This window comes from Crocodylus siamensis, chromosome 1 (genome assembly GCF_052110815.1).
Source record: "Crocodylus siamensis isolate JL-2025a chromosome 1, ASM5211081v1, whole genome shotgun sequence".
Classification (NCBI taxonomy): domain Eukaryota; kingdom Metazoa; phylum Chordata; order Crocodylia; family Crocodylidae; genus Crocodylus; species Crocodylus siamensis.
The window spans coordinates 76277250-76349338 of NC_143395.1; the positions used below are offsets into that span (position 1 = coordinate 76277250).

General features: G+C 44.0%; 1 protein-coding gene across 2 annotated transcripts; it reads left to right on the top strand.

Moving 5' to 3' along the window:
• The first annotated feature begins 6499 nt into the window (after window positions 1-6499).
• Window positions 6500-40820, top strand: MANEA (mannosidase endo-alpha). 2 transcript variants are annotated; one of them, XM_090036953.1, is made up of 5 exons: window positions 6500-6757; window positions 12213-12798; window positions 20498-20607; window positions 32228-32304; window positions 33059-40820. In XM_090036953.1, the coding sequence occupies exons 1-5, from the start codon at window positions 6650-6652 to the stop codon at window positions 33693-33695; spliced, it is 1518 nt and encodes a 505-aa protein (XP_089893079.1). In that variant the 5' UTR covers window positions 6500-6649; the 3' UTR covers window positions 33696-40820. The 2 variants fall into 2 exon arrangements, with proteins under 2 accessions (XP_089893079.1, XP_089893089.1); XM_090036963.1 differs by lacking the exon at window positions 6500-6757 and adding an exon at window positions 9077-9206.
• The last annotated feature ends 31269 nt before the right edge of the window (window positions 40821-72089 follow it).

Here is a 72089-nt window from a genome sequence, read left to right on the forward strand (position 1 = left end):
GTTACAATCAGAGCTTGAAACATTCAGTCATCCATGGCCTGTAGTAAGATTATCTGGCTGAGTACCATCAAACTCTTCATAACCTAAGCTTTCATTTGTCAAATAATTTGTGTCTAGGCTTTGTCATTGCAAGGATAACCTTCCAAACATAAACCATCTGAAAAGCCACAGCCCAAAGTCTGAGAAAATCCAAAGACTGTTCTAGTATTTCATTTCTGCTACAGCTTAGAATTTTTCCAGGCTGTTCCAGTGAACACTGGTAAGAGTCAAGCTAGTTTTCGCTGCTGCTATATAAATCTATGGTTAATTATCTTTGGCTGCTCTCTGGGAAGCAGCAGAGGCAGGCTGTGGAACTAGTCACTAGGGAGTAGTATTCAAATACAGAGAAGATGGTAGAAATAAAGTAGCGAAGAATCATAAAGCATATCAGCAGTTAGGAAAGCTCTGGGTTGAGAGTAAGGAGCAGTGAGGAAATCAACTTTCTTCTTCCTCAGCAACCAGAGTATTGTAAATTTACCAGTCACCTACCAATCAATCACCTAGTAAGAAAGAAAGATTCCCTCCTTTTAGGATAGGAGGAATGAGGCAGCACTGTTTTCTTACCTGGGTGCTGCTGCTTGCGGGACTTGGCCTTTCATAATGAATTCTGGTTGGTCACACATTGGGTAACACTGGTAAAATTTCTGGGCCATATAGGTGAATAGATGCAGTGAAGTACTGCATGAATAAATAAATGCAGGAAAGATATATTCATGTTATTATGACAGACAAGAATTTTATAGTCCTGAGGAGGAAAGGAGCAGAAAGAGAATAGGATCTTGTTACACATTGCAGTTTGAGCTGCTCAAATGTCAACTGTAGTGCTAGTTCGAGTTTGGAACAGTCACACCTTAAGGCTAAAAGCCTTCTCAGACTGTCCCCCACCTGCATTGCTGTGATGTGTGGCAACCAGGGGCCTGACTAGGAGTTACAGCTGTGAGCTGCCACTATAAAGCTGGTAGGCCAGGACAGGCTTCTATGCTTGCTCTAGGTGTGGGGCTATGACCTATAGGTTGGAGGGGAAGGGGTGAGAATATGAAGCTGGAAAGCACAGAGTTAATGGCTAGGTGATGAACTGGGTGGTAGAAAGGAAATGAGGGAAGGGGTGTGAAATGAAGGAAGTCAGTAACTGAAGGATAAAATAAAAAGAAAAATAGTAACATAAAAATAAATAAAGAAGAAGTAAATTAAAGAAGGTCTCATGTTTTAATAAATTGGGATTTGGGATTGGGGTGTGCTGGTCATGCTTCCTGGGGTGGCTTGGAGATGGGAGCAGGGAAAGAAAGCACTTCTGGAGGAACTACTGCCTCTGCCCTGGGAAGGAAGCCCCAGATCATGGAGACCTGATCTGGCCCTCTACCTTGTTCCCCTACCACCTCCCACAGACACCACTCCTAGACTTGTCTGTGCACTGTGATCTGACTAGCGGGCCTGTGCTCTGCAGGCTGTTTGCATGGGGTTGCATCATTGGGGGTTGGGAGGAAGAACTGGGTTGGTGCCAGCCCTGCCCCCTGGACAGGAGTGTTCATGGGGTGGAAATTTTGTTCATATAGAACAGGAAGGTGGGGAAGGAAACACTGCATCCTGGGATGCTGGAGGAATGCAACCTGGGCAGCTCATTTGTGGGGAGTGGCCACACATTAATGGAACATGAGCTGGGTATCCATGTTACCCAGCTTGTGTGGCACTAAGATGGCTATACCTTACTGCAGCATCTCCCAACTGGTGTGTCGTCAGGCATGTCCAGGTGTGCCACAGCATTCTGGGTTGGAACCACGGCCCCCTTGCCTGCTGCTTCTGCGGACAGCCAAACAGACGGAGGGCATGATTCCAGCCAGATATTCAAATGTTGCGCCACCTGCTTCCCGCCACTCTGTGGCGTTCTGCTGCTCATTACCCACCTCCTCCCCAGTCTGTGGCATTCAGCCACTCGCCACCCGATCTCCCCCACTCCCTCTCCCTCCCATTCTCTGCAGCATTTGGCCACTTGCCCTCCCCCCCCCGGGTCTGTGGCTACTCGCTACCCCACTGCCAGGCCAGTGTGTCATGGGGTGGGGGAGGCCATGTAAGTGTGCCATGTTGTGAAAAAGGTTGAGAAACGCTGCCTTACTGTAAACAGCCCCTCCCTCCCCTGCTGGACAGATAAGGACCAGTGCCTCCTTCCACGTTCCCCAACACTTCAGATCCCTGCTCACTCTCCCTCTGCCTCTCGCTTACCTGAGCCTGCCTGCCCTCTCTGTCCTGGGGAGCAGGCAGAGAAGGGTTACCCTGCCTCCTGTGACAGACAGTGCAGGCAGCCACAAGTAAGCAACTCCCCAGGGACCAGAAGTAGGGAAGGTAGGGGGGACCTCAATGTGCAGTGGGGAGCCTCAGGGGTGGGGGGCAAGAGGGAAGCCCAGAATGGGAGGAGGAGGTTCTTACCTTTCAGTCTTCCAGGCCCCTGCTGCTTTGTAGTGTGTCTGCTCCAAACTCCAGCTAGCACTAACAACCATCAACATTTGTGTTGCTCACACTGTAAAGTGTCACAAGGCCCTTGGTGCCATTTTCTCAGAATGTGGATAGTTCCTTCGTCTGTGATTGTACTATAGCTGGAACACTGTAGTGCTAGTACAATCATAGTAAAAAGATGAGATAAAAATACTTTGAAAACAAAAAGGAAGGAAATTCAGAGACAGGAAAGACAACTTCGGCTGAAGACAACTTAGAAAAAAAAATACCGCTATGGAGAGAGAAAAGACAAGATACAGTGGATTCGGGAATGGAAAGAAAATACAATTAACACATGGGTAGGGAAGTACCTAAATTGTATCGGAAGCACACTTTGCACTATGGCTGGCAGCCCTGCCTCTCATGGCTTGATCCTAATTGGCCCGGAAACTGAACAGCAATGAGCGCTGGGGCCACCAGGGCCTCTCAGCCAATCAGCACTGCAGTATAGCCAACCCCACCATGCCAAAATTCATGAGACAAACTCTTTAAAAAATCAAGAGATTGGCATGTTGATCATAAGATGATATTTTTGAAGTGGGTGTGTGGAGTTATTTGTGAAGGTGTTGGGGGCCATGGATGTGTGTGTGTGTGGGGGGGGGGGGTTGGAGCTCAGGGAGGGAGGGTCCCACATACCCTGGCAGGATGTGGCTTGGGAGTGAGGAGCAAACAGACAGAGACACACACACAGACACTGACAAACACAGACAGCACCCAGCTGGTAAGTGGAGGGAAAGGGGCCAGCGGGGAGAGGGAAGCAGCGGGGGGGAGATTGAGGTGCCCATGGTGAGGGAGGGAGTGGGGCAGAAGCAGGGCCAGGGGTGAATGGGGCCCAGGGGCCCAAGCGGGTTGTCCAGAGGCATGGGGAATGGGTGCACTGCCACTGCCACTGGTATCTTTGGGCAGTCTCCAGATGCCACTGGCCACTGTGGTCGTTGCCAGAGGCATCTGAGGGAGGTCACTGACCGCTGGTCAGCACTTGCTCCCCTGCCCCCCGTGGTCAACATCACCATGGCTACCTGCAGGAGCTCACCGCTGCCACATCCCCACCACCTATGGGAGGTGGCTGCCCGCCCCCCAGCCTTCGGGAGCATTTGGTATTCATGGTTAGATCCCTACACATGGCAGAAAAAGTAAATTACACTTAAAAAAAATGTAAATAGAAAGTTAACAGGTAGTGTTTCAGTGAAATGCTCTGTTCAACAGTACACAGTTGCTGAATTCCTTAAAATTGTAGCTTTACCACAATTGGTGTAACACAAGTACCTTTCACCTTGGCTAAGAGAGTCAATGGTTTTTAGCTATTTTTTTCAGGACACCCCTAATTTACTTTTTTGATTAAAGATTATTAATATTTTATGTATCTGATTATTTACTTCTGCTCACAGCAGTTTTTTGTGTTTGTTTTTGGCCCAGAGATGATGTTAATGATTCCTTTACTTTCCCACTGTGTGGTACTTGCTAAAGCCTGGATCCTATAAATACTTCTACACTTATATAACCTTAAGCATACTCAATGTATTCAAGCTAAGGGCTTCAGGTGTTCTTTGACTACTTGGCAGTACTTTGTATAAGAATTCTTTTCAAATAAGTTGTACAAGCTTAATCAAAGTTCCCCCATATTGTATAGCAAGGAGGAAAACTTGAGATATGTATCCTATAAAAGTCACAAGAAAATAGGATCAACATTTTAATTATTTTAAAGAAAATAAAAGTAACTGTAACAGTGACTTCAAGGCCAGCAATAGCATGGATGACAAGTTTTAAGATTTTCACGTTTTGGTTTTCCAACCCATTCATATGGAAACTCATTTATTATTAGAACTTGATATTCCTGACTCACTCATTGTGCATTTCCATTAATGAGAAAAAAAATCAATATTTACCATGAACTGCATTAAAAACAGGCATTGCAGTTATTGTTTTTTCTCATCTGAGCATTCAGATGCCATAAAGAAAATATCTAACAACAGTTGTTTCCATCAATTTTGTTAGAATTCAATTAAAACCATGGGAGCTATTCACTGTATATTGTCTATATATATTGTTTGTCCTGCTTATGTATCCACTATGAAATCCTCAAAGATATGTTTCACTCTTAGTTGTAAAGATGCGGGATTAATTCCTGTCTCCAATTAAGTCAGTGGGAGTTTTGCTATTAATTTTGGTATAGCTAGAATTTCAGACACTATATGCAACACATTTTTTGAGTCTTTCTCAGGATGATGAGAAATTCTTACAAGATCATGCAAATCACACCACAGGAATTCAACACATTTTGACAGTTATGGGAGAAAATGCTTTTATTATATAGAAAATCGTGTTATTTAACTAAAGGAACAATTTATTTCAGGCCAATTTGTCGTATATGAAAGCATTCATCAATAATTGTTTATGTTCTTTCTTTGTCTTGTTAGTGTAGAAAAACACTATGTATTTTTCTTTGATTCTATAAGTAATCTCATTAGGACCAGATGGCATCTGTCTACTACAAACAACCCCTTTTCACTACTCTGCAGAAGCATACCAGTAAAGCATACCCGATATACTCATGAATGGATACATGAAACCAAATTTACATATTACAGTTGTACAAATACACCATTATAATTATATGGTATTATGAAATGAATGCAAAACAGGTCTTGGCCGCCTCCTCCTCCAAAGCCAATTATTTCTAAATGGTTCAAGCGACCTAAATGTGAAAGTACCAATCTCTTTCATCAGAAAAGATTTTTCAGATTTCTTGAACAAATGAATAAGAAGCTGAGGATGTGGAACTATAGCACATAAGGTATTTCACAATCTCAAAAGTGCCACATTCTTCTTTGTAGCTTATTACACAGTTCATGGATTTAAGTGACGGGCTCTATTCCATGCAATTGCCATGGGACAGGTTTTTCCCTGGCTAAATGACATCCAGTGATCCACGATGGAATTTTAAAGCATCTATCCAGCATTGCAGAACCACGTCTATTTGAGAGCTCGGTTAGGACAAAGTACTAATAGCCAGCTCTCCACTTTCTTTTTCGTTAGAAACATCAGATTACCTACAGCTGGACATACAAGCACTAAGTGCTAAGGAGATCAAATGGTAGCTTAAACTAGCAGTACATATGTAGTTATATCTTTTTCTGACCAGTTGGAATATATGACTTCTTTATTAATATTTAATAACCCATTTTCATGCTTAAACAAACACCTTACATTTTGGCTGCCTGTCAACCTGCCAAGAGTACACGGTGTTTTGGTAATCCTGAATTAATTTTCCATCACATAGACACTCCGCACAAGGGGAGACTAGTTTAGATGGATATTTATAGACACTCCTAATGCATTCATTTCAAGCTATGCCATACATAGGATTTGCACGTTGCTGCAGTGTTGAAAGAGTATGATCCTTATCCCCCAGGAAGGCATTTCTCAAGGACCTCAAATCAATGCATGAAAGGATAAGAGTAAGGAAGTGAGGCGTGGAGCACAGAGCAGGTCACGTGATCTAAATTTGGCTGATTCATTTCTTTCCCCATAAAATATCCCTGACATGTCTCAACCAAATGAATCAACACAAAAAGTGGAAGGGGCAGCTCTTGCAGCCTAGAAGGTATTTTGCAGCTGTGGGTGCCCCACACCTCTGGGTGGCTTAAGATTTGCAGACCTAAATGGGGCTGGAAGATAGGCTTTTTGCAGTCAGGAAGAAGCTGGGCAGCCTTGGGGTAAGAGCTAAGTGAGGAAGATGAAGGGGGCACGAGTGGGGGGTGACTTCCTTCTTACTCAGGCCTCCCTTGCATAGCCCCTGCAGCCCAAAGGCTCGAGACTCCGCTGAGCTGCTCAAGCACCCGCTTTCCCGACGCGACGCCTCCCCGGTGCCTTCATCACTGCCCATTTAGGCAACAGCCCCAGCGCTGGCGAAGAGCAAGCAGTAGATCCTGGAGACGTCGCACGCCTACACCGCGGGGCCCGCTGCACTTAAAGGGTTAAAACAAAGCGCGGCATCACAGCCGACTCCGCGGGGCCGGGGCAAGACAATCCCAGTGGGGCGGGGCCACCCCCAGTGGAAACGAGGCTCCAGGAGCAAGGGCGAGGCTTCAGTCGCTGCTACGCCAGCGCATCGCTTCCGCGCATGCTCATTGCCAGGGTCCAGCTCGGCTCGTTGTTTTCCAGCCCCGCTTCCAACCGCGGCTTCGCAGCCTCTAACCGCTGCGCGCCCCTCCCCCTCCCGGCCCGGACGGTGAGTAACGGCTAGCCCGGCCCGCCCCTCCCCCCTCCCCCCGGTTCCCTGAGGGGCCGGGGCTAACGTCTCCCTTGTGGCGCATCCCGAGCCGCTGCGGGGAAGAGGGCGCCTGTCAGCGCCTTAGGGCCCACTCGTGGCTCTTGCGGAGACGCCTTAGCCTGCCGGGCGCTGCCTGCCTGTTCATAACACGCGTCTCCAGTAGGGACCAAGAGGGGGATGCTGGATGGATCCGCCTCTGGGCTGGAGGAGCCCGCTAGGACTTGGGCTTTTTTTTTAATGGTTATGATTTTTTCAGTCGCACAGAGTGACACCTATTGTGGCCCCGGAGATCAGTCTTGCTGCTGTATCCCAGTTGTCATCACTTACGTTTTTGTTTTTGAAAGCTGGGGGTGGTGACACGCTGGCCACGTGATACGATCGGTTCAGTGAGGAGTGATACACTGGCGTTTGGTGCTAGGCACTGCTCTGCCTGCAGCGGGCCAGAAAATACGTGAGGGGCAAGGATTTTATTTGGAAGACATGCTGGACCAGAGGTTTCTAACCCCCGGTACTGGGCCGTAAGGGGTTGGCTGCTGGTCTGCAGGAGGGTTGGCTGCCAGACTGGAAGTCTAGTAGTGACCAGCGTACTGTGGAGCGGCAGCTGACACTTTATTTTTATAGTTGGTACTTTTTATACTTAGTATAAAAAAGGGTTGGCTGCCGCTCCACAGTATTCTGGTCACTTCCTGACTGCAGTTTCCCAGTCCACAGTCTAAAAGGCTTGGGAACCACTTTGTTAGACAAGCTTTTTGTGCACAAGGTGCTCTTCCTCAGTTCTGGGGAAAAAAGTAGAACAGTAATTCTCAGGGTGCCACCAGAGGTGTTGAAGGGTGTTGTGAGGTGTTAGGAGATAAGTAAGGTGATCAGCAGCAAAATAAAGCAGATAAGAGCAAGCTCAGGCTTCCCTGCCTGGACAATTGCCCACTGCCAAGGCAAGGCCCAGCCCCTCTTGCAGATGACAGTACAGATTTCCCTCGATTTTATGCGGGTTCTTTAGTATGCGAATTTGCTCTTATGCAATCAGCATAGATGCCACCCCGCCCAAGCAGGTAAGTCTGTTGGGGGGGGGGAGGGGAGGGCCATGGACCCACTCGCCCCAGCCCTGGCTGCAGCGGCCCTGGGAGGCACTGGCCGTCTGCAGCCATGGGGCTCTACTGAGCCCTGAACCCCCTGGGGCTCTGCTTGTCTCCACTTACCCCAGCTCCTGCTGCACTTCTCCTGGAGCAGGCGATGCCAGCTCCCTGCAGCCCTGGTGCAGGCAGCTGGTGTCAGCTGCTCCCAGGGCCATTCCAGCATGGGTAGGGGTAAGTGCAGACAGGTGGAGGCCTGAGCTCTGTGGGGCCTGGCACTTGCCCCAGCCCTGGCTGTGTGACACTCACCCCAGCCCTAGCTGCTGGTGCTAGCTGCCTGCACCAGGGCACAGTGCAGCCCAGTGGCTACACGGAGCTGGCATCGCCCGTTCCTGGGCCAGTGCAGCAGGAGCTGGGGTGAGTGGAGTCAGGCAGAGCCCCAGGGGGTTCAGGGCACAGTGCAGCCCTGTGGCTACTGGCAGCTCCTGGGGCTGCTGCCGCCAGGGCTGGGGTGAGTGCCACGACCCACGTTTCCCGGGGCTCCATTTGTCAGCACTCACCCCAGCCTGTGCTGGAGCAGCCCCAGGAGCACCTGACATGGGAACCTATCCCTATTTCTCACATTATAAAGTGGGTTTGCTTTATGTGAATTTGATTTATGCGGTGTTCTCCAGGAACTCACATACTGTATAAATCGAGGGAAACCTGTACTTATCTCCTTGCATTTACCATATTTACCTGAATGTAGGGTGACCCTAAATGTAAGATGACCATCCCCCCCCAATAATTAGATTCTACACACAGAAAGTTTATAAATTTAATTCTCCATGTGTGAAATCTAGTCATTGGAGGATCATCTTAAATTTGCCCCTTCCCCCCACTACTGCAGGTGTGGGGGGGAAGAGGTGATGAGCGTGGCACTAACGGGGCCGGTGGTGGGATGGACAGTGCGAGAGACACTGGGGGGGCAAGTTGTAGGGCAGGTGGGGGTGCAGTAATGGGGCAGTGGGTGGGGGCCAAGTGGTAGGCTTCAGGCAGGTTGCTCCAATCCCTCCTTCCCCTGTTTCCCACTCCTCTACTCCATGCTGTTTCTGCTACCTGCTGCCTTGGGTCCCCCCGCCCCAGTAATTAAGCTTGGCTCCATGCTGGCAGGCTCCATCCTTGCTGTAGCCTGAGACGCGAGGCATGGCTCTAATCTGGCCCTGTAACAGCATCATGGAACTAGCACTACTGTTCCAGCCCAGCCCCACAGCAATAGCATCGGCTCAGTGATGCTGCCAAGGGCCTGGGCTGCTCCAGGCTGCGGTAGGGATGGAGCCTGCTGGCATAGAGCAAAGGTAAGGAGGAGTGTGGCAGAGTGGGGAGAGAAAAGAAGTGTGGGAGACTAGGGGGCTGTGCAGGAGCAGTGGCAGGGCATGCAGAGGCCGTGGCAGAGGGGAGTGGGGGGCAGGCAGCAGCTCTGGCTCCAGCCCAACCCCAACCCTGTATTGAGGCTGGAGCTGCAGCAGCTGCCTGTTTCCTCACTGCCTTGTGCTCAGTTGTAAGGCAAGGAGATTTTTTTTCCTCTCCATGTTAAATATAGGGGAAGGGTGGGGACCACATCTACTAATTGAGTAAATACAGTAGTTTTTCAAATTGGGTGCCATTCAGTCCACAAAAGTTATGGTACTTTCAGTTCAGACCACTGAAGCAGACAAGGATTTGGGCTAAGAAACAGGTAGAACAATAAATGGCCTATATAGAACTCCATATGGTACTGAGACTTAAGATTTGGAAAAAGAGATAGCTACTATTTGTGTTCCTGGACATCTCATACTATTCTGATCTTTTCGGTTTTGCGGTGTGAGAAGTTTCAGTATATCTATTTATAGTAGGAAGAAATAAAGATCATGAGACTTGAAACACTTTGGGTGTATCTCCATGTTGCCATGGTGCTGTGCTTCAGTACTTCCTTTTGGGAGTACTAAAGCATGGTGTAGTAACAGCCCATGCTGTGCCATGCACTCAGGGCGTGGTTAGATTGTGCTGCTACTTTGCCGTAGCTATGGCAACCACTGCCATAAAAACAGGAGCGTGCCACTATGGCAAAGTAGGAATACTTGCCATACTGAGGAATTCTTGCAGTACAGTCAGTGCATGATGAGCCTGTATCTGCCCTGACGTGTACTACGTTTTACTACATCACAATATTCCAAAGATTTGCAACCATTGCAAGTAAATATGTGACCTACACCCTTTAGAGTAACCACAATGATAGAGCTCCTAGTATAGACAAACTGGCCCTGAACTTACCATAACTTTTTGAAGTGCATCAGAATACTGTCCACTTTAGCTGTAGACAGATGGACAGCTGCCCTTCTCCCTCTTCTTGCCCCCACAGTTATCCCTCCCCCTCCAGCCCCCCACACCTCCATCTGGCAATTCCCTAGCTGGAGTGCTTCAAAATCATTTTGACAGCAGGCAGTGGTATCCTTTCCGGTTAGGAAGCATTAGGAAGGGGTTGCTGAGTCCTGCGGCAGGGCAAATAGCCAAGGAGGACTCTGTTGTGTACTCACCCCCCCCCCCCAGTGTCCCAGTTCTGTAGCTGGAAAGAACAATTCCTTTCACTAGTCTCTGCCCCCACAGATTGCCAGGGAAAGTCAAACACTCACTAGCTGCCCCAGCCAGAACTGGGAGACCAAAGGCCCTGTTTTTCCCTCCCCCTACCAGAATTGAGGGACTGGACATTGATAGACCTTCAAAGATACCTGTTTTCCAGTCCCTAGGACTGCTGAGAACATAGCTCATTGATTGTCTGACTTGCTCTCCTGCTTCCTCCACCCCCAACTGTGGGGCACTATTGGGAGATGCAGGAAGACTTGACAACCCCCATCATGCTCTGAAGACCAGACACACTTAACACAAAGCACTTCTTTTTGCAGTGCTTCTAAATAGTAGTTGGTTCTTCCAGAATTATTTTTGGAACACTTTGTGGAGAACGTTAATCTGTTTTCCCTTTCAAGTGCTTCAGAGGTGTTTGATGCTCACGAAGTGTTATGTCTGTCCAGGATCTTTGTTTGTCCAGTACTATTATCATTAGATTAGGATTGGATAGGGTAGTAATTGGTATACTAGCAGGAAGCAGCTTCTCAACTAGTGCTACCACCACTGGAGCTGAAAAAGTGTCAAATTATAGTGAAATGTTGGGCTAAAAAACTGACTGTTAGACCCATCCATTTTACATTGTGGAAGGCACCTCAGCCTAACAATTAAAACTTGAAAGCAGTGAGTGAAACCATGTTAATGGGTACAAAATTTGCTGTACTTGTTAAAAGAAACATCCTATGACAAATATGCCAGAACTAGTAAATGAAATCAGACTTGTATATTGCTTGCCTCTACTCCCTCCCTCCGCAGCTACCAGTAGTATACTACACAGCACTGGATACATATTTCTTTTAAACTATAACAAGGAACATATGGACACACTGTTATGTTCCCCAGGGAAAAAATGAATTTAAAAAAGGGAAATCTTGGTACAGTAACAGTATATAGAAGAAACTTGATGGATGGAATGTCAAGTTAAGAATAAAAAGGAGCAATTTTTCAGTACAGAATAGCAGAGCCCAGCTAACAGACTTGATGTGCATTCTAAATATAGTCCATAATCACTGAGGACATGAGATCCCTTTACACAGCAGACAAGGGATAAAGCAATAATTGCAGAAGCAATTTATCACTTGCAAACCCATACATTGTTTGCTGAAAGCATGTAGCAGCTGAGTTAAGTTGAAAGAAACAGAAAGGCATTGGATTTAGATGAACCAAGTCAATGTACACAAATCAAATAATTCTCAAACAGTAAAAATCTGTATCATTAATGCCCTCAAACTGAAGTAATATATAGATTGGCAAGGACACTAGTGTACATCTGTCAGGGAGGAAAGTAGAATAGTGGAAATCAAATTGAAAGTTTAAATTCTCATGAAATAATCTGTTGAAAGAAGGCCTTTGGACTCCAAATATTGTATCTTGCCAAAATTTTAACATCTGGAGAAAGAAGTTATGAGCCTGGCACAGAAATTGGTGCCAGCAGTGTTAGATTTAGAACTCAGTTTCACCTATTTGATTTGCTTATTAGTTTTCAGCAAATTGCTTAACTTGATATGTTTAGTGATGCACTGTCCAAATACTTTGACAGTATAAATTTTAGACACCTAAGCTTTCTCATTTTTGGGAACTAGCTGAAATATTCTCTCTCAGAAAGTTGTACATTAGCAGATTATTTTTTGAATGAAAAGATGTAATATTGCTAAATTGTAGATGATAAATATTTAAAATATATTTCTGTTGACTAATTGCAGCTCAAAACCTGTTTTTGGACACTAAACTATGACATCATGGCAAGATTTCGCAGAAGAACATGCGTCATTCTGTTACTTTTTATTTTATTTATTTGCTCCATAATGATGGCTTTGAAGACTCTCAGACCTGACAGAGCTGGTTTTGGGGATCCATTTGGACTTGGTCTTTTACCAGAACTTCAACAACAGACAACACTCTTAGAAAATAAGCAAAATCCACAAAATGATGCCAAGGGAGATAGCATAATGCACACCAATGTTTTGCACAGTATTGCAGTTAATAATATGAAACCATCTATGGCTTCTGAAAGAAAGCTTGAAGAGGAATTGCCTTCTCCTAATTATAACTTTCATGTATTCTACTACAGCTGGTATGGGAATCCACAGTTTGATGGTAAATATATTCATTGGAACCATCCTCTGTTGCCACACTGGGATCCCAAAATTGCAAACAACTATCCAAAGGGAAGACACAGTCCTCCTGATGATATTGGATCCAGTTTTTACCCTGAACTTGGAACTTACAGCTCCAAAGACCCTTCTGTCATAGAAGATCACATGAAACAAATGCGTTTTGCCTCCATTGGTAATGCAGGTTTTTGTTGTTAATCTCAGATTCATTTGTTAACCTTACATATGTGAGTAAACAGGATTGCCCAACTCTTCTATTTCCCTGTAGCTATGGAAACTTCTTTATTTAGCAAATGGCTTGTTTCAATTTTCAACTTATTATCTTTCGCACTGTTTTAAGTGGGTTCAGTAGAGTAGATACGAGACTAGAGATTTTGCACATAGCATTTTTTTATCACATATTATACTACTGCAAGGCCAGTATTCTCTAGTTTACAATATAGAACACTAATATAAATTGCTATAAGAGTTCTGATCCATCTAGTCAAATATTTTCTGTCTGAGAAGATCAGTTGTAAATATCCCATAACAGACAGTTCTGGAATAACCTGCCCAAAGAGGAAGTTTTCCCTTAACCTCATCACCTAATAGTTGACTTGTACTATGAAGCATGAGGGGTTGTAGCCATTACAGTTCTTTTTCTATCTAATATAATTATGGATATTCTGATGAATGTCTAATCCTTCTTTGAAACCTGTTAACTTTTCAAACTCCTTAATGTTTACTTGAGTGAATTTTGTAAGTTAATTGTATATATTTTTAATTTCATGTATGCAAGGTAAGGACCTGAAATCAGTTGGTGTTACGTAAATGTAATATTTTCTGTTGCTAGCCTTATACTTTTCAACAGTTTGTTTCCATTTTTGACAGCTGGATATTTAGCAAAGATATCTGGGTTAATACTGACTTGTTTTTCTTTCTTTTTTTATTTTTTATTTTTCTCCTTCTGGTATTTAAGAAAAGGACATTTGAAATTTCCCAGCTGCACCCCTTGGGTGGTACCAGTATTATAAGCATTTCCATATGCGGGTTCCAGAGTGTTGCTATCATTTTTAAGCACTGTGTTATCTTATCTGGCTCAGAAAAGATGTGTATTATAAAATGATTAAAACACCAGAGAACATCAGCAATAGAGGGCAAGGCGAGGAAAAATATTTTTGGTATAAACAAGACAGCTAGTGTCCTGTTCATTTACTTGAATAACTGCAGTTGATTTAGGGCTCAACAAACTGTGTAAATCATTCAAATTATTTCTTCAAGTGGATTTTACCTTATGGTTTTCAACAGAATTTTTTCTACTGTCAATTTGTCCTTTCACCCATACAAATTCTTCTGATTATTTTGTCAAGTCTGGGCTAACCTAAATAATTTCAGCTCATCTTCCCAATCCATTATCCTTATAATAAAGAACCCTGGTCCTAGTGTAGATGTTAGAGAGATACTATTTGGTTTTTCGATTGTACAACATTGACCTTTTCTGATCTGTTCTTTTTGGCTAAGTACAGACAGTCAAAAAACCGAAGGCTGAATTGGTTTAGTCTTTGCTGTTTAGTTTAAGCTGTGAAGATTGAACCCATAAGCAAATGAACAGATGTTTACTTTTGATTTAGGAAATGCAGCCACATGCCTCCAGTGTCTCAAGCCAGAAGCCAGGGGTGCTAGAGGACAGCTCTCTGGCACATAGCCAGCATGAGCTATGTGCTTGCTTCCTCTTCCTGCTGCCCTGAGGTCTCTGGGATTTGCAGTCCACAATCACAGCAGCAGGATGTTACAGAGTTGCGCAGCACTTCTTCTTCCTGCTTCCTGCTGTTTCTGGAATTTGTAATCCACAGTTACAGCCAGCACTAAGTAAGCCAACAGGGCAGGGCGGCTCTGTACTCGGGGGAAGGTGAGTTTAACTCCCCTCCCTGGCCCCAGACCCCAGCCAGGGTTTGCCTGGGGTGGCCAGTGAATCAGCCCTCACTGGTCCAGCTAGGGAGCAGAGGGGTGGTACTAGCCCTGCTCTCTGGATCAGATAGCCTAGCCCAGGACCACAAAGCATGCTGGGATGCTGGAGGACTCTGATTTCACTTGAGCCAGGAAGGGGTCTGGGACAGAAGTATCATAAACCACTTTGACCTAAATCAGTTAAGTCTGATACTACATACAGCCAGGTTTATCTTTGAACCAGTTTCAGCCATTTTGAAACTGGTTTATATGCACTGAACTTCTGTTCTGTTACAGATTTAAACTAGTTTCTGATGATTAATTATGTAACTTCTGTCCCTAGCCTATGTATTTCTTAGGCATCTTATATGCCATGATAATACATTATGTTTCACCTCCATTATAACTTTTTTCATTATGAAGGATTTTATCAAAAATGCAATTTCACATGCTTAATAATAGGTATAATATACACTATCTTTTACAATCTTTACTGAAAGAGACATTTTCTTTGTTATTTTGTTATTGATATCTACTTAACATCCTGTGTGGTGAAGACCAAGTGAATGTATATATTAGTTCTCTATACTGTCTTGTCTTTCTACTTACTTGTTCCCTAATGCCCAGAACATTCAGTGTTTCTCTTCAGGCTTCCTATTCTAGGTACATGTTAATAATTTATTTTTCTTATGTATTATCTATATCCTTTTCCAGTGCCCTTCAATTATCCACCTTCCCCATATTTTACATGTCCATATATTGCCCTTTTCCAGTAGCTTAGCTTGTGCTGAATTTCTCATAAAATTAGAGGCAAGAGGCCTAAAGTATTCCTCTAGCTTTATTGTTTAGCTGCCTTCTTTTTTGATTTCGCAGTCCTCTGACTGAATTACTGTATGTATCTGTGGCTCTTCAAAATGGCACAGTTGAATTTCTGACCAGTCTACATGTAGGAGGCTTAACTAATGTATCATTCCTGTTTTGTTAGACATTGTGACTGGCTTATTTAAGATCCAAATAGCTTTCTAGTGTCAGTCATCTGATTTTGTTATCTTAGCTTCTTTCTGACTTATTAGGCTAGAAGAGGGAGAGGGATAGACCTGGATTTCCTTCATTGTTTGCAATCTGTGCGTGGGTTTTACCATTGGATAATTTCATAGATTTCATAGACATTTGGGCTGGAAGGGACCCCGGAGGATCATCGAGTCCAGCCCCCTGCCCCAGGGGCAGGAAATCATCAGGGATCATAGGATCCCAGCAAGGTAAACATCCAGATGTGTTTTGAAGGCATTCAGAGTGGGCGCTTGAACCGCCTCAGGTGGCAGTCTGTTCCAAACCTTGGGGGTTCAGACAGTGAAGAAGTTCTTTCTTATGTCCAGCCTGAACTGGTCACAGTGGAGTTTGTGACCATTTGATCTTGTCATCCCTTGGGGTGCTCTGGTGAACACTCGTTCCCCCAGATCCTGATGAACACCCCTGATGAACTTATAGGTTCCCACCAGATCACCCCGAGCCTGCGCTTTTCCAGGCTGAATAACTCCGTTACTCTCAGCCTCTCATCATAAGGTCTGTTTTCCTGACCTCTTATTATGCGTGTGGCTCTTCTCTGGACTCTCTCAAGCTTTTCCACATCCTTTTTGAATTGCGGAGCCCAAAACTGGACGCAGTACTCCAGCTGCGGCCTCACCAAGGCCGAGTACAGTAGGAGAATGACGTCCCGGGATCTGCTTGAGAAGCATCTATGGATACAAGCCAGTGTTTTCTCACTTTACTAGCTGCAGCATTACACTGAAGGCTCATGTTCATCTTGTGGTCGACCGTGACACCCAAGTCCCTTTCATTTGTAGTGCTAACCAGCATAGCACTACCAAACCTATCAGTATGGTGCAGGTTTTTCCTCCCAAGGTGGAGAACCTTGCATTTTTTGGTGTTGAACCACCATCAGGTTCTCATCTGCCCATTTCATGAGTCTGTCCAGATCCGCCTGGATCATCCTCATGTCCTCAGGTGTGGATGCTTTACCCCAGAGTTTGGTGTCATTGGCAAACTTGGCCAGTCCGCTTCTGACATCAGTGTCCACATCATTGATGTAGATGCTAAACAGTATAGGCCCTAGGACAGAGCCTTGTGTGACCCCACTGGTCACAGTGCACCAAGACGATTGGCTCCTGTCAACCACCACCCTGTGGGTCCTACCGCACAGCCAGTTCCTCAGCCAGTGGATTGTGGTGACATCAAGGCCGCAGTTAGCCAGCTTAACCAAGAGGTGATCGTGGGATACCAGATTGAACGCTTTTTTTAAAGTCGAGGTATATGATGTAGATCTCATCCCCTTTGTCCAGGTGATAAATCACCTGGTCATAAAAGGAAATGAGATTGGTCAAGCAAGACCTACCCGCAACAAACCCATGCTGGGTATCCCTCAGGATATTGCCTTCAGCTAGTCTGTTAAGGATAGCCTCCTTGATAATCTTTTCCAAGACTTTCCCCAGGATAGAGGTCAGGCTGGGCCTGTAGTTTGCCAGATATACTTTCCTCCCTTTCTTGAAGATTGGCCCTCTTCCAATCATCGGGCACTTCACCTGAGCACCAAGAGCTCTCAAAGATCCGTGTCAGGGGCTGAGCTATGATGCTTGCCAGGTCCCTGAGTACCCTTGGGTTTAACCCATCAGGGCCGGCTGACTTCAAGGCATCCAGCCTGTCGAGGTGTTCCTTCATGAGGTCAGCTTTGATAGAGGGCAAGGAATCTCCCTCACCTGGGCCTCCCTTACCCATAGTGAGCAGGGCCGTCCAATGGGGCTGATGAAAAACTGACGCAAAGTACCCATTTAGCAAGTTTGCTTTTTTCTGGGCATCAGTTGTCAGTTGCCCCATCTGGTTTAGCAGGGGTCCAGTGTTGCCCTTGCTTTTCCTCCAGCTCCCCATGTATCTAAAAAATGACTTTTTATTTTTCTTGATGTTTGTAGCTAGCTGGAGTTCCATCTCAGCCTTGGCTTTCCTGATTTGCTCTCTGCAAGTCCGGACTAAAGCAGAGTATTCTTCCTTTGTGGCAGTTCCAGTCCTCCATCCTTTATAGGTCTTCCTTTTAAGATGCGGGAGGTCTGCCAGTTCTCTGGAGAGCCAAAGGGGCTGCTGTGCCGTCTTGCTGCCTTTCCTCCAAGACGGGATGGACTTCGCTTGCGCATTCAGGATTGCTCCCTTGAGCAACCATGCATCCTGAACTCCCCTCTCCATTGTATTGTGGCCTTTTTGGGGTCTCTCTGACAAGCCTTCTTAGCTTGTCAAAGTCAGCTTTCCTGAAGTCGAGGATTTCTGTACAACTGACTGACTTGCCAGCTTTACAGCAGATGGTGAAGGTGATCAGTTCATGATCACTGTCACCCAGCTTTCCTTCGATTGTTAGGTTGCCAATTAGGTCATCCCCAGTTGCCAGTATGAGGTCGAGCAGTGGCCCTCTTGTCAGCCCATAGACTTCCTGCATCAGATAGAGGTCATCTACACATGAGAGAAAGCTTTGCAACCACTCGGATTTGCCCGAGCGCTCCTCCCATGAGGTATCTTGGTAGCTAAAGTCTCCCATGACAACCATACACCGGGATTGTGTGGCCTCGGCCAATTTCCTGGTGAACTCCTGCTCGAGGTCTTGACTCTGGGGGAGGGGGTCTGTAGTAGACCACCATCATAGTATCCCCTGCGCTGTGTTCCCCACAGATTTTAACCCAGAGGGTCTCAAGTCGTCCACCATGAGTGCCAATGTCAGCTTTCAGGGATGCGTAGCTTTCCTTGACATAAACAATACTGGGAACAGGACTCGACCTAGATGAGTACCCTCCTGACTGGGGTACAGAGATGCACTCCTCCCTCCTTGCTTTCCCTTTTGCTTTATGAATTTTGCATTCTCCCATGGCACAACTTCAATTGGGAGATGGGAAGTTTGGATTTGAATCTCCTCAGGCTGAGGAGGGCCCAGAACCTGGGTTTTTGTTTTGTTTTTTGTATGTTTTTTCCAAGGAGGGTCTAAAACCTGGGCAGTTGATAAGTTAATTTATATAACTTGACTGTTACATAAAATATGGACATCACCTCTACTGCCCAAATTTTAAAAGGAAGAATGAGTTGCCCCGAAACCAAGAAGTGTATCAGTGTCTGAGTTCAGGGTAGATGTGAGGCTGTGAATCCCAGTCTCACATAGATGCCTGACTCCAGGCTGTAGATAAACAACTACATCGAGGAGAGTTGTCAGTTTAAACACAACCCTTTTTGGTGTTTCCTGTTGGCTAATTTGGGCATCCATCCTACTCGCTGTGCTGCCTGTACTGATGCTGATACAGGATCTTAGGCAGAAACTTGAGTTTCTGATTTCATTCTGGAAACTGGACCTCTAAGACCAGGGATGGGCAATTATTTTGGGTGGAGGGCCGCTTAACTGAGTTTTAGCAAGCCATCGAGGGCCGCATGCCAGGCAGCCACAGGCAGATAAATATTAATTTTCTACATTTTTTAGGGGCTCTGCGGGCCAGATAGAATGGCCTGGCAGCCTGCATCCAGCCCGCAAGCTGCATTTTGTCCACCGTTCCCTAAACCCCTTTTTGGTCTAGGCCCTAAGTTTATTGTAAAATGGTATTTTTTCCTGTCTTTTAAAATGCTGAGTACAGAAAATAATCTTATTAAACAGATTCCTAAACCAATAAATGGAATAGCTGGTTTTTTTCCATAAATAGTATACAAAGTTGTGCTTTTTAGTCTTGCTTCTTCATGGTCTATATGTTTTATAGTCTGACTGGAGAGGGATGCACACAAGGACTGTACTGCCTTTTATCCACAGGCAGTATCCAGTCTCCCTTCAGTCAGAATATTGTGAGAAGGCAGTATTGAGTAATGGCTTTATGTAGTAATTTACATTTTGATTGTAAACACTAGATGTATGGTTAGTATGTAGAAGTAGTTTGGGTTCAGTAACTGAAGTATATTCAGTGAATTAGTGTATTACTGAGAAACAAAGTAAAAAGTTAGTGGCATATTGCCTTTTGGAAGAACAGTATTACGGTGATTTCCTAACAGTGCAGATCTCCTCTAAAATGGGTTATCAAAGATATCCTTTTATGTCTCTGGTTTTAATAAATATTTTCATAGCATTTTCTAGGCCTTTCCAAAACTGATTTAAATAATTTCTAGGCATCCACTCGTCTCTTTAACAAGAACAACCCAAACTTAGAAAACAAATAGTTTTAATTATGCTACTTCTTCAAACCTCGCTTAGAATTATTAGTAAAGCTGTATCCTCAATATCATTTCTTAGACAGTTAAGCTATGTAACAAATCTCGAAACTAACATAGCCTAAATTGCAAATATTGTGTGTGCAACTTAGTTTCAAAATAAGGCAGATTTTCATATTTACAGCTATACAGTTTTTCATATTTGCAATTATACAGTTCTTATAAGGACCAATAGAGATAATATTAACATACGCTGTATTGCTTATTAAAATAAAGACACTCTGGCTAGCCTAAGAATTTACCATAAGATACAGTTACATTTACCATCACTAAATAGAAGAATTATGCAGCTCACTTAAAATCCACCTCTGCTTTTTTTTCTTTCGTTTCTGCTGCTTATTTATATGTCTGTCTTCATGCTGTTGCCAGATGTATTTGTTCACTAATTACAAGGAGCGCTATGTATAGAGCTGCATTTGCAGAAGTTTTTTGTAAGCCTTGTCCTTGACTATTACTATTTTATAATAAAAAGTATTGCTTAAATTTATTTTTTGGTACATCTTTAAAAAGCTTTTTTGCATAATACCTTTGCTCATGACTGCCATACTTGTAAGTTAGCTACCAATGTATGCTACTGATGTATGTCACAATGAACATTTATACGTTTTCCCCTTAAACCTTTAGTAGGCATCAACTTATTTTGGATGGCATAACTCAAGTTTTTCGTATTCTAGGTGTAATAGCTCTTTCTTGGTACCCACCTGGTATGGCTGATGAAAATGGGGAACCTACTGATGATTTGGTACCTATTATTTTGGATGGTGCACATAAATACAATCTAAAGGTACAGTAATTTTAAAGTTTTTTTTATAAGCCAAATCTTTAGCTCTACAGTATCTAGAACTTCTTCAGGTAGTCAATAATTTACATTGTTTTAACAGTAATCTGGAATCTAAACAATTTATAGCATATGTGGGGAGGGAATTTTGATAAGTTATGAATTTCAGTGTGTTCTCTTGATATTAGAGGTTTGGAGAAACATGTTTTCATGATTTAAGGGACACTTTACTTTCATACATTTTCCTTTTACATCATTTTGTGAGATTACTTTTTACTACTTTTAGGAATTTTAATGAGTTGTGAATGTGTACTACTCATTCTAGAGTTCTGTACTTAGAGGGCTTATTTAATTACTGCAATGAATTACAGTACAGCTTTCTAAATTTCACAGAACAAATTGTTACATAGAACAAATCCTAATGTTCCATTCATTGTACTTGTTTATTTTTTTTAAACTTTTAAATATAATTCTATAGTCTGATAAATTGTTCACTCTGAAGCTACCTGAAAAACCGTAAGAAGTAGCACTTGTTTGTTTTTGTCTTGATATCTGAGGAAATTTACCATACAATTGGGGTTTAAAAACCCCCACATAATTATGAAAAAACACTTATTTCTGGAGGTAATCTATGACAGCCACCACACTTGTTTGATGTGCTTTATTTAAAATATACAAAAAAAACCCCTTTATGGCCCTTGTACATTGAAGGTATGAACACTGAATAAAGGAGTAAGTGTTAAAGTCAACAGTATTGTTGCATTTGAATCATTCTCAGCTCACTCGCACACAACAATTAGAAGGTACAAACATGCCCTTTGAAAGATTCCAAACATTTGCACATCCACACCATAATTGATTACATGCAGACCCATTACTTCAAAAAGCATATAAGAAAAAACCATAATGTTAGTACAGGGGCAGCCAATGTTTGCCACATGCGACACGCAGCTGATTGGCAGCACAATGGCAGATAGTAAAAAGCAGAGCAGCAGATCAGATGGGGAGCACTGGGTTTGGAGTAGAAGGCAGATCATCAGATCAGGCAGAGAAACTAATTTGCAGATCGTCTGTTAAAAGGGGTAGCCCTGACTTGCTTGGCAGAAGTAAAATGGATTGCTGTGATGGGAACAAACTGACATTCTTATCCAGATTTATTTGGAAATTGGGTCTTTGGAAATGGTGTATAGAGGACTTGTCTAGTTCACAGGTGAGACTCAGCATGGACCACTGATAGTAACATAGATACTTTGTTCACATATTCTGATAGCATTTAGAGAGAAGGATGTTCTTTTTCATTTGGGCACAAGAACTAAGGACCATTTCATGTCTTGCCACTTCCAGCATACTTTTTTTTTCAAAAAATCTGCATCCATGTTCAGCAGCCTTTAAGTCATTTTGAAAAAATGGGACAAAGGTGCTCTTAAAAATGTAGTCCAAAATTAAATTAAATAAAAACTCGATTGCTTTTCTCCAAAAAAAACAAAAGAGAGACTGAACCATATACAAATGAAGATAATATCTGAACATATTCCAGAAATGTATTCAGGAGATACTGTTATGAAGAAGGCGCAGTAAGAACATGACATACTGCCTTATATTTTCTAATGTATACTGAGTTTAGTTTTGAGCTCTGCCTCAGACTACGCTGTGCCTCACTTACCGTCTCTGCAAAATGGAAGAAATTATGTCTTTTTTTATGTGGATTTTTTAGGCTAGAGCAGAGATTCTCAACAATGGTGCCTTGATCTGTTCAAGGGTGCCAAAGGTTCTGCATAATATTAGCACTGTTAGGTATGTGAACATGATTAACAAGATGCACCCAAAGATTTCAAATAGGAATCCATGGCATTAAAAAAAAAATCAGAAGGCATTGAGTAACAAAGGATGCCTTTAGTCTAAAAAAAGGTTGAGAACAAGGACGATGCATAGGTGCAAAAAGGTGCCGCCGACGGTTGCTGCCCTGCTGCCGACACTGCCAGCAGCATCTGCAGGTGGTCCACGATTCCCACTGGCCACCACCACCACTGCTGGTGGCAACTGTGGGTGGTCACCAACTTTTGGTCAGCACTCGCCATCCCTTCCTTCCCCCACCGGTGGTGGCATCTGCAGGAGCTCCCCTGCTTACCGCTGCCACGCTCCTGCTACCACCGCAGTGTACCCCCAGCCGCCGGGGGCATGTGCCATTCATGGTTGAGAATCACTGGGATAGAACAATAGTTTGGGTGTTTGGTATAATATATGGGTTTTGTAAAATAGAAATCTTTTTATTTTATTGTGCAGATAAGCTGGCTAGTTGATAGACATAGTTAGCCATGTTGGTCTGAATTCAGCATCTTATGAAGTGAACTTTAAAAAGCTTATGCTTTTAAAAGCTTATGCTAAATATAATCTACTTTGGTTAGTCTATAAAGTGTAAATCTACCCTGCCTTCTACTTGGCTAGTTGATAGACAGAAAAAGAGAGAAACATTAACATGTCTCATGATGGTATTTGCCAGGGAGAATTAAATTATAAGTCCCTCTTTCAATGACTTAGGGCAAAGGCAGAAGAATGATAATCAGGCAATATTTTCTTTTATATATAGATATATGAAAATGGTCCTTTTAGGTCCCCGTTTTTCTAAAGGTTTTCTATTTACTTTACAGTTTCCATGATACTTTCATATGCATGGATTTAACATTGAAACTTGGCTTTTTAGGGATAGTGTTTATCTTGTTTTGTTCTTAAAGGAAACATGCTGTAGCTTTTAAGTGGTTAAATGTCCTCACGCTAAGTTTTAATAAGATATCACCTTTATATTGTGGCTAAATGTATTGCTATGAGTTCCTGCAGCTAAAAAGCAAGACCTACAAAAAATGGAGGATGGGATCCTCCTCCAAGGAAGAATATTCCACAATGGTCTGACCTGCAGGGAGTGAACAAGGAAAGCCAAGGCTGCAAGTGAACTCCAACTAGCTACAAGTGTCAAGGATCTAAAAAAGGACTTTTTTAGATACATGGAGCACCAGAGAAAAAGCAAGGACAACATTTGGAACCCTGCTAAACCAGAAGGGACAACTGACAACCGCTGCCCAGGAAAAAGACAACCTACTAAATGGGTACTTTTTGTCGGTTTTTCATCAGTCCCACAGGTTGCCCCTTCCCATTATGGGACAGTGAGGCCCGGGTGAGAGAGATCCCTTGCCTTCCATCAATGCTGACCTTGTGAAGAAACACCTTGAGAGGCTGGACGCCTTCAAGTCAGCCGGCCCTGACGGTTTACACCCAAGGTTACTTAAGAAGATGGCAAGCATCATAGCTCAGCCCCTGGCATGAATCTTCGAGAGTTCTTGGCGCTCTGGTGAAGTGCCTGAAGACTGGAGAACACCAATGTGTTGTCCATCTTCAAGAAAGGGAGGAAAGTGGATCCAGCTAACTATAGGCCCATCAGCCTGACCTATCCTGGGGAAGGTCTTAGAAAAAATCATCAAAGAAGCCATACTCAACACACTGGCCGATAACAATGTCCTGAGGGATAGCTAGCATGGGTTTGTTGTGGGTCTTGCTTTACCAGTTTCATTTCCCTTTACGACCAGGTGACTTATCACCTGGACAAGGGAGAGGAGATTGACGTCATGTATCTTGACTTCAGAAAAGCCTTTCGTCTGGTATCCCATGATTACCTCTTGGCAAAACTGGCCAACTGCAGCCTCGGGTCCACCACAATCCGCTGGCTGGGGAATTGGCTCCGTTGTCGGACCCAGACGGTGGTGGTTGACGGAAGTCAATCATCGTGGTGCCCTGTGACCAATGGGGTCCCTCAAGGCTCTGTCCTTGGGCCTATATTATTCAACATCTTCATTAATGATGGGGACACTGGAGTCAGAAGAGGACTGGCCAAGTTCACAGATGATGCCAAACTTTGGGGTAAAGCATCCACACCTGAGGACAGGAGGGCAATCCAGGCTGATCTGGACAGACTCATGAAATGGGTGGACGAGAACCTGATGGTGTTTAACACCAAAAAATGCAAGGTACTCCACCTTGGGAAGAAAAACCTGCAGCATTCTTATAGGCTTGGCAGTGCTACGCTGGCTAGCACTACAGAGAAAGGGACTTGGGGGTTATGATTGACCACAAGATAAACATGAGCCTTCAGTATGATGCTGTGGCTAGTAAAGCGAGCAAAACACTGGCTTGCATCCATAGATGCTTCTCAAGCAAATCCCAGGACATCTTTCTCCCATTGTACTCGACCTTGGTGAGGCCGCAGCTGGAGTACTGCGTCCAGTTTTGGGCTCCACAATTCAAAAAGGATGTGGAGAATCTTGAGAGAGTCCAGAGAAGAGCCACGTGCATGAGCAGAGGTCAGGAAAACAGACCTTACAGCTACAGGCTGAGAGCTATGGTACTCTTTAGCCTGGAAAAGCGCAGGCTCAGGGTGATCTGATGGCCACCTATAAGTTTATCAGGGGTGGCCACCAGTACCTGGGTTAACGATTGTTCTCCAGAGCCCCCCAAGGAATGACACGGTTGAATGGTTATAAACTCCTGCAAGACCATTTCAGGTTGGACATAAGGAAGAATTTCTTTACTGTCCGAGCCCCCAAGGTCTGGAACAGCCTGCCAGCGGAGGTGGTTCAAGCACCTACACTGAATGCCTTCAAGAAAAAATTGGATGTTTATCTTGCTGGGATCCTGCGACCCCAACTTACTGCCTGCCCTTTGGGGGCTGGACTTGATGATCTTCCAAGGTCCCTTCCAGCCCTAATGTCTGTGAAATCTGTGAAATATTATTATTCAATACAAGTGTATGGAATATCTATTCATGTTATATTTTCATGGGTGATTGAAGTCAGTGTTAACCTAGTGTTGAAGGGGATGTGGAGTCAGGGTTCCTGAGTTTCTCAGTGACTTGCTATAGTATACAAGTCAACTTACTGTTTCCTGTTTGTATCTTCCTTCTTCTGTGTCCCTGTATCAGTTTTATAGTTGAATAAAACAATAATTACCTCAGCCAAGTATTGAAATATAATGCATGTTTATAAAATGCTCTGACATTCTGTGAAAATTGTAATATACCAACTACTACTATGTGTCCTTAAAAGCAATGGTCATAGTAGGAAAATGACCTTTCAAATTTCGTCTACTATCATTTCTCTTATGAAATTAAAATCAAGTCTTAAGTGTATGCTACCAAAAAACTCTCTCTCCATTTCTTTTAACTTTGTATCTTGAGTGGCTCATGAAAGCATGCAACAAAAAATCACTACATTCAGTAGCAGTAAAAGGAAAAATTAAATACACAGATTAGGACTGTGTATACATATTTAAATTATCTAGGGCAATTCTAGTGGCTTTTTTTATGGTAGAAAAACTTACCCTAAACAGACATTCAGATGCTGAGGTGCTCCACTGCCAGGGGGTCTCTGTGCACACATCTTGGCCAACTTTGCAGATCCCCCAATCTGCCTTGTGACAGATGACAGAAGTGTACAGGGCAACACTGATTCACTGCCAGAAATTGTTTCACAGGCTGGGGCCCCTTGCAGCACAATTTGGGGATTGAGACGGAGCTCCCTGTTCAGCAGGAGCAGTAGAATCCAGCCTGAGTGACACACTGTCTCCCTGGACCTGTCTGGGGGCTGGAATCAAAACACATTGGGAAGCCTGAGGGCTGTGCTGTGGCTTCTCTCAGAAGGTAAACATACAGGAATACAGTCTTCCTGGAGAAACTCTCTTGGGAGCCATTTAACTTTGGTTGTTCCTGGGTGGTTGTGTTTTCTGGAGTGTCCAGTGTTGCTTTGGGAAAGAAATCCTGAATATCTGTACACTCATGGTTTCTACTGGGAGAGCAGTGACTGAATGTAGAAACTGAATGTCTGTACATGGTCTAGCATTATTGCAGCTTCCAGATTGAGAAATGCTTGTTCAAAAATTAATTTACAGGTAGAAATTTCTACCACTTTGTTAATTTGGCCATATTCCTTATTGTGCCGTTTGTTTAGAGTAAATAAAATATGGCTACCTTTTACAAGAAAAATGAAAACTGAGAATCCAGTACCTGTGAAGATGCATCCATTCAGGATTCTTCTTTTTTATAAAAGTTAGATTCTCTTTCTCTAGGCAAATTAAAATTTTAACTTTATAAAGGTCTTGGCTTATAAGATGAGGGGTAGTGGAAATGTACTGTGGATCTTAAAAATACCTGCATGCACATCTGAGATGCTTTCAGTGCTGGAAGTATGCTATATTTGTTGCAGAGGAATACCTCAGCCAGTTTCATGTCTCACCTATGCTTGCAGAGTTTAAGTTGTCTTACAGTTTGGTATTAGTTGTTACCAGCCCACACATGCTGGAAGTTTATTGTGCTGGAGCAATTGTTTACTCAAGTATTCTGCTTCAGGTAATATCAGAGGTCAATCTGTATTCCACTTATTATGAAAATCTTGGCTTCAGGAAACATTCAAAATATTTCAAATATTATATTCCAAAACAACAATCTTAAATTCAAAGTGTTTCTATCCTACAGCAAAATTTAAAACATTGAGAATCTGAGTTTGATATAAAGATACAGGAGAGTTACCAGGGGAGAACTTAGATCATGATATAAATGTTGGGCCTTGTGACTATTTGTGTTTCACATGAAACAACCTTAGTAGATGCTGACATCATAGTAGAAGAAAGCATGGCAGAAACTTAGCTCATGTCTCCTTAATAGATATGTTGTGTCTCACTCTTTTGAGGGGTTAAGGATGGTCTACAAGCAGAAATGGATGTTCATTTATCCAAAATAAAGCAGTAAAAATAGTTTAACATTATTCACAATTATAATTTTAAAATACTTAAGTATTTGAGACTGAAATTCCTTATAGTAATCAGTAAATGCTGCACCGTTGAAAAAATATACTGAATAACAATTTTGTAATATGACATTCTAATACATTTCTGATAAATTCTGGGTTTATATTTTCCAATTTGTTTTCTTGCTGCAAGTAGAATATGACACCAGTTTCATCTATGAGTCCACATAATTAAAAGCTTTACCTTCAAGGTGGGGAAGCTCCTCTTCCCTCTTTATGAAGTTTGTTCTTGTAAAGCAAGAGCCTGACTTTGCTCTAATTTCAATTGAGAATAATTGGAAAAGGAGGTTTATTGATAGTTTAAATCAGAGGTTCTGAACCAGGGGTAAATGTGCACCCAGGGGGTATGTGAAGCCTCATCGGGGATACGTGGGATATATTTCATACATTGTCTAATACAGGTTGAAGGGCCTAAAAAAACATCTTGACAATTTGAAATTGCCCATGCATGTGGAAACCAGATATTCTACTTCTGCTCCATGCCTCGACCTCACACCGGAGGGGATACATCTCTCCTAGGGGATATGTGAGACCAAGGTGTATGTCGACTGAAAAAGGTTCAGTACTGCTGGTTTAACTGCTGTTTATAAAGTTAGCTCCTGGGCTGTGTTGCTTATTCCTTTTTAGTTACACTGCTGGTAACAGTTGTATCTCTTGCCAGTGTTCAGAGAGAAAGATCGCTCTTTATAATTTGGTTTAAAAGTGGGCCTAAACAGCTGCTTCCTCTTGGATCTCTCCCCAAAAAGATATGGTGGGTCTTTGCCTTGTCCATATCTATCACTAATTAGTAATCATTAAAAAAAACTGCTAACGGTATACAAATAAAGCAGTTTATTAAATTGCAATGCACAACAGCTAAGCAAGTAACACATCTACACATCCGGTTCCCACAATGAACCTTACCAATACAATAATATATTTACTCAAGGAAACTTTATTAGGCTCGTGTCCCTGCCTCTGGTCTCCCGAGCATGGTCTGCTCCTCAGGCAACTTCTCCTGGTTGTGGGTTACCTTCCCGTCACAAATGAGGAGTAACCCACAACCAGGACAAGAGTGAGGGGAAAAAAGGAATGTGTGATACTTACAATAGGAAGTAGAGGGCTGCTGCACACATGGAGGCAAAGAAACCCGGGGGCGAACCCTATCTAACTCTAGCGACAGTTCACTGCATTAGGGGAAGGAAATTAATGGCACATCACAGGTCACTGAAATCTAACATGGTATGCCTCTGCAGTGCACCAGCCAAAGAAGCCAGTCACTCTGTCTTAACTCTCGCTCCAGTCTCTCAACCTAGCAACGTAACCACCAATTCCCTCACCAAACACCTTTCTCCAGTCTCTCAGAGCCTCTCCGCACCCCCAGAACTCATGCAGACCTCTCAGTTCAGCCATACCACGCACCCACAGTCTCACACCGACCTGTCAATCAGAGTCCCCTTTTATATGGGTAGTGCACCCCATTCACTCAGGCTCTGCACATGGCATGTGGGTGTGTGCACGACACTATTCCAGGGCTGCTGCAGGTAGCTGACATCACGCTGCAGAGGGTGGGTCAGGTAGCAGTCATCTGCTGATCTACTTAACAGAGTTTCATGATCCAGGCCTGAATTTGCTCTTAACACCAGCATAAGATCAAGCAGCTCTTCCATTGTGGGTGCTTCTCTTCTCTTTTATATCCATATTCTCTGATGGCTAGGTTTCTTTTCTGTTAATTTTTTCATTAGCCCAAGTATAATAGCTTCCTTAGTAAGTTTAAAACAGTTGTATTTTCCTTTTGTGCTATGTTCGTTAATCATAAAATCATAGAAAATTTAGGGTTAGAAGCAACCTCAGGAGATCATCTAGTTCACCTACCCCCACCTCCCTGCTCAAAGCAGGATCATCTAGGTGTGCCAAGAAAAATGGTTAAAAAATATTTCTTTAAGTTGCTGCTCTGGGCTCTCTGAAGCAGCCACAGATCTCAGTGCCTGGCTGAGTTTGTGAAGCGTTGTGAAGCTCTCAGCACCACCACAGACATGAGGGCAAGGTCAGCAGAACAGAGACAGCATCCCTGCATTCTCTTTTTTCTTTCTCTCCCTCTTTTTCTCTCTTTTCTCATTTGCTTTTTCTTTCTCTCTCTTCTCTCTTCGTTTTCTCTCTCTCTCTCCTCTGTTTCTCTGTCTCCGTCTCCCCTCTGTAGTGGGCAAACTGAGTTATACTAAGGCCATAGTCCAGGCCTTCCTGAAACTAAGCAACAAAATTGAACAACATACCCTCTGTGGCACTGGGAGATGTGAGCTGTGATTGGGCACTAGGCAAGCAAGGCACAATAATTTCCATATAAGGAATGTGTCTGGCACAGTGCCAGGGGATGGGTGCACCATATAAGGAATGCTTGGCACAGACCAGGGGATTGCACAGTTTGAGGTCAGAAAGTTACAGAAGTAGTGGACAAACAAAGAGACAGTGTGTGTTTTGTGTTGCCACCCTGGGGAGACAGGAGCAGCCTTAGAATTCTTGTTTGAACAGCAGGGATTCCAGAAACTAAGATCCCACACACCCAGTAGGGGACCCGAAACCTGGTACCCACAAAGGTCTCTGCTGTAACATCTAAGGAGCTGCTTACCATGTTGTATTATGGGGAAAAAAACTTGTAATAAAGCTTAGGGGTTACTATTAAAGTTCACTTGATACCACATTGGACAAGTTGCTCTGTCAGTCCTTGGAGGGCTCTGCCAAAAAAATCCTAGTAGTAACACCCTATCCTCTCTCCCTTCTCTCTCCTCTCTTCTTTCTCTCTCTATCACCTCCTGTACCCTCCCTTTTCCCTTTTGCTGATCACAACATGCTTAACAACAACAACAAAAAAATAACAACAAAGGTAGTATATGAAGTTTTATTTCTTGTCTCCAGGATTAGAATTTTTAGAAAGCCTGCCATTTACTGTTTGGGTGGAAAAAACACAATTCTCATTTATTAACTATATTAATATGCAGTGCATCCTACGATGTACCCCCCACCCTGATTTTGTTTTTCTGGCATGCTGGCAGTCTGGCATTTTACAAGATAGACATTGCAGTTTTTTGGGGACTCTGGCCAAAAACATTGCCTACCCCTGATCTAGACCAAAGGTGCACAGCCTGTAAGCTGAATCCAGCCTGTGAAGCAATGGCCTATAGCCTGCAGGTTGGACGTTTTGCAGCAAGGGAGTGGTGGCAATTTAATACTACTACCCTCTGACTCTGCTAAATTCCAAACCCTTGTGCAGTGGGTTAGGGCCAAGCCCTGTTTCCTCCCTGTGGGACTGGATTGGGAATGAGTTATGCCTCCTCCCCCTGTGCAGCTGACCTCGCTCCCCTCTGTGCTGCAAAGTGGGGCCCTGCATGCCAGGTCTGGGTGCCAAATCAGGACTGCCAGCTGCAATTGAGTCTGCAGTTGGGTTGGGCATCACCCATCCAGCCCACTGGGCAGAAAGGTTGAGCCCCACTGTTCCATATCATTCTCTTTTTTGCTTGAATAAAATAAAGTGTATTTTCCCCTCAATTGTTAAAGCAACTGAAACAAAATTAGAAAGAAAAGCTATCAAGCAATATGCCTTCAGTATTATTGCTATAATTTTTCTGTGTCTGTTTACAATGTTTGTTCAAAGCACAGTGAATATCATCTTTAGTACTGTACTTTGTAAGCATTCTTGAAATATGAGCAAGCAAATGGTTATAATTAAAAAAGGATCAACATATCAATATATTCAAAATCAACATGGGAAAGAAACTACCTTCACTCTAAAGAGAAAGATGCAAAGTTTAATATAGAATGTACCAAGATGTTAATGGTAGTATTTTAGTTGCATATGACTTTTTTTCTCTTTGACTGAAGTTAAAAATGAAATAATAGGATAGCTGAGGGAAAATTAACAATCCTAGCAGTTAAGTCTGTTTTTATTTTACTTGCTTTGTGACTGACAATAATATTGTCTCACTGAAATGAAATTTGATATTGTTATAGTGAATAGCTAAATATTGTTTTCATTAAAAGCATTGTAGCCTAAAAATTGCTTCTGAAAAACAAGCAGCAGTGATTAATGTAATATACTCTTCTCTTTAATTGGATAGTTCAAAACAATGGAGTTTTTACTTTGAAATGAGCTGACATTTTATAGCATAAAACATTTCATAAGCCCCAAGCTTGAAATTTGGAACAGTAGCAATACAATATATTAGATTTAGTCCTAAATGTTTATTGCCGTTGATGAGTCTATTAAATTCTAAATTAAAGCTAAAGTTCTCACATCCTGCATCTTAAAATCTAATTTGTTACTGAAAGCTCTCCTTGGAGAAATATTATCAACAACAACTGGAATATATTGTTTAGAAATTGAATATAAACATTTTTCATCAGTTATAATCAGTTTTTGACATGTAAACAGATAAACTTTGTTTATTTAACTAGCTTAGAATACCCTCTATTTTACACTTTTTTTTTACTAACATTTTATTACTCAAAATAGCCTATGGATCAAGAAAGTAGTAATTTATATAATACTACTAATGGAGTAGGAATTTCATTTTTTATCTGAATCATGTAGAATTCGTATAAATAACCTTGGTCCAAAGATGATGATTCCTACTTAGATTTTTTTCCAGGTAAATTGTCTTAGGTAAATTGCACGGCTAGCATAATGAAATTTGTTATCGTTTCTCCTTATATAATGCTACTGATGTAATATTTGAGAAATATACAAAACTAGATCCTGTATGATATTTCATAATATTTTCAAATATTTGTTGCATTTTATCTTATAGGTCACTTTTCATATTGAGCCCTACAAAGATAGAGATGATCACAGTATGTACAACAATGTCAAGTACATAATAGACAAGTAAGTACTTTCTAAAATTTGGGGTTATCGGAGACACAAATAGTTTCATATAATATTTTGAAACTATAATGCAACTTGGGATTCATATAATTTGATGTGAGAATACTGAAGAAAATTTAAAGGGACTGTTTTGTTTATAAGGTAATGACAACTCAGAACAATAAGTTCTGTCATTTTTAGATCTGTCCATTAATAAGATCCATCAAGTGTTAGGACAGGAATTATGCATAGAAATACAAATGACAACATCATTTAATATTTATTATTATAATGCACTTCTTGACACCTCAAGCTGATGATTTTAACTGTTTTCATTTAAAATTTATGCCATTCATACATGGTTTTCCTTAAAGAATTTTCTAAGAATTGTAAAGGCTGACCAATAATGACTTTAATCCAGCATGAGATTCGAAGAGCTACTAGTTATTTTGTTTATTTCTGTCACTTATGGTATCTTTCACATTGATACACTGAGTTGGTGTTTTCCTTTGAGAGAAGAGTGATAGTTATTTGTAAGACTTGACACTACATAAGTAATCTACAACATTAATTTATTAGCTCTTTGCAGTATTCAATATGTACCCTTCTAGCATATAGCAAGTCAAAAATAAGTGGATGTCTTTGTTGTCAAAACAAATGCACCTAGCTTTAAAATTCACCAAAAATCTTCAATCCTGAATCTGGCAAGGATTTTCTCCCAAATGGCATATTATTTATCAGTATTTAATCATACTTTTACTTGCTTCCTTTATAGATATGGAGGACATCCAGCCTTTTACAGGCATAAGACCAGCACAGGCAGAATGCTTCCCATGTTTTATGTTTATGATTCTTATGTAACGATACCTGAAATGTGGGCAAATCTGTTAACTGTTTCTGGATCACAAAGCATTCGCAATACTCCATATGATGGATTGTTCATTGCACTTCTGGTAGAAGAAAAACATAAACATGAAATCCACAGAAGTGGTTTTGATGGAATTTATACATACTTTGCCACCAATGGCTTTTCTTATGGCTCGTCTCACCATAATTGGGCAAGTCTAAAATCCTTTTGTGACAGTAACAACTTAATGTTCATTCCAAGTGTGGGACCAGGTTATGTAGACACCAGTATCCGACCATGGAACAACCACAACACCCGCAATCGTGTCAATGGGAAATATTATGAAACTGCATATAATGCAGCCCTTTTGGTGCGACCAGAAATTATTTCCATCACCTCTTTTAATGAATGGCATGAAGGAACTCAAATTGAAAAAGCTATTCCCAAAAAGACTGGACAGATAGTTTACCTGGACTATAAACCCCATAAACCAAATATTTATCTTGAACTCACTCTCAAGTGGTCTGAGAAATATAGAAAGGAAAAAGAACAGTGGCTCATGTGAACTGCTACGGTCCTTGTTTCTTAGTACAATGCATCTATCGTAGAGATGGAAATTACGCTGGGAGTTCTAATTCAATCAGTAAACATGTGCGTGTCATGGATATACTCAAAGAAATTGTTTTAGCCTTTGAATGTAATATATGCACTATTATTGTACATTTATTAGACTTTGGGGATTACAAATAACAGTAAGGAGCAATATCGGCATTTTAGCCTCTAGGATATTGCAAATGGATATTTTGGGAAAAGCTAGATACTTTCTAATTCATAGTATGCACATAATGCTAACAGAAGTCTGCCTAAAATAACTCATAGGTGACTCAAGTAGAATAAGAAAATCTGGCATTCATTACCTTTTGCTGCTGTATAGTTGTGTTTTAAATGACAGTGCTTTGATTACAATTTTGTCATTAATTTCATGCCAGATAAATGCCTGCTGTGTAAAATGTAATATACCTTGTCTGCCATTTGTTCCATATGCATATTCCCTTTAAACATTTAACTTTTCTGTGATTATAACACCCAAAACTGGTTTTGAAATTTATAGTTTCTAAAGATTCTAGGTTCAGACATTCAGTGAAAGCTTATCAGTTTACCTCCAGATCAGTGTTGTTTTGATTCTGGTCCACAGTCATGTTGATAGTAAATGTCAACAAAAGTAACTGAAATTTTAAACCAGATGAGGATTAACAAAAGAACAGTAATTAAAGATGCGAAGGAAAGACGTATCAGAATAATGAATCACCGGGGGGTTGGGGGAGAATCAATCTTAACCAAGATTTTTTTTAATTTTCCCCGCTGATAGATGTTTTGTTTTCTTACGGATTGCAGACTAAGAACTAATGTTTGGGTAAAGATTTAAATATTATAAGTCACATATTCAACAGATCATCTTTCAGAGATGGTCTTTCTTTCCTTCATGATTTTAGGAGAACATAGCACACTAGCCATTAGAACAAATTTGTCTGTTGCCCTTTGAAATCTGGTGTTTCAACTTTTCAGAGACTTTGTTGCTTTTTTGCCGTACTTAAGCACTTAACAAATCATGTCTTAATTTGAGTACCAGACAAAAATAAAGCAAAATTATTATTCTTATTTCATTTCACAGCCTCCTTAACTATAAATAAGTGCTTATGGCCAGGTCTGTGTATAAATTTACTATGCCAGCCACAGCACCCTCAAACACATGGCATTACTGGAGACAAGCTGCCTCCTAAACTAGAAAGAGAGTAGCTGCATTTGTGTATCCAACAAGCTAATTGCCATTACTGAGTGACAGGAGTAGTTATTCTACCCATATGCTAATTAACCCGCCCACAGCGACAAACAGAAGCAGATTCACCGTTTCTGATTTGTGGATCAGTCAGCCCCTCATGCATACTTGAGGATGTTGGTGTCAAGCTTGGTACACGTACCTGATAGACATGGCCTCATACTGGTTGAAAGCTGAGAATCTCAGCCTTCAAATTTCATGAGTCATTCAGTTGTAGTTCTTGTTATTTCTGAAATGCCAGACCTTGAGAGAGTCAGTCTGGGCTCATCTCTGTCTAATAATCTAGGACTGAATAAAAAAGTCTGTACCCTTGGACCAATAGAAGTTGAGTATTTGGTCTTATAAGAACTTGTGGGTTCTCTGACAACTACTTAACCTGTGGCATAATATATTTGGATTTTTGTTTGTTTGTTTGTTTTGTTCATATTAGGCTCTGTTCCTGAACTATGGTTAATATGGGGAAACTGTTATACCTGTAAAGTCTCACTGACTTTACTGCACCTATGAAAACCCCTATTAATCTATCCATGAAATCAGAAGGCAGGATTGTGAAACCTTATGGTTAGAAAAGGCTACATTTTTTTTCTAAAATATATGTTTAAATTTAATCTCAAGTGAACATTTCTGCTAATCATTGTTAGTGACCACCTGATCTGAAAAAGGAAGGGTGGTTTTAAAACTTTTTCAACAGCTCTCAATAGGCTAAAGGCAGCTTTTATCACTGTAACCATTCAAAGATTCTGTTTTTGTTTAAATGAAGCTTTTGAGTGCTGAATGCTCTAATTGTTTCATAGATCCAGGATCACAACTTAAAATGGTTTTGTTGTTAAACACCAAACATTACAGGGATGGAAATGCCAATTTATTTTAAACAGAAGTAAATTCTTCGCTATCACAGTAAACATACAAGTTCAGATTCACAGCTATAGCCAAGGACCATCAGGAGCAATTTAGAGAAGGAGTTGAAAAGGAACCATTTTTATGACTCACAACTGCAGTTAATTTTGCTCTAGTTGTAGTCCATTGATGTAGCTTAGGAGTCGCCTCACAGTTTTTCTAAGCTACGCTAGCTGTCACTGACCCACAGAGTTGTTCTGTAACCCAGAGGATTATGGGAGCAGCGATATGCACTGACCATATACTACTTTGCATGTGTGAGACCCCTATACATCTTAAGTGGCACCATAGACAACATTTTGGTCTTACTATTCCAATGCATAGTCTTACTGTTCAGTGGACTGGTGCAAAGTTTGTCCTGTGCATTAGACCCATAACACCAGGTGAAGAGTATTGCATAAAATTGGGGCAGATTCTCCATTGTTCTGCATGTTGTATAGACTCCTAAGGTTAGATCCACAAAAGGACTTAAGGGTGCTGACAGACATACAGCTCCCCATTCTAACTCACAGTACTTCATGGAAAGAGCTGAGTTACAGCAATCCCCCCCAACCCATCAAACATTTGCTGTTGGGTGGGGGAAAGAATCGAGCTCCACTTTGGAGCCAATCCAGGAGGAGCTGCCTGCCTGCAGCCTCTCTCCCCTAGTGTGTCCCATCCTGTTTTCCCACTCCCCTCCCTCCTCCCCCCACAGCTTCAGTGCTGTCTACAGGATGAGAGTGGGGAGGAGGGAGCTCTGGGCTGGGGTTTACCCAGCCTGAGCTACAGGAGGGGGGGTGGACAGGTGGATTGGAGCCCCCCACCATGGCACAGGAAAGAGGGGGTGCTCCAATACACTTACCTCCCTACAGTTCAAGCTGGGCAAACCCCAGCTGGAACCTTACATGAAGGTTAATTTATCATGCAATTGGGCACATTTGAAGTGCTTTGTAGCGGTGTACTTCTGTCAAGGAGCCTATCACACAACAGATGTCACTTCTGTCAGCACCCTAAATGCCTATACTTCACCCAAGTCCAAAATCTTCAAAACATCTGCTCAGCTATCATAATATCCCAGTGGCACCTACAGTCTGTTAGTACCGAAGTGTTTGATTATTTTTCCTTAATTAACCTAAAGTTCTGCATAGGCCTAGAAGTGCCTCAGTCTTGGTCTTGCAGAACAGCTCAAAAGTTGTTTGCTTGTGTTGCCTGAAGGGGTTGATATGATACATGTGCTCAGAATATATTGAACAATTCAGGCTATGCCCGAAACATATGTGTAACGGGGTTTACACCCCATTTTAGTGCTACTAGAGCAGAATAATTAGCACATACTATTTCTTGCTGTAAATGCTTATACAAAATGCAGGACTCAAAGAATCTAGCCCAGGAAATGCTTACCAAAACTTCTTGGATTGTTCTTCCTTCAGTGTACATCTGTTACAGTGTACAATGTGTATTTGCATATGCAGTGAATGCAGTGGCACTTGTCTTTGTTTTATTGAGAAACGAAATGTAAAATGTAGCTTTAGTACCGTCAATGTGCTTGAGAACGCATATTTTGTTTGACAGTTTACAGTGCACTTTCAGTATTGTTTGTTTCTTTAAAATGATATTTTCTGGGTCATTTCTGCTTTCATACTACATTCCTAAGGATTTTCAAATGATTTTTGCTGAATAACAGTATCCATAAAGGGTAATTTTAGTTTACAGGTGGATAAACTGAGATACATATGGTTAAATGACTGTGGGATATGTTTTAGAACATTAAAAGCACTTATTGGGACTTACCACTCTATATTAACAACTTTACTAAAGAAACATATGTATGCACTTTTTAGTATCAATCTCTTTACTAACTACACCTGTCTAATTGTGTTTTTTATTCTGTTAATTTTTTATGTATTTACAAACCTAAGAAAACTAAATTGTTTTCTCATTTACAGCTCTCAATGACTGAAGAGATGCTTTAGCTTCATCTGATGTAAGCTAGGGAAGTTTTGAACTACTAGTATTTCCTCTGTAGTTGGAGGTTTTGAATGTAGGAAGTCCCTTTAACTTCCCCACTTAGGTATTCTTTTTAATCCTTTCCCAACCTCTACTTTCCTTTATTGCTTCTTCGAGCTTTCTCGGAGCCAGATTCTTAGCTGTCTGCTTTCCTTGCAGAGTCTTTGCTTAACCTATTTGATTATGTGGAGCTGCTTATGGCAGCCTTTGAAATTATTGTTACCCCATAGTACAATGAAGATATTGTTCTGAGTGGAAAAAAAAATGCTAATATTGACTCTGCAGTGGAGCCACATTATTTTAAAGACTCATGTAAAAGCACTAATGGCCACATTTTAAGATATTTCAGTATCTAATGATATAGATCAAGGCTTAATGAGATTCTCAGAGTACCTTAGGTGCTAATGAGTCCATAGAAGATGGGTACTTAAGCAATTCTGAAAATCCCATTGAGCACTTACCTAATCTGTCCTTGAATGTACAAGGTGGGCAGAAAGCAAAGAGAGAGTATTACTTCATGAAAGCAGGTATCAGAAAAGCCTCAAATGGTCTTGGAAAGATATTCAGGTATCTCTTTATTTCTTAAAGTATTAAGAAATACTATCATTTGGGCAATGTTCAACCAAAAATTAGAACCTGGACTAAATCTGTGACTGCTGGAAGGTATGATAAGGGTTAGATCACTCTACACTTGCTCTGTTTTTTATAGTATTGCTCTAAAGCAGAGGTGGGCAAAGTCCAGCCCGCAGCAGACTCCATTTCCTAGCAACCCCTGCTCGTGTCATCGAGGCTGCTTTCCACAGAGACCCCAGACCCCAGCAGTAGCGGGGCTGTGACAGTGCGAGGTCAGAGTTTCCAGCAGCACTGGCAAGGTTTGTGGCTGGGCAGGGAGTTGCTTCAGAGCTGGGATTTTGTGGTGGTGACAGCATGGTCCGGAGCTGGGGCAGAACTGCTATCTGCTGCCCAGATGCCGGCTCTGGATCACACTCACTGCCACTAGATCCCGGCCCCAGAGCAGCTCCCTGCCCAGCTGTGCTATCTTGCCAGTGCTGCTGGGGTCAATCTCCATAGAAATCCTGGCCCCATGCTGTCACAGCCCTGCCGCTGCTCAGGTCTCCATGGAAACCAGCCAAAATGGCAGGGGTTGCTGGGAAATGGAGACCAGCCACTAGTTTGCCTACTCCTGCTTTAAAGCATTTGCCATTTTTGTATTGTCAAGAACAAGATACTTTGCTACATGGACCTCTGATCTGATCCAGCGTAGCAGTTCTTATGTTCTTGAATCTTAAATGTGATCTAAGGGAGTACCTTAGGTTTTTGTTTGCTTGTTTTGTTGTGGGTTTTTTGGGGGGGGAGGGTGGGCAGGTTGTTTGTTTAGTTTTTTGTGAATTTTTCTCTATTAATAAATTTGAATTTTGGACCTTCTTTCCCAATATATTGCTGTGATAATCATTAAAATATGTATAATTCTTACTTGCAGGTAATGGACCTTACCATGCTGTATAGGTTAATATTAATTAGAAAGAAATAAAAAAATGTGAAGATTCTAAATGTAATCTTTGTATATTATATCTCTGCTCACATAAAAATGCTTTAAGTCACTTACGACATATAGCTGAGGGCTCATTCCTGGAAAAAACAAGATGTGGGAAAGTACTCTCTGAAACCATACAGCAGTGTTTCTGCAGCCAGAGAGTTCACTTTTAAATTGAATGCTGTGTAGGCTTTTCACATGTAGATTTTTGTCCTGTTTAAGTAGCTTCATCTACTTTATAGGTTGGGTAGGAACTGAAGCTTAATCCCTCTTCTGTAATCTGAAGAAATTTGCCTTAATATGTCATGTAATTGTGGGTGTTTCTTAAACATATCCAAAAAGCTATGCTACTTATGTTGTGGAAGAGCAGGTGTGCACATACTGTTATGCTTTTATGACTAGCTCTAGTCCTCTTCTAAATTCAGTTTCTTACTGAGATTCATCTGCTTTAGTTGTTATAGCTCATTGGTCTTGCAATATCTTATCTCACAACAGGATTTGGACCAGAAAGGGTCTGAGTGCATCTTTCATCATGAGCTTCTGTATGCATGGGGTACTGATAAAAAACATTTTTGTAGCATTTTGCATGGGTTCCTCATGTTTATTTATAATGTATTTTACAGGTAAACTGTATTTAGCGATGTATTGCAAGAAATATAGATAAGTTTTAACTTACTTTTCTTTTCAAATGCACAAAGATAACATAATGGTGTTTTGTTTTGCAAAGCTTATGGATTCACTTAATAAAAGAGAAATAGACTTTTTGATACAAAGACCTGAGGACTAAACATATACCACTTAAACTGAGGTAAACTCTTGGGCAACCTGTTACAATATCTAAAAGTATTAGCTCCAGCTCTTTGACTTCTAAGGAAGTTCTGAATCTATATTAATCTAATCTGTTTTGTCCTCAATCCATATTAAACAGTTCTGTAAACAGTTTCAACATTTTATCCCATTTTGTGAAACTTCTTAAAATATTGTCATAATCTATTTCTTCTGTTGATAGTAAATCTTTGTATTTGTTTTTAAACTGGGTTTATTTCTTAGCTTTCTTTGATAATTGTAATACAACCTATTTGTTGTGCATTATTTTGTGAGAAAATGTGTTTATCTCCATATTTTATAAGCAAAGCAGATGCTTATGGCTCATATTTTACAAAATGTGTAGTTTATTATGTTGTTCAGAATAGACAGTATTTTGTGTACAGTAGTCAGGCCTATATAAGGTGTACTTTTATATGCTTTTAATTTCTGACCTAGCTGTTTTAGAGATTTTACTTGTATAGCTTAATTCTTTCACCCCTTGTCAAAGTACCACTTAATGTAAGAAATGTGAAATGCCACATGGTCTATGGCAAATACTTATTTCATTACATGATATTTCCAGTTACAAAAGAAAATAATTACATAAATATTGAATGCTTTCATGAACAGTAACTGTGCCAAAATGTTACTATTCTTCCAGTAGTGTGTGATATAATAGCAGTCTCTGAACAGTAGCCAGTTTAGGAAGTGAATTATCTGTCCAACATTGCCTTAGAATTGAATTGTCTTTTGACATATTGGTTTATCCTAGGAGCTGTTTGCTGCTCTGATTTGTATATAAAGAAGCTTAGTTCACCAAAATTTTTTGTTTGTTCAGCCTCCATATGCCAGTCATTTTTTACATTGAGCCAATACAATGCGATATGAAAGGACAAAAATATATACTGATATATCATTTTTAAGAATATAATTTACTGAAAACAGTGGGCCCAATTTATATGGGTTTTGTTTTAAGTTTTGAACTGGGACAAACTTCTACTGAAATTTTTATTTAGACCAGTCAGTAATGTTCTCCCTAGAGAACAACTTGCAAAAATAGTGGAGATCTTTGCAAAAAATAGCATACTACTACCAAGTTTTATCCAAAGACAAGTTTTAAAATTTAGATTTCAAAGTAAGGGGAGAACACTGGTATGCACGAAAATAGCAGTAACCATGCAGTCCTAAGGCATAACATTTTATGATAGATTAACCAGTGAGAAAATACTAGGATTAGGCTCCAAACCGTTGATTGATTGTCAAAGTACATTGTCTTAGTGTGGTTAAAAAGCAGCCAGATGCATATAGTCACTTCTATAAGTTCTTGGGGGGGTGGGAAATACCTGTAATAAATCCTTTGTTGGTAAAATATGTTCCTAATATCTGAGAAGAATACTTTTTTAATTAGTGTAAACTAGATGTGTTTTAATAAGCTAATGGTTTAAAACTCTAACTTACATATTCATTACAACATGTTTCTACAGGTGATCTAAGGTATTTTGAGACCTAAACAGTTTTGTCCTTGTTGCACTTAAATTTGATGATCACTAAAATTTTAGTGAATTTCCACTGATGTTTAATATATATGTTATTTTGTATACATAGCATGCATTTTGATTTGGTGTAGTCAAAAGAAATGTGATGCATGTCTCAGGAGATGTACAATTCAACCAATAGGAATTGTACTTGAAATTGTGAAAGTCTATTAAAGTGGCAATTGCAAGATACTTACTGTGAGACCTGAAAAAATATTTCTGGCTGTTTTAGTTAATAAAATGTCTCTACAATATGATGTTTCATGTAATTCTATGACAATATAGTACTAAGAAAAATGGAAGAGAAAATGAAAGAATAATTTTTGTCATTTGGTTTGTTTATATTTGATGACCACCACTTACTCAGAATGAAATGCACGCTCAATAAATCTTAACTGTGAATGATAATGAAGGCACCTGTCTTAATGTAGTAAGTTCAGTTTATTTTCATCAGGATGTCAAAGGTGGCAGGTTTACAACAAACAGATAAGCAAACACTGAATATATTCCAAAATCAATGTTTTATTTATTCATGACAAAGGTAAGTGTAATAAAAAATATACACCATTAACTTACTAGTTGAAAGGCCTCAAAAAAACTGTTCTGTTTCTGAACCCTTCTTAAATAAACCTACCTTCCATCCCCCTTCCCTTATGCTGTTATCATTGCACATTCTTCATATTTGAGAGAGTGCCATAATAGGGGTGTAGAATAAGTGAAGTATTGTGTGCAGATGACTATAGGATGATGTGTAATAAGCAGCTTGTCATAAGTATAGCAACATCAGTTATTGTAGGAGCTGATCTACTTACCTCAAATGCTTTCTCTTGCCCAAAGGCTTGCTGTCGCTCTTCAAAAGGTCCTAGATCTGTTTTGGCGTGCTGTTGCTGCTTATTCATGCCAAAGAGCATAAAATGACTTGGTAAGTAGGTTTTATTCTAGCAAGTGTGTCTTTAGGATATCTTTAAATACCTTCTCAGGCAACATTGATTCTTCTTCCCAAATCCAAGTTCACTGTATAAATTTGGATTTGTGGATTTGTTGTATAATCAATTTGAGCCATTGCCTGGTCTATCATAACTAGGCCACAATTATCAGTGGAGCAAACACTGCAGGACTCAAAAATAATGATCAGCTTGTCATACCAACTCAAAGCAGGGCACAAAAGTACTTCTTGTTGAACTTTTCCAGCCATCAGATGTTCCTTCTGTACCACAGCCAAGTCTCATATCCATATATAGTAGAACGAGTGAGCAAAATATGGCCTGTGGGCTGGATCCGGCCTGCCAGCTGATTGGATCTTACCTGTGGGGGAGCCCACCGATTGATTGGGTCTGGCCCACACTACTCCCACAGTGCTCACATGGGACAGCCAGAGCTGCACTCCTACCTACACCCACTGGCCCCAGTCCCACATAATGCACAAAGCTTCTGGTGGGGCTGCTCCCTATGCAGTTGCAGCTGTCCAGGTGCTGCTCAGCTCCCCGCACCAGTGGTGGCTCCTCCACCTGCTTCTGCCCCTGTTGTGCTGTCCCAGATGGGGAGGAAGTTTCAGCCAGGCAGCTCCTGCCTCAGTACATGGGGCTTTGGCTTCAGCTTCAAGATGCCTTCCACACACTCAGCCTGGCTGGCATGATTAGCAGCCACCTGCAGGCAGGCAAGTGGGTGGATAGAGCAGTATTTACAGGATTGGTCCTTAGATGCATCCTTGTGTGATACCGCAACACAGGGAATGGGTTAGACTATTAATCTTTGCTCTGTTATATATACCATTATAGAACTGTCTCCGGACTGACCAAAACTTTAATGGATAGCCAGGCTGAGTCTCCAAAGTCTAAGTCAGCAAAGGCTAAAACTATTATAAGAACTGAAGTACTGTACTGAATCAGTCTCTAAGTCTGGAAACAGATATTGTCGGGGCTGTTACCGCCCCCCCCCCCCGGTTAATCCTCTGCCCTTCCTAGGGATTCAAGGACCTGATCGTGAGAGAAGGGCCCCAGATGCCCCACTCTCAGTTTCAGATACAAGTTCCTGCTTGCAGACACACCCCAAGTATGTGTCTGCAAAGCACAGAGGTGCTTGAACATAGTGCCCCAACCCAGGAGTAGCAGCAAGAAAAGCATGCTGCACATATGCTGCCTCCTTTGGTTGGAGCCTGTGTGCAAGCAGAGGGGTGAACTAGGTGATGATTCCCTTGGGGCAGTGTGGAAACGGAAGGGGGCAGCCCCATCTGTGGTTGCAGATGTATACCAGCAGAACATTAACTATTAACTAAAGAAGACAGCTGGAAAATTACAAACAATGGAACCCAAAGTATCAGAATAGGATGAAAGATAGGGTGCTCAGCTATGAGGATCTACTTCAGGAATTCTCACTCAGGTTACCATGAAATTTAGCAAGTTATGGAGAGTACCTTAAGACTAAATATTTTGAACTACTGCCTTAGAGAGTGGATGAATGAGGCATGTCTACAGTGACTCATACCCTCCATGGCATCAACCATCATTGGTTTAGGGAGGTCAGAGGATATATCCATGAACTTTCTATTTTATAGTTCCCAATGTACCTTTCCTGCATAGATTTACTTAGTCCTTTTTTGAAGCTGGCTGTATCAGCTGCATTTATAACCCCTTGTGGCAATGAATTCACTGTATGAAAAAGTACTTTTTCTTGTTTGTTTTAAACTTGTCTCCTACTTATTTGAGTGCCCGCACCCACGCCCCTTCAATACTAGTATTATGGGACTTGATAAATAACACTTCCCTATTCACTTTGTTTATACCCTTTAGCGGTATGGATGTGTATAGACCTCCATTATATCGCCCCTTGGCCTGCTCTTTGCAAAATAAAGAGCCCTAGCCTTTCAGTCTGTCTTGGTACAGCAGCTGCTCTATACCCATGAGCATTTTTGTTGCCCTTGTCTGTATTTTTCCTAATTCAAGTACATGCTTCTTAAGCTGGGAAGCCCAGAAGCACCAACATGTCAATACACCATGCACTTGTACTATGGCATAATGATTTCCCCCCCCCTTTTTTTTTTCCCTTTCAATTCCCTTTTTAATGATATCTAACATTTTATTTGCTTTCTGGTCACTGCTGTACTTTGAGCTGATAGTTCTCTAAAAATTTCTACGATGATTCCAAGGTCTCCTGAGACTGTTTCTGAGTTGTAACTGCTAGTTCAGAGCCCAGCATGGTATACATATAGGTGAGATTATTTTTCTCCATGTGCATTACTTGGCACTCATCAAAATTCATTTGCCACTTTATTGCCCACTCAGCTTTATGAGCTCTTTTTCCAAACCTCACCATCAACTTGGGATTTCATAATAAAAGCTGCATGAAAGTGTGTTTTTTTTCTCTTCACTTTTGCCAAATAGCAAATGCTGTGGCAGTTGTTCTGCAGGTTTCTCAAAATTTATATTTTGATTCCAGAAACTTCCTTTCTAAAAAGTGCAACAACTCTCAGTTCAAAGAATCCAATAGAGGATCTTGTCCACCATCTCCCACAGACATTTTTCCTGCAATTATTAATGCCTGATTTCTCCTCTTGCCTGTATTGAAGATAAACTTTTATTCTAAATGAACTATCATCTTATTCATCACCTTAGAATTTGAGAGAGAGAAAATGAAGACTAAGAATATAAAAGACTTAAAAGGTAATCATCTGCTGCATGTCATTAAATAGGCTGGTTTCAGACTCAGTATAAGATGAGAAGGCAGTTCCTGAGAGGATTCAGCAAATGTTACTTTAACATTTTAAGTTGAGGGCAATAATTATATTAACCCAAGTTAACTCCTGTCTTAGGGCCCAGATATGGCCTGTGTCATGGGCGACCAGTGCCGCCTTAGTCACGGGGGGCTGAATATCAAGGGTAACTTCCTGACAGCAAGATGAATTATGCAGAATAATTTCTTAAAGTTGTACCTTATACAACTAAACTTGACAAAAGCTTAAGTAAATATACAATAGGGCAGGAGTTCCTAAACTCTGGTATGTGTACCCTTGGGGGGCATGCAAGACATCTTTGGGTTACATGGGAGAAATTGTGTAATGGCAGATTTAATTTTCATCATAATCTACATTTAAGGGGTTAAAATATAAAACGTATGCTGGTAGGGGTACCCTGGCACCTGGTCAATCTGGAAGGAGATATACAATAAGGAAAAGTTTGGGAACTTCTGCAATAGGGAACAAATCTCGCTGACGGGAGTAAAGTAAATACGTGTTAAGATACTTTAAAAGTGAGGGTTACTTTCTTTTAGTTACTCTTCCAAAGAAAACAATGCAGTTACTTTTCTTACGTGATTACTCTAATTAATTGAATATTCAGTGGTAGCTGTCAAAGCCTGGGAACTTTGATTTAAATGTAGGAATTGTTGTTTGTATTTGAATACAGCTATTTTCTTATTTCTGAGCATACAGTGATAGAGCTTCAGCTCAAGCAAATTAAGTATGATGCTATTATATGAAACATCTCTCATGTGTATCAAATATAATCAGTAATACAGCAGAGCATTCGATTATTAAAATTAAAATGCAGCAATCTGCTTTTCGTGGATTAGAATAGATTTAATTCTGAAGTTCATTCTGTTTCTGATTGTTATTAACTAAACTCATTTTTGCATAATATGCATTGTTCTCAATCATTCTTTTTTTCTGAATAAGGAAAGTGTACAACATAAATCATTTTTAAACTCTTTCTTAAAGAGACATAATCAAGATTTTTAGGCTGAAAATGGGATATGCCATAACTTTCAGCCATTTCATGCTAAATGCTTTTTCTTTTGTACATACGTGTCGAACCTTGCATCCTGCTGTAAAAACCAAAGGACAGCTTGAATGCCTTTCTGGAAGCTGTAGTACTGTGGTAATGTTGGTCACATCAAAGTTATTGGTCTCAGTACAGGGGAACTACATGAAATGTAATAGACTGTGATACATGATAGGTAACACTAAATAATCTAATGGCCGTTTCTGACATTAAATAATATAAATCTAAAATAAATCCAGCTCTGTATGCCCATTGGGGGTGGGGGGAAAGGGCACCAAGGAAGATGATCTTTTTATCAATTACAATGTTGTCTGCAAGTGCAGTAACAACTGGATCAGGGGCAAGCTAATGGACCCAATTGCCACCGGGGAAGAAGAAAGAACCAGTGGGCACTATTCAAGCCGTTTTCAAAAAGATTACAAGTAAGACTGGCAACAGTGCTGCTTGAAGTACAAGGAATTAAGACACCAGTTCATGAAGGCCCATGACAGCAACTGTTTTCAGCATACACAAAGCAAAATGCATATGATAGGTGGATTAGCATTAAATCCATTTAACCTCATACTTTTGACTTCCTTCCCATAGCTACCCTTGGTGTGGAATTATTGGGATGGCCCACATGGCTAGGTGTTTACACAGATATAGGGGTTTATAGAATTCCATGGTCTGCAATTGGCATTGCAACCTAGTGGCATCCCTCGTAGCTTGTCTCTGGGGTAAGGGAAGAGGGGGGGAGTGAACTCTCCGTGTTGAGTCAACAAACTAGAATAGAGCCAGTGGGTAGAGTGATCATTCCCGTGGGCTGCATGGCCTTGTAGCTGGCAGCATTTGTTGGGGTGTTCTTTATGTTATCTCCATGGTAAGAAGCAAAGCAACGAATGCCTAGGTTGCTCTTCTGTTTGGAGGCCTGACACCTGTAGTTGGTGGATCTGATGCCTCCATGTCTGATTGTGCCTCATGGCTGCTGTGTGAAATGAGGCCACAAAGAACTGCCAAGTAGATGAGGCCTGTTTGCAGACAAGCATGGAGATACTAGCAACTCTCATCAAATCTGCGCCATATGGACTGCTGAGGCCAGGCAGTGGTGGGAGTGGCAGGAAGTGTTCCAGGGGCAGAGCATGGCCATGATCCACCATGCCATCAAGCAGTCCAGGGCAAGCTGCCATGTGGCTGGCCAAGAATAATGCTTTGGCCCGTGCCGACTTCTCTGCTATTACTGGGCAGGCAACACCTGTGAAGGCTGCTCACACCTGTGGAGGCTGTTGGGAAGTGGCCTCATGTCTATGCTGAACCTGAAAACTGAGGAAATACTGGGTGCTCTATATGTCACCCCAGAGTACCATGGACCACCAGGGCAATCTGCGGGGCTCTGGGGACACATGTTCCTGCTCAGCTATCAATTACCATGGGTCTCACCTGGGTTGCAAGGAACTGTTCACACACCTGAACCATGTCCATGCTGCAGCTTACCCCTTCCCTTAGCAGTGGTGAGCAATTCAGGGCCTCATCCCTCAGCAGCATTCATCATCATCAACTAGGAATGTGTACCCTGAAATCCCAAGGTAACCACTCCAACTTTTCCCAAGCAAAGGCAAATATCCTGGTCAATGCCACAGTATAGCATGGACCCTGTCCTTCACCGAGGGTTCTGGTAGCTGGGAATAAGTCCAATACCTGTTTCCCTCTGAGGGCAGCAGTAATGTTCCCTGCCTCTTGGGAGCAGTTTTCAAGGCACAGGTGACCTTCAACCCTTGCCACTCCAGGCCCAGAATCACCAGGGCTCGTTGTCAGTTAAAGAGGTGACTGATAGGCCTTTCTGGCACAGGCATAGCTGTGCCCGGGGAAATAGGTACTTTGTTTCCTGTTGTTAGGGGGTGAAGGTATTTTATTGTTTTATGTTAATTCTGCTTTGTGCTTTAAATAAGTGTCACTGTTAAATAAATACCACTTTCAAATGAGATCTATAATCCTCCTTACTTGTCTGGAGAGGGGAAAAAATACCTGCCTTTGTCTCACATCTCCTACAGCAACCATCCCACCAACCACCCCTTCCTTAAGAGGGAAGACCAATACTTTTCACATCTGGCCCATCTACTGGACTCTACTCCAAGCTGGGAGCACTCCTCTCCTCTACTCCTCCAGGAAGTGCACATAGAATATAACCCAGAGGTGGGCAACTGTTTTGGGCAGAAGGCCACTTACCCAGTTTTGGCAAGCTACCGAGGGCCGCATGGGTAGCTCCGCCCATTGACAGGTGCCCCTCCCTGGGACCAGCACCGGTGAGACCCAAAGCAGGATACAGGCTGGTAGGGGTCTGTGGAGCTGAGCTGGGCTGCACCAGCAGGGAGAGGGGGGAGCTGAATTGGCTCCATAGAGTACCTGTTGGCCAGGACCCTGTACTCCTGCTGCCCTGCTCTGGGCCCTGCTGGTGCTGGCCCCAGGACACCAGTGTGGGCCCTGTGCTGCTGCGCCTGCTCACTCCCACTACCCCCCCAGCCTTGCAGTACAGGCTGGGGGGCCAGCACACAGCCCCAACCCCCTGCTCATCAGCGGGGAAGGAGCTAGTGCGAATTGCAGGGAAAAAAGCCCCTTCCCTGCCCCATGGCTGGTGCTCCCTGCTGCAGCTGCTCGCAGCCCATGTGTGGCTGTCCTGAGCAGGCACAGGCATCCCCACGTGGAATGCAAGTGGCTACAGCACAGGGTGCCAACCACAGGGTGGGGGAGGGGCTGCTTTTCCCCCTTGTGCTCAGCACCAACTTATAACCCCCCCTCCCACAGCCAACCTGGGCCCTTGTGTCACAAATTCTGGGTGGGCAGCAGCAGCAAATGCGCAACAAGTGAGGGGGAGCTGGGGAGGGGCCACAGCTGCTGCCACCACAGCACAACCCTGACAGGCAAGCCTGGAGCTGGTGCAGGGCCGGGTTACAAGCTGGTGCTGGATGTGGGAGAAAAGTGGCCCCTCCCCCACCCTGTGTTGCAGTCACTTGCATCCCATGTGGGGCTGCCTGTGCCTACTCAGGACAGCCCTGCACAGGCTACAAGTAGCTGCAGCAGTGAGCACCAGCCACAGGGGAGGTGAGGGACAGCTTTTTCCCTCACACTCAGCACTAACTTGTCCCCTGCCCTCCCCCCCACCCCTTATGTGAGGTTCCTGGGCTGGTCTATCCATGCAGTCCCAGGCCAGAAGCCCTTCCTGGCACTTCTGGCTAATAGGGTGGTGCCGGGTGATCCCTGATGTTGCAGGAGCTTGCCAAGGATTCCCCTGCACTTGGTTCCTGTCTCCCCCCCAGGAACCAAGGACAGCTAAAATTTTAAATTTTCAAAAAAATTTTAGAAGCCCTCCAGTCTGGATAAAATGGCCTCGGGGGCCAGGGCCGTATTTTGTCAGTTTTGGAACACAGTTTGGCAAAACTGTTCACAACTTCATGCAGACTGACATGCAGTATGACCCATGGTGCCATCTGCTGCTGGACCACCAAACTGACTGCCAGCAGCACCAGTTCATCTACCATGATGTGCAAACCCCAAAATGGTTGGTTGGCCGGCCATGGATTAGAAGATGTCAGGGTTGGTGAGCTTCCACATTGAGATGGCCATGATTAATAGCTTTCTGCTTGAAGTGAGTGGCCAGCTCAGCACAGATCTCCATAAAAAGGTGGTCCAGGGCAAGGGGGAGTTTTTCCACCATTGCTTGTTGTCTCATGCAGCCAGGACAATCTGCCTTCACCAGTTGCTGCTCATCACCTTGGCCCAGAAATATGTTCCAAGATTTAGAGGACTCCCAGAGTGGCAGAGATGTTTTGTACTTTATGGCCAGCACCTCTTTGGAGAAGTTGATGGTGGAGCTGGTGGTGACAGAAAGCTGGGCATAGCTACACTTCTGCATTTCTATGGAGCCATATCCCAGGCAAGATACATATCCTCAGTCATTTTGTAGATCTTCCTGCCTGAGATGCTGATGGCAACTTTGCTGCTTAGCCTGGACTACAACTTCCTGAAACTGGATGACAATAGCCTATAGGGCAAGGATCATATACAGAACTATTTGGGCAGCACCAAGGACCAAGTACAGGTAGCTCCATACCAGCAGTAGCAGCAGCAAGTGTCATGGTGGGGGGAAAGAGATGGGGAGTAACTGAAATGATGAGTGTGTTCACAGATGAGTCCAATCCATTCCCACACAGACAGACAGTGGGCATCATCTACAACCCTTGGAAACTCATGACATTAGTCTCCCATTAGGCATGCTGAGATGCAAGTTTTTGCCGGGCACCTGATGGCTGAGGAGCAGCAATGTAGTGCAGTGACTTTGGCAGGGTAACATCGTATGCTACTGTGCTGGGACTTTTGTGGTTTGACACAAGCAGAAGCAATCTTACCCACAAAAAAATGCAGCATCTGTTAGAAACCTGAAAGAGCTATAATCCAGTCATGTGTGGGTAAGTATATGAAAGGTACATCTAGTGTCACAGAGCCTTTGTCAGCAAGCAGATTAATTTGTCTCACTATACTGATTCTATAGCTTAGATGTTCTTTTAGCTCACCAGAAAAAAAAATTAAAAATATCTTTCTTCCTCTATGATAAATTTCTCTTTATCCAAGTGGTCATTTGAGGATGGTAAGCAAATTGAGCTTGTTGTATCATCTGCCAATAGTTAAGAGGATTTTATCTGAATTGTAAATATCTACAAGCAATATATTATAATGGTCAAATAATAGCTAGCTACCTGCTGAGTTTTAAAAATGTTCATAACAGCTTTTACTAGTATCATCTTTATAGTTTTAAATAGCTACCTAAATCTTAAAATAGTTTTAGATATTATTTAACATTCCATGGTCTACCTAAAATGATAACATGGTGTTAAAGCAGAGAAGGTGGCATATCACAAGGCTTGTCCAACACGTTAGAACAGATATAGACCAAACAAATTGGGAAGCTTGGCCTCTTTAAACTGATGGAGGCTTCCAAATCACAGGACCTGGTTCTCATGAGGGACTTTAATTATCAAGATATCCTCTGGGAGGGAAACACAGCAGTGCACAGGTAGTCCAGTAAATTCCTGAAGTGTGCTGGACATAACATTTTGGGAAAGGTGGTAGAGAGACCAGCTAAGGGGGAAGCTTAGCTTGCTGCTCAACAACAGGGAGGAATTACTGAAGGTGGAATGTAATTATGGGGACAGTGACCACAAAATGATAAAGTTTGACATCTTAAGAGAGGAAAAGGAGGACAGCAGCAGAATAAGGAGACTGGATTTCAGAAAAAAAAAAAAAAAGATTCAGAACTCAGGAGGCTGATAGGCACCATCCTTTGAGAGGGAAGGGGAAGTCTTAGGGGGGGAAAAAAAAAGAGTCCAAGAGAGCTGGGTATACTTTAAGGAGTCTGTACTAAGAGTACAGGAGCAACATCATTGGGATAACGGAGACCTGGTGGGACTCCACCCATGACTGGACCACGGGTATAGAGGGCTATACCCTGTACAGGAGGGATCGTGTTGACAAAAGGGGCGGGGGTGTAGCTCTCTATGTGAAGGAAACCTACATGTCCCTGCAAGCTGACATTGGCGACCGGCATGGACAGCTAGAGACCCTCTGGGTAAAAATTCGTGGGAAAAACGGCACAGGGGACACAACGGTGGGAGTCTACTACAGACCTCCCACTCAAAGTCCTGAGCTTGACCAGGAGTTCGCCCGGGAACTGACTGAGGCCGCTTGCTCCAGGACCTTGGTTGTCATGGGTAACTTCAATTACCCGGACATCTCCTGGGAACACCACTCAGCAAAATCCGAGCGGTCGCAAAGCTCTCTCTCGTGCGTGGATGACCTCTACCTGACTCAAGAAGTCTATGGGCCAACGAGAGGCAAAGCGCTGCTAGACCTAGTACTGGCTACAGGGGACGACCTAAATCGGCGACCTAGTGATCGATGGGAAGCTGGGTGACAGCGACCACGAGCTGATCACCTTCACCATCCGCTGTAAAGCTGGCAAGTCAGTCAGCAACGCAGAAGTCCTTGACTTCAGAAAAGCCGGCTTTGACAAGCTCAAGAGGCTTGTCGGTCAGGCCCTCAGGGACCGTGACCCCAGGGAGATGGGAGTTCAAGAAGAGTGGTTGCTTCTCAAGGAAGCGATCCTCAATCCACAAGCTAAATCTATTCCAACACAGAGGAAAGGCAGCAAGAAGGCACAGCAGCCCTCTTGGCTCTCCAGGGACCTAGCGGACCTCCTACGGCTAAAAAGGAAAGCCTACAAAGGATGGAGGACGGGATTCACCTCCAAGGAGGATTATTCTGCACTGGTCCGGTCCTGCAGGGAGCAAACCAGGAAAGCCAAGGCTGCAACTGAACTCCAACTAGCTTCAAGCATCAAGGACAACAAAAAGTCTTTTTCAGATATGTGGGGAGCCGGACGAAAAGCAAGGGCAATGTTGGACCCCTGCTAAACCAGATGGGGCAACTGACAACTGACGCCCAGGAAAAAGCCAACCTATTAAATAGGTACTTTGCGTCGGTCTTTCATCAGTCCCATGGGACGCCCATGCCTGCTATGGGACAGGGAGATCCGGGTGATGGGGATCCCCTACCCTCCATCAATGCTGACCTCGTGAAGGAATACCTTGAGAAGCTGGATACCTTCAAGTCAGCCGGCCCCGACACTCTGCACCCCAGGGTACTCAAGGAGCTGGCGAGCGTCATAGCCCAACCCCTGGCACGGATATTTGAAAACTCCTGGCACTCTGGTGTAGTGCCCAAAGACTGGAAGAAGGCCAATGTGGTGCCGATCTTCAAGAAAGGGAGGAGAGTGGATCCGGCTAACTACAGGCCCATTAGCCTGACTTCTATCCTGGGGAAGATCTTAGAAAAGTTTATTAAGGAGGCCATCCTTGATGGACTGGCCCACGCTAACATTCTAAGGGATAGCCAGCACGGGTAGGTCTTGTTTGACCAATCTCATTTCCTTCTATGACCAGGTGACCTATCACCTGGACAAGGGAGAAGAGATTGATGTCATAGTTTCATAGTTTGTAGGGTCGGAAGGGACCTGAGCAGATCATCTAGTCCGACCCCCTGCCATGGCAGGAAAGAATACTGGGGTCAAATGACCCCAGCAAGATGTTCATCTAACCTCCTCTTAAACACCCCCAGGGTAGGAGCCTGCACCACTTCTCTTGGAAGCTGGTCCCAGACCCTAGCCGCCCTGACTGTGAAGTAGCGCCTCCTGATATCTAACCTAAACCTACCCTCTGCCAGCTTGTGACCGTTATTCCTGGTCACTCCTGGCAGTGCTCGGGGAAACAGTGACTTCCCCAATGCCTGCTGATCCCCCCTGACTAGTTTATAACAGGCCACAAGATCCCCCCTCAGCCTTCTCTTTTGGAGGCTGAACAGGTTCAGGTCCTGTAACCTGTCCTCATAGGGCCTGCCCTGTTGTCCCCTGATCAGACGAGTGGCCCTCCTCTGGCCCCTCTCCATGCTGTCGACATCCCTCCTATAAGTGTGGTGCCCAGAACTGGATGCAATACTCCAGCTGCGGCCTGACCAGTGCCGCATAGAGGGGGCGGATCACCTCCTTGGACCTGCTCGAGATGCATCTGTGGATGCATGCCAAGGTGCGGTTGGCCTTCCTAACTGCCTCTCCACACTGCCGGCCCATGTTCATCTTGGAGTCAATGATGACCCCCAGATCCCTTTCCGCCTCCGTGCTGACAAGAGGGGAGTTCCCTAACCTGTAGGTATGGTGCCAGTTGTTCCTCCCGAGGTTCATCACCTTCCACTTGTCTGTGTGGAATCCCATCCTATTCTCATCCGCCCACCCTTGCAACCTGTCTAGGTCTGATTGTAGCCTGTTGCATCCTTCCAGTGTGCCCACATCCCCCTACATCTTAGTGTCATCAGCAAATTTGAACAGGGTGCTTTTTACCCCCTCATCCAAATCGCTGATGAAGATGTTGAACAGTGCGGGCCCAAGGACCAAGCCCTGCGGAACCCCACTGCCCACGTCCTTTCAGGTTGAGAAGGACCCATCTACTACCACCCTCTGGGTGCGGCCCTCCAGCCAGTTGGTGACCCATTTGACTGTGTGGGTGTCTATACCACCGTCCCCCAGTTTCTTAATGAGAACAGGGTGAGAGACAGTGTCAAAAGCCTTCCGGAAGTCCAGGAAGACTATATCCACTGCTACCCCTGTGTCTAACGATCTGGTGATTTGATCGTAAAAGGCCACCAGGTTGGTCTGACAGGACCTGCCACTGATGAACCCATGTTGCTTGCCCCTAAGCATGCAGTCTCCTGCTGGCCCCTCCTGGAGGAGTGCCAGCATAATTTTCTCGAACAGCTTGCCTAGGATCGAGGTGAGACTAACCGGCCTATAGTTTCCCGGGTCCTCCTTCCTGCCTTTTTTGAAGATGGGGACCACGTTGGCCCTCTTCCAGTCCTCTGGTACCTCACCAGAGCACCACGAGTGCTCGTAAAGTTGTGCCAGGGGACTTGCAATGACCTCAGCCAGTTCCTTTAGAACTCTAGGGTGGAGATCATCCGGGCCGGCTGACTTGAATATGCCCAACCCCTCCAGATGCTCCCTAACTAAATCCTCGCTAACCCGTGGTCCAGGTGTGCCTCCCCCGGGGCCCGAGGGGGGCCCAGCAGGGAGGTGGATGTTCTGGTCCCTACTTAGGAAGACGGAGACAAAGAAATCGTTAAACATGTTAGCTTTGCAATCTGGTGTGACGACCAAGTTACCCATGTCGTCCTGCAAGGGCCCCACATTACCCGGGACCTTCTTTTTACCCGCTATGTATTTAAAAAAGGACTTCTTATTGTCCTTAATCTGGGAAGCTAGTCCCAGTTCCATCTCTGCCTTGGCCTTCCTAACTGCCCCCCTACATCCCCGAGCAACTACAGAATAGTCCTCCCTGGTGATGACCCCTTATTTCCACTGGCTATAAGCCTCCTTTTTAGCAAGGAGACATTCCCGGATTGTTTTGGTGAGCCACAGAGGCTTGTGTGCTCTCCTGCTCCCTTTGATCCTCATTGGGATTACCTTCCTTTAGGCTTGGAGGATCGTCTCCTTAAGGAGCGACCACTCTCCTTGGACACCTGGCTCCCCTCCCCTCCGGGACCTCAGCGCTTCTCCAACTATCCTCCTTAGCTCATTGAAGTCTGCCCTCCTAAAATCTAGGGCCGCTGCCTTACTGCATGCCTTTTCCACCTTGCGCTGGATGGTGAATTCCAGCAGGCGATGATTGCTGTTGCCCAGGTGGTCGAGCACCCGCAGCCCCCTCACCAGGTCATCACCCATGGCCAGCACTAGGTCCAACAAGGCATCCCCCCTGGTGGGGCTGTGCACCTCCTGGGTTAGATGGAGGTCCTGCACTCTGGCCAAGAACCTACGGGAGCGTTCAGACCTGGCTGACTGCTCTTCCCAGCAGATGTCCGGGAAATTCAGGTCCCCCATGACAACCACATTCTTAGCCTTCACTACCTCTGTGAGCTGACCCAAGAATTCCTGTTCAAGCTCTTCACCCTGGTTGGGAGGTCTGTAGTAGACTCCCACCATTAAGTCCCTTTCCCCTCGACTGCCTTGTACTCTAACCCAAAGCACTTCAGAGTGCCCCTCCCCTGGCTCCTTTGCTAATTAATGAGGATGTGTATTCCTCCTTAATATAGAGCGCCACGCCCCCACCCCTCTTTCCTATCCTGTCCCTCCTGTACAGCCCTGGGTGGAGACCCTTGACATTGACCGTCCAATCATGTGTTTCATCCCACCACGTTTCCGTAATCCCCACTATGTCCGGGCTGGTGTCAGCCAGCAGGAGGGTGAGTTCCTTCTGCTTGTTGCCCATACTATGAGCATTTGTGTAGAGGCATTTGAGGTCTCCTGTGGGTGTGTGTACTTACCCCCTAGTCCCAACGTTACCCTGGCCTCTCTCTCTTACCTGTTTCATTGCTTCGCTCGTCAGTCTGGGCTGGGCTGTAGTTGTGGGTGCTGTTTGGTCTGGCAGTCTGATATTTCCTCCGCCCTCATCTTCCCCTTCCCCCGACGAGCCTAGTTTAAAGCCCGCTGGAGGAGGTCCGCCAACCTAGGAGAGAACACACCCTTACCTTTAGGGGAAAGGTGGAGCCCGTCCCACCCCAGCATGTCTCTCGTCGTGATGTGCCGGTCGTGGCTGAGGAAGCCAAAGTCCTTCTCGAAGCACCATTCCTGTAGCCACCAGTTGGTTTCTGCGATGCACATTTCATGCCATCTGCCTCGTCCACTCACTGGCAGGATAGAAGAGAAAACCACCTGTGTGCCCATCTCCTTCAGCATGCACCACAGAGTGTGGTAGTCCTCCATCAGGCGATCAGGGCTCCTCCTGGCCGCATCGTTAGTACCCACATGGACTAGGACCATAGGGTAATAATCGGTGGGCTGGATTATGGTTTGGAGCGTCCCTTTCACATCCTGAATCCTCGCTCCAGGTAGGCAGTATACCTCGCGTGCCGATGGGTCCCAGCGACAGATAGGGCCCTCTGTACCTCTCAGGATGGAGTCACCAATGACGATCACGTGACGCTTCTTTCTCCTGGCCTTCTTGCCTCCTTCAGCTTGCACAGGACGCGGTGTGCGTGGAGTTGCTTCCTCCCCGGTTTCGTCCTCTCCGTCCTCCTCCTCCAGGGCTGCCAGAGCTTCATACCTGTTCTCCAGCCGGACTGTAGGAACTGGTGTTGCCATGTCTCGAGCAGCCCTGGCATGGGAGGTGACCGTCTGCCACTTAGCAGTGGAGGGCTCATCTTGAGGTGCATCCTCCTTGGTCATACAACCCTGCAGGGAAAGAAAATAGCTGTCAATTTCTTCCTCTGCCTCCCTGATTCCCCTCAGCCTGCTAACCTCCTCCTGGAGCTCCCTCACCTGCGCCTCCAGGGCCCTAAGGTGGGTGCCTGCAGGACAGGTGTGGGGGTCCCCAGTCCCTGCCCCCCCAGGCCTTGCTGGCCAGCTCCCACAGGCCAGGGGGTTGGGGGACGCCAGCCCCACCATGGGCTCCGTCTGGGTGGAGGCCTCAGACAAGCCCCGGGAAGGCCGTGCCCCCTGGGCAGGGGCCCTGGCAGCACTCCGTGTCAACACCATCATACGAGTTCCTAGCTGAGTTCGGGTCCTCTGGCCCACGCTAACAAGAGTCGGTCTCTCGGCCCCTCCTGCTCCCCCTCCAGCACGAACGCTGGTGAAAACGCCGGCGCGCTCTTATAGACCGCGCCTGTTTGTGCGCTCTGTTTGCATGGCTCGGGAGCGCGGCTCCCTACCAGCTCAGCTAGGAGGGATCCGGGGGGCTTCCCCTCCGGATCCGGCTCAGCTGCGCTGGCCCCTCTGCCCCACTTACCTTAGGGGGATCAGCTGCTGCTGCCACCACTGCTGCTCCGCTCCACTTGCCTCTGCTGCTCTCGCCTCCGCTCCGGGTCAGGTAAGGGGGCACACATGTGTGCAAGACACACGTGTGCCTGTGTCCTTATTCTCCCCGCTGCTCCTTGCTCCCGAGTGTCATATATCTTGACTTCAAAAAAGCCTTTGATCTGGTATCCCATGATCACCTCTTGGCCAAACTGGCCAGTTGTGGCCTTGGCTCCACCACGATCCGCTGGCTGGGAAACTGGCTCTGTGGCTGGACCCAGAGGGTTGTAATTGATGGCAGTCACTCATCGTGGTGCCCTGTGACCAGTGGGGTCCCTCAAGGCTCTGTCCTGGGACCCATCCTGTTCAACATCTTCATTAATAATGTGGACATTGGAGTCAGGAGTGGACTAGCCAAGTTCGCCGATGACACCAAACTTTGGGGCAAATCATCCACGCCAGAAGATAGGCAGGCGATCCAGGCTGACCTGGACAAGCTCAGCAAATGGGCGGATGAGAACCTGATGGTGTTTAACACCGAAAAATGCAAGTTTCCCCACCCTGGGAGGAAAAACCTGCAGCTTCCTTATAGGCTCAGCACTACTACGTTGGATAGCACTATGGAAGAAAGAGACTTGGGGGTCATCATTGACCACAAGATGAACATGAGCCTGCAATGCGATGCTGCGGCTAGTAAAGCGACCAAAACGCTGGCTTGCATCCATAGAAGCTTCTCGAGCAAATCCCGGGACGTCATTTTCGCCTTGTACTCGACCTTGGTGAGGCCGCAGCTGGAGTACTGCATCCAGTTTTGGGCTCCACAATTCAAAAAGGATGTGGAGAAGCTTGAGAGAGTCCAGAGGAGAGCCACACACATGATCAGAGGTCAGGAAAACAGATCTTACGATGACAGGCTGAGAGCCATGGGACTCTTTAGCCTGGAAAAGCGTAGGCTCAGGGGTGATCTAATGGCCACCTATAAGTTTATCAGGGGTGACCACCAGGATCTGGGGGAACGTTTGTTCACCAGAGCGCCCCAAGGGATGACGAGGTCGAACGGTCACAAACTCCTGCAAGACCGTTTCAGGCTGGACATAAGGAAGAATTTGTTTACTATCCGAGCCCCCAAGGTCTGGAACAGTCTGCCAGCGGAGGTGGTTCAAGCACCTACATTGAACACCTTCAAGAGTAAATTGGATGCTTATCTTGCTGGGATCCTATGACCCCAGCTGACTTCCTGCCCTTTGGGCAGGGGGCTGGACTCGATGATCTCCCAAGGTCCCTTCCAGCCCTAATGTGTATGAAATCTATGAAACTACTTCCACAAATCCCAGTCTTACAGAAGAATGGGGAGTGCAACAGGAGACCAGCTTGGCTATACGGCAATCTCTTCAGTGAGAAGAAAATCAGAAGAAGGCAATACAAAAAGTAGAAATTTGGTCATATTTCTAAGGAAGAGAGTCGCAGGGCACTATGGTGCCTGCTCCTATAAGACCAGAAACTGCCTGGGAAGAGCAGCTTAAGAGCCAGGCAGAAGCCCACAGGTGCAGGTTGCTGTGGCAACAGGCCAAGGAGCAAATTGGCCTGCACCTGCACCTAGTCGGGAGACACAGGCCCTTGGGCAGATATAAACCCCAAGGCTAGGAGCAGAAAGACAGTCCTCTGCCAGTGTCCAAGGTGGAAGGAGCCCTCCTGGAGGAAGCTACTTGGAAGAGGCTTGATTGCAAGTCCAGCTTCTGGTAATGCCAGGGACAAAGTTTGATTTGCTTAAGAGGGGAAAGCACACCTTGAACTGTTGTGTTATGTTAAAGCTCAGGGGCTCATGTTTTGTTTCCTGTTTTATAACACCGGTGGTTTGGGTGAGGCTATTGGCAAAGGAGGAGGCCTCACTGGGGACCCACTACATTGTGGGGAAACCCCAGCACCAGTGTGGGCAGTGTTTGGGAATGAACAGACCCCAGCATCTGTGGGTGCTGTGACAGAGACAGGGCTGCAGAGAGCCCGGCGCCAGTGTGGGGTATAGAGAAAGGGCTGTGGAGAGCCCAGTGAAGGTAAGGGGGCCGAATTATAGGAAGGCCTAGGTAAAGATAATGTCAGTACCATCTGCAAGGCTTGAGGTGTGATAAAGGGGTGGTTTAGAGCCAAACAGAGCCCAGAGGGCTGAGGATGTCTCGTTTCATAGTTTGTAGGGTTGGAAGGGACCTAAGCAGACTGTCAAGTCAGATCCCCTGCCGTGGGCAAGAAAGGATGCTGGGGTCAAACAACCCCGGCTAGGTGATGGTCTAGCCTCCTGTTGAAGATCCCCAGGGTAGGGGCAAGCACCACCTCCCTTGGAAGTTGGTTCCAGCTCCTAGCTGCCCTGACCATGAAGTAGTGCCTCCTGATGTCCAGCCTGAATCTACTCTGTCAGCTTATGGCCATTATTCCTTGTTACTCCTGGTAGTGCTTGGGGGAGCAGGGACTCTCCCATTGCCTGCTGGTCCCCCTTGGCAAGTTTATAGATGGCCACCAAATCCCCTCTCAGCCTTTGCTTGTGGAGGCTGAACAGGTTCAGGTCCCATAGCCTGTCCTCATAGGGCCTACCCTGTTGCCCCCTTATAATGCAAGTGGCCCTCCTCTGGACCCTCTTGATGCTGGCCATATCCCTCCTGAAGTGCAGCGCCCAGAACTGGCTGCAGTACTCCAACTACAGCCTGGCCAAATGTTGCATAGAGGGGGACAATCATCTCTTTGGACCTGCTCATGATGCATCTATGGATGGATGACAAGGTGTGATTAGCCTTCCTGACCGTGTTCCCACGTTGGCAGCCCATTTTCATCTTGGAATCAATAGCGACTCCAAGATCCTTTTCTGCCTCTGCTCTGTCAAGAAGGGAGTTCCACAGCCTGTAGGTATGCTGCTGGTTCTTCCTCCCCAGGTGCAACACCTTGCACTTGTCCCTATAGAAACCCATCTTATTTTCATCTGCCCACCTCTGTAACCTGTTGAGATCTAGTTGTATCCTGTCCCTCTCTTCTAGCGTGCTCACTTCTCCCCACACCTTAGTGTCATCTGCGAACTTGAACAAGGTGCTTTTCACTCCCTCATCCAAATCACCAATGAAGATATTGAACAGTGTGGGCCTGAGGACAGAGCCCTGGGGGACCCCACTGCCCATGTCCCTCCAGGTCAAAAACGACCCATCCACCACCACTCTCTTGGTGTGGCCCTCCAGCCAATTAGTGACCCATCTGACTGTAGGCATCGACACCACAGTCGCCTAATTTTTTAATGAGGATGGGGTGAGAAAGTGTCAAAGGCCTTCCTAAAGTCCAGAAAGACTACATCCACCATGACAGCTATGTCCAAGGCTTTTGTGACCTGGTAATAGAAGGCCACCAGGTTCGTCTGACAAGCTGCCTCTAATGAACCTATATTGATTCCCCCTAAGCATAATCTCCCCTGCTGGTCCCTTGCATATGTGCTCCTAGATAAATTCTCTCAAAGAGCTTCCCCAGGACTAAGGTAAGACTAACAGGCCTATATTTTCCTGGGTCCTCTTTCTTGAAAGTGGGGATGACATTGGCTCTTTTCCAGTCCTCTGGCACCTCCCCACAGCACCACAAGTGCTCATAAAGCTGTCCCAGGGGTCCCACAATGACCTCTGCCAATTCCCTCAACACTCTGGAGTGGAGATCATCAGGACCTGCTGATCTAAACAAGTCTAGTCCCTCCAGAAGTTCCTCGACTAGGTCCTCATTGACCCCAGGCCTGGCTGTGCCTCCCCTGGGTCCATACAGATATCCAGTTGGGGAGGGGATTTCCCTGTCCCTGCTCAGAAAAAAAATGGAAGAAAAGAATCTGTTAAAAGAGATTAGTTTTACCATCTGTTGCTACCACCAGATTTCCAAACATGTCCTGCAGAGGCTCCAGGTTGCTTGGTACCTTCTTTTTACTCCCTATGCATTTAAAAAAGGACTCCTTGTTATCTCTGATCCGGGTCACTAGTCCATGTTCCATCTCTGCCCTTAGCCTTCCTAACAGTCCCCCTACAATCTCGTGCAGTAGAGGTATAATCCTCCTTGGTGATGGCCCCTCCCTTCCATTGGGTATACGCCTCCTTTTCAGCTTTGAGACATTCCAAGGATGCTTTTGGTGAGTCATGGGGGCTCTTTCCTCCTTTGACCCCATTGAAGTATCCATTGTAAAGTGGGTGCCAAGGGGTCTATGAACCCCAGGGTTCAGTGGGGTCTGGCAAAACTGTGTCCTAGCAATTACACCAAGGGCAGCCTCCCAATATTAACAGTACCAGCAAGACATGGCAGAAAAGAAGGTGTGCCTGTTAAGTAAGATTGGTATGGTTAATGGGCCCTAGGGGTATCACATCCATTGTTAAGGATGCCACCCTGTTACAAGGAGTATAAGAGTATCACATGGCCATGCAGGGAAAAAAAAAAAAAAAAAAAAAAAAAACACACATCAGGAATGCCAAGTTGTGGTTTGAAATACAACTGGCAAGGGATATAAAAGACAATAAAAACGCATCTGCAAATACATCTTAACTAAGATGAAGAGCAAAGGAAGTGTAGGTCCCTTAATGCAGAAAACAATTCAGTATGGATGATGCAGAGAAGTGAGCTAGCAGATGACAAGCACAGTTAACAGCAAAGATGGGCAAGACAACCTAGAGTAGTAGAACAGGTTAAGGATTGCTTGGAGAAGTTAGATGCTCTCAGGTTAGCAGGGCCAGATAGGATGTACCCTAGGGTACTGAAGGAATGTGTTGATGTAACTTCAGACCCATTGGTATCCTCTCTAAGAACTCATGGAGGCCAGGTGAGGTCTGATATGCTTGGAAAAGGGTAAATATTGCACACCTCTTTAAGAAAGGGAAGAAGGAGAATCTGGGACGGGGTGGGCAAAGTCCAGCCTGAAGTACAGATCAGGCCTATGATGGATTCTCTTTCCCGGCAGCCCCTGCCTGTGTCACTGCAGCCAGTTTCCATGGTGACCCCAGTATCTGTGACAGTGCAGGACTGGGGTTTCCATGGAGACTGGCCCCAGCAGCAGTGGCAGGGCATGCAGCTGGGTGGGGAGCTATTCCAGGACTGGGATCTTGCGGAGGTGACAGCATGGTTCAGAGCTGGGGCAAGAGTGGAGTCCAAGGACAGGTAGAAAACAGAGGCTGAAGTGGCCTTAAAGTGCAACAGAGGAAATGGTTATGCATTGGAAAAGGCTACTTAAAGATGCTATGGAATCTCCATCCCTGGAAATCTTCAAGAGCAAGTTAGCAAGAAACCCAACTGGAATGACTTAGTCATGGATGACCCTGCTTCAAGCATGGGACAGGCTTAGATTATTTTGCGAAGTCCTTTCTAGCCCTATGAATCAGAATATTACCACTTAAGATTTTATGTAGGAAATCTGTCCAACAGCAATAACTCTTTTTTGGCTTTGCCTTTTGATCACTTTTGATTAAACAAATGTTCGTATTTCTCATGTAAATCTTTCTTCCCATCTTTCTGTAAAGAACTCAGCTATCATTGATACTTCTGAAACATAGCTCATGTCAGTAATATAATGCCTATTGAAGAAAAGCAAGTTCAGTTTTGGGTTGCATTAACAGAAACATTGTATGCAAGATGCAGCTGATGACAGTATTACAGCAGTATTAATCAGTGCTGGTTGCATTTCAGCAAGCACTGGACAGGAATACAGTACTTAATGTTGGGTTCTTTATTTTAAGGAGGGTTTAGAGAAAAATGGAGAAGATCTTTAGGCAAGCAATAAGGATGATAAGTACATTGGGAAAGCACATGAGGAACATTTGAAATAAATAGGCAGGTATAGTTTATAGCAGGGGTGGGCAAAATGTGGCCCACAGACCAGATCCAGCCCACCATGCCATTCTATCCAGCTGTGGGACCCCTAAAAATAAATAAATAAATAAATAAATAAAATTAATATTTAAACTTGCTCCTGGCTGCCTATCAGAGATGATAGAAACCAGGGGAAGCCAGCAGGAGCAAGGTCAGCCCAGCCTAGCCCCACCCCACCCCACCCCCTCACCCCAACCAGAAGCCTCTGCCTGCTGCAGCTTTCACTCCTTCCCTGCCTACCTGTCGGCCACTCCAGTACAATGTAGCCCCTAGCTCCATCGCTGACTGCAGGAACATGGGGCCTGTGCTGGTACCCCAGGGCCAGGAGCGGGAGGGTGTGTGTGCACGTGTATCCATAGGGCAAGTCCCACAAGTACACTTCACCATACACATGCACCTACACACCCCTCGCTCTGCCATAAATGCAGACTCCCATACACCTTCATACTCCCTAGCCACCCCCCACCCATACAAACCCTATACAAAAAAAGAGAGATACACACATCCACTTGCTTCCTCACCTCACGCCCATCCACCTCCCACACTCACCACACCCTCTCACCCACAGCCCCCAAGAAACCTATACCCACCCCCCCACAATATACAACAGTAAGACTTCATTTTAAGCTATTGTGCAATCACCTCTATGTATACTACACAAACACATGTAAATAAGGATAAAATATTTTTGGAAATCAAATTAATGAATGTTGCAGATGTTTGAGTTTTATAATATAAATTTGGTATTTTACTAATTCTGAGATGGCAAAACCCCTTGCCAAAAGGAGTATTTTCGAGGGCAAGCAGAGGGACTTCTGCTGGCAAAGGTTGGCGGTTAGGGTGTGGGATTTCCAGTCCCAAGGTGGTGACCAGGGAGCAGGGCAACTGTTAAGGGGTAGGGCTATCCATACATCCCTCAACAGCTTGCCAAAAACTTGGTAAGAGGCCCTCTGCCCAAAATAATTGCCCGCCCCAGTTTAGAGGAAAAGAGATTAAGGGAGTATAAACAGTTTGGCCTCCCCAGCATTTGTTTTGTTTTGTTTCTTTGTTTTGTTTTTTTGTGTGTTGTTTGAGGCCTATGAGGGGCACCGTTGAATTCCCTTAATGTTTCAATTCTATCTTATCCTGCCTTTACTCATCTGCCATGTCTTGATGCAAATATTATTGAGATGTTCTTACAAGCAGGAGACTGCCTATTGTACTTCTTTGTTGGGGTTCTCAGCCACTACGGGCCTAACCCCTGGTCTTTCTCTAGGCCTACCAGTCTAAACCCACCAGGTAGGGTTTGACTCTGAGGTTCTAGCTCCTTACTCCTCTCTCAGCCTGTGACCCTATTTTTTTCCCCCCACTATAGAGCCAGGCCTTCTGGCCCCTTTTCACCCTGTACCCCCTGGATGTTAAGTTATTGGGTCTTCTGCCTCCTCAGGCTTGGCCCTTTCTTATACTAGCCAAGATCCCTCCCCCGAGACCCAGCTTCAAAGTCCTGCAGCCAGCTCTGGGCTACTGGCCCTATATGGCTGCACCCACTGGTGCATTAGGCCCTTTATGACTGAGCCCCAAGGTGCTAATGAGGCTGCCTCCTCCTTCCCTACAGCCTCAACCACAAAACCACGAGTCTATCAATCCAAAAAATAAATAAATAATATATATATAAAATAAATAAATAAACAGTAAGTCCATGGGCTATAACCACAAAAAGTAGAAATTAAAGGCAGCACGCCAGCTTACATTTTTTCATGGTTTGGTGCTTCTGCTTCCTCCTGTCTGTGACACTCCTTCTTGTGGCACTGCCACCACTTCTCTGAGAGTCATCAGAAGTTCCCGTCTCACAGCAGCTGGACCAGCAGCCACACCTCTCTGTGGAGCTCTCACGCACAACCTCCTTCGTTTTTGACCACTGCCTCCCACTGCTGCCAAGCCCAGGATTTTTATAGTTCTGGCCTGTCCACATCCGGTCACCTGACTAGCCACCCAGGCTCAGCTTTTAACCCCTACCCTGCCAGCAGGCTGTGCCTGGAAAGTTCTGGTCTTAAAGGGACTGGCCTGCTTTTTGATAACAGGGCTAGAGTTCCCTGTTACAGGGAGGATATGATAGCAATTTTCAAATATCTGAAAGGATGCCATAAAGGAGAAAAATCATGAATTGGCTACCATTTTAGTTTCTAAAAGATCCATCACAAAGTCTATTGCCAACTTGTTCTTATATCAAGTGAATTAATCAGAACAAAGAAGCTTCACCCAGGACTTTTCAGGTCCCACCTTAGATCTCTGTGTATCTTCTTGCAACCTTCAAGACTTAACAGCAATAATTTCTGCTATCCTAGCTCCTCCTTTCCTCAGTTTTCTCTCAGCTTCCTCATCCATTTCTCCTCAATTTCCTTACTGCAGCTTCCTTACTTCTCAGCTTCCTCACCCACACTCTGCTGCTGCTGTATTGTACTCCTTAATCTCCATAGTGCTTTTGGCTGAATTAAAGAAAGAGGGACAAAAGGATCCACTAGTCCTCCTATTCTCTACACTTGCTCTATTAATATGGGATGTTTCACAATGTCTGCCTATTTTTGCAAAGTTTCTTTTTTTCACCCGCTTTAGTTTTGAACCTCACAAGTTCCAAGGCTGGCTACTATTCATCTAAACTTTTCTTATCCCACTCTCTCACTGGCATACAGGCTGCCCCAGAGGAGAGGACTGCCTTTGCCGCCTTTTTTGTACTTTCATCAGCACTTGTTCCTTTTGTTTCTGGCTCCATCTTTTTTATTCCCTTTCACCAAACCAGGAGCCTGAGGCAGTGTTACTACTACTCCACCCTATTTCTGCACATGATCAGTAGCCTCCAGAGCTCCAGACTCAGTGACTGGTTCCTCTGCATTTCTCCTACACCTCCACCAGATTCTTCTTGCACCTCTGCACCAGCTCTGTTGGTCCTACGAATCTTCTGCTGTTTTTCTCTTTCAGGGGCCTCTGCCATTTCCACTCTACTGCATAGTCCTCCTTTGTCAGCCAATTCCCCTCACAGGGTAGGGCTCCTGGAAAAGCTTGGCTGTGTTCACCCCTCCTCCCACCCCACAATATTCCACTGCCTCCAAACTACTGGTTAGCCCAGCCCCTTCCTATCCTGCACTTCTGCCATCATGTGACCACAGCATGAGCAGGTAAAGAATATTTATCACATTTGCCCTAGTCAGCACTCAGGAAGCCAAGACAGGTCACCATCACCTTATGACCTTTGCAGTTTCTTTCATCCCTATTCTATCATTACAGTGAAATGGAAAAGTATTATTAAGAGAAGCTTTAGAGATTACTTGAACATGAGCTATAAGTTTCTACGTGAAGAAGAGTCTAATAGTAGATGCTTATTAATATAATAATAAAAACTTCATGAAATCCAATAGTTGGAAATTGAAGTTGGGCAAACTTAGAAGAAAAACGGCAGAGAAGCAACTCCACTAGAATAACTTACCTAGGAGTATGGCAGATTGTCTGTCCACTTCAAGCCAGAATTTATTCCACCCATGAGGCAACAACCAAGTGGCTTAAGACCTCAAATACAATCCTATGCCAGCTTGGTCAAATCTCTGAAAAGCCATTAAAGTGTCTATTTTTGTAACATGCTGTGAACTTAACATTACATTTAAGACTGGAGGACCTACTCACCCTTTGTGTTAACATTTTTCTAGGGATTCAAGCTGGTTGAAATTGGATCATATTTAGACACCAAAGCCCAGCTAGGTATCAGTTAGGTATCTACTAACTGATGTTCCACTCCCAGCCTGCAGACCATATCCAGGCCCTGGCACTATGTCATCTGGCCCACAGGGCTCTCTATGGGTCCAGAAATTTAACAGCAGTGGAGTGGTGGCACTGCAGAATGTGAAAGCTGTGGGATGGGTAGAAAGTGGGGTTTGAGAGGGAGTAGTGCTGGCTCCCATGTCCCAATCCTGGCACATGGGTCCTGAGTGGTACCAGGACCCAGGGCCCAATCCCTGCATGTGGGCTACTGAGGCTCCACAAGGCCCTATGTGTCTGCATGAGCCCCAATCCTATAACAGGGCTTGATGCAGATTGTGGACTGACTCTGCACCACTCATCTGCCCTACAGGAACAAGAGATTGATCACCACTGTACTAGATAGAATTGGACCTGGTCCTTACAGCCTAAGCCTGGATAACTTTCTAAGAGATATACAATAGAAGGATTCAAATGCTTTTTAAGCTTGATACTAAATTTCTTAGTGAGATTCTTTGGCCTGTATTATATAGAAGTTCAATCTAGCTGATCATTTACTCTTCTTCTCTTAAAATCTATTGGATAGAGAATCAACAGTGATGTGTTTGTGAACAAATGTCAAGCTTCAGTGAACTTTTACCTAAGTAATATCCTTGTTCTTGCACAGTTATATAAAATCTTAATAAAATTGAGTGTTGGATAGACTTTATTATATTTACTTATGCACAATGAGTCCATAAGTACTTATGTATGATTGTATTTTTATCTACAATTTCAGTGGAAGTAGTTAAAATAAGATATTGTTGGATAAAATCCATAAGGACCTATAAGCCATAAGCAAGACATTGACTCCTTCCTCTCTTGAAAGTACCTTTACTCCATTTTTCAAGGTAGAATACAAAGTGTAGGGGCATTTTTCAGTATAAGCATTTTTTTTTAATATTATTTTTGAGTATTGCTTGGGCCTTCAAGGATGAAATCAGGAAGGCCAAAGCACACATGGAGTTGCATATAGCAAGGGACATAAAGAGTTTCTGCAAGTATGTCAGCAACAAGAGGAATGTCAGGAAAAGTATGGGTCCCTCAGCCTAGTGACAGGTGATGTGGAAAAGACTGAAGTACTCAGTGCCTTTTTCACTTCAGTCTTCACAGGCAAAATCCACTCCCAGACTGCTTCACCCAGCATCACAGTTTGGGGAGGAGGTGAGAAGATGACAGTGGCAAAAGAACAGATTAGGGTTTATTTAGAAAAACTGGACATGTACAAGTCCATGGGACCGGATGTGATGCACCCAAAAGTGCTGAGGGAGCTGGCAGATGTGATTGCAGAGCCACTGACCAGTATCTTTGAAAGTTCATGGCAGTTGGGTGAGGTCCTGGATGGTTGGAAAAGGGCAACTATAATGCCCATCTTTAAGAAAGGGAAGAAGGAGAATCTGGGGAAAGACAGACTGATCAATCTCACCTCAATCCCTGAAAAAATCATGGAGCAGATCCTCAAGGAATTCATTTTTAAGCATTTGGAGGATAAATGATTAGGAATAGCTAGCATAGATTCATGAAGGATAAATCATTAGGGCTGTGCAAAATTTTGCCAGCTGTTTCGATGCCACACAGTTTTGACTCATTTCAAGCTCAAAACAGTGAAATTGAATCTAAACAAAGGGCTTCAAAACAGCCTTGAAACAAAATGAGGCTAGTTGAAATGTTTCCAAACTTTTGAAGCAGCCAGCAGTGAGGTGGTGGGAGACAGGGGAGAACCAGGGCTGCACAGCCCTGGTTCTCCCTGTCTCCTGGCGCTGGGCTGCAGGAAGCCAATCACAGCACAGAGGAAGGGAACTGAGCCTGGGCTCAGTTCCCCTCCCAAGCACTGCAATCAGGCTAGGGAAAGGAACTGAGCACAATCACTCCCAATCTAGGATGGGGGATGGGAACTTAGCCCACCTGGGCTTCCCATCCCCAACCCAATCTAGTGCTGCAGAAGGAAACTGAGCAACCAGGCTCAGTTTCCTTCCCCAGTCCCAGGCAGAAGCATTGGCTTCCCTCCCTCCTCTGGCAGGAAGATTGGGGGCCCATAGCCCTGATCTGCCTGCCAGATGAGAGAGGCTGTTTCAAGCTTCCCCATTATAGCTAATGGTGAAATGTCGAAACAGCTTCACTGTTTCAACGAAGCAAAACAGAACAGCTGTTTTGAATCGAAATGAAATTTGAAACGAAATGCTGTTCCATTGAAACCTTGAGACTCAAGTCAAAATGGAATGGTGCTGTTTTGCACAGCCCTACAAGTCATGCCTGATTACCTTCTGTGGATGTAGGGAGAAAAGTGGATGTTATATCTTGACTTTGGCAAGGCATGGGATATTATCTCCCACAATATTCAGACAAGCAAGCTAAGGAAGTACTGGTTGAATGTATGTCCTGTAAGGTGGACAGAAAATTTGGCTAGATCTTCTGGCTCAAAGGGTTGTAATCAATGGCTCCAGTTCTAATTGGCCACTGGTATCAAGTAGAATACCCCAAGGGCCAGTCCTGGAGCCATTTTTTGTTCAATATCTTCATCAATGATCTGGAAGATGGGATAGAGTGTACTCTTACCAAGTTTGCAAATGAAACCGAGTTTGGGGGAAGTAGTAGATACACTGGAGAGTAGAGCTAGGATTCAGGGAGAGCTCAGCAAATTGGAAGATTGAACCAAATGAAATTTCATGAAGTTCAATAAGGACAAGTGCAAAGTCCTGCACTTAGGATGGAACAATCCCATGCACTGGTACAGGCTGGGGACCAACTAGCTAAGCAGCAGCTCTGCAGAAAAGGCCCTGGGGGTTTACAATGGACAATATGTTGAATATGAGCCTATAGCGTGCCCTGGTTGTGAAGAAGGCTAACAGCATGTTGGGCTGCATTAGAAGGCTGTTGCCATCAGATTGAGGGAAATGATTATTCCCATCTATACAGCACTGCTGAGGCCACATCCAGAGTACTGTGTCCAATTTTGGGCCTCCTACCACAGAAAGGATGTGGACAAATTCAGTGGAGGGCAATGAAAATAGTTTGGGAGTTGAGTTTGGAGGAGAGGCTGAGGGAAACTGCATTTATTTAGTCTGCAGAAGAGAAGACTGAAGGGGGATTTAATAAGTCTTCAGGTACCCGGGTGGTGGCAGATGACAGAATGGGGAGCAATGTTCTCAAGTTGTGGCAAGAGAAGCTTAAGTTAGATATTCGGGGGGAAAAACTCTCACCAGGAGGGTAGTAAAGCACTGGAACAGGTTGCCCAGAGAGGTGGTGGAATCTCCATCCTTGGATGTTTTTAATACCCCACTAAACAAAGCCTTGGCTGAGATGATACTGTTGGGGCTGGTCCTGCTTTCAGGAGGGGGTTGAACTAAATGACCTCTTGTGGTCTCTTGCAACCTTAATCTTCTATGGTTCTATGATTCCATGATTTCTTAATTGTAATTATTTATGCATCTTAAGTGCAGTTTTTGGCACTTTGCTACTTAATGGGTGCATCTACATGAGATGCTTACTGTGCATTAGCCTAATAACACTGTGCAGTAGCATGGTGGTTTAGGGCTGTGTTAATAGCCTATTATGCAGTGTTATTAGCAGTAAGCATCACAACATAACCATCTGCTGGTGCTACTGAACAGTAACTCTAGTTACTGTGCATTTGGTTAGTACTTTATTAAGCAAGCATTAAACTAAATACGCATTATCTGAGGTGCATTAATGAACATGTAAACATGCCTAATAATGAATAGAACTTTGTAAACCTCATTAAGTCCTGATTTCCATCTGTTACAAATCAATTAAGAGGTAAAATACTTACAATTCTTAAATTGTTGGATATAATTATTAATAGAAAAAGTGGAATATTCAATAAAATATAAAGTATTAATATACCAAAGCCTAGACAAAGGGTAATGAATTTTATAAAAACTCATTTTGCAAAATGCAACTTTTAAATAAACAATATCTGTTTTGATTGTATCTTTTCTATTTCTTTACTGTATTCAAACCTGATTTAACACTATCAGAAAGGGAGATTATTTTGTGATTTAAAATCAGATTCTAATCTGCATTTACCCAAAATATATATCTTTGTGTATCTAGAGAGGTCTACTCCTCTACTTGTGCATGACTAATACAATAACTGGGTTTGTTTTGTTTTTAAATACATGGACATGTGCACCAGGCTTCTGAGAATAGGATCTGGCCTTCAGAGTTATTCTTACATCTTCAAGTCATTACTATGGAAACACAGCTTGATATCTCAAATCTCTGATTTCTCAAACTGCAGTGTGATGATTCAAAGGGGAAAAAAAACCCAGAACTTCAATTACTTCAGGAGTTGGGGTGAGAGAGAGAGAGAGAAAGAGAAGGGGAGAAAATTTAGACCGCTGGCCAATTGTGATTTTAATAGCTATCTCTTGGGAAGTTTTAGATACTACAGTAAAAAGGTTCTGTTTTGAGGAACTAAGTAAAAAGGGACGGGAGTTGTTCACTAAGGGCAGATGCCCAGTCTAAGCTTTGAGATGTATGAATTTATGCACTCAAATGACATTTCAAGAAGGCAAATATCTTTTTATGTTTGCATAATCGATACCATTAATTAAAAGACTGCATCCTGAAAGCAATGAA

Excerpts from the sequence above, each read along its gene's own strand:
- MANEA (XM_090036953.1), top strand. The coding sequence starts at position 6,650 with ATGCTCATTGCCAGGGTCCAGCTCGGCTCGTTGTTTTCCAGCCCCGCT. Across the intron at positions 6,758-12,212 it reads TCCCCCTCCCGGCCCGGACG|CTCAAAACCTGTTTTTGGAC; the intron begins GTGAGTAACGGC and ends GACTAATTGCAG. Across the intron at positions 20,608-32,227 it reads CACATAAATACAATCTAAAG|GTCACTTTTCATATTGAGCC; the intron begins GTACAGTAATTT and ends TTTATCTTATAG.